Here is a 72,089-nt window from a genome sequence, read left to right as displayed (position 1 = left end):
AAAATATTTGCAGTGAGTCTGCAATATTGCTATGAGTTTGCAGTCCGAGAATTGGACTTAGAGACGTGATACTCAGAAATTTACCTCGCACAATAAAAGAAAATGGTTCATTGAATTTGAACTCTTTCAAACACTAGAGAAGCTTCTAAATATAGAATTTGAAATTAAATATTGTATAATTAGACTACACCAATTCGGATTGTCTTTTTTTTTAGAAAATCATATGTGATAATTGGAACAGTATAAAAACGAAAATTTATTGTTAAAAGAGTGGTTGCAGAGTATTACAGCTTTGCTAAGTGCTCGAACTCATTGCTCAGGGTACCCTACTGCTTACATACTATACCAGTATCGTATTATTTTTCTATATAGATTAGTAAAGGAATTGTAGGGGAAAGCTTACAGGCTTCACACTTCTCATGCACTCTGACTTTATGGGAAAAATATTTCATATTTTCCCATATTCGTGTAATGTATTTGACCTAGCAATGGTATATTTTAATAGCTAGTATTAAGTCTTATTCCTGAAAAAATTAGGTCAGATTCCATAAAGGAATGTGGGAAAAATCGATGCAACTGCATGAGTTTTGTAACGTTTATCGGTTCGCAATTAACTCTGAACTCTTATTTGAAGATCAACTCAGGATTCGTCTAAAATTACTTATGTTAATAAAACTGGTTTTCATATAAAAATCCATTAACTGTTCATAATCGAAGTAATACCGGTTTATAAAACGTCAGAATAGATTAAGATTTGTAATTGATTCAAAGACCTTTCCAACGAACCCAAGAAAGTTCCAATCGGTTGAAAAATAAGTTCTCTAAAGTCTTTTTAACGTTTAAATTTTGAGAACCCATTTCTAAATCATATTCAGACTTATGGTTGTAGAAGTCACTTCTTCTATTAAGATTGCAATGGCTATAATAGTCGCGGATCACATTGTCTCTTTACAAATGCTAATTAATAACTATTATATATAAATAATATAAATAATATTAATAACTATATAAATAATAATTTAATTGATTTTTCGGACTGCGATAGACCCACCGAATCCAATGGAGTCAGCAAGTTTGAGAATAATTAGTTGACTCTATCGAGGTACCACTGTATACTTTCAGAAGGGTGGAAGGCCCAAATTTCGAAGAGTTAAAAAATCAAAGGAATTACACATATTGCTTTCTCTATGAACTTCGAGCAACAAATTGTATAAATTCTAATTAACTAATGTTCACAAAAAAGAACAAAGACAAAACCATCGCGAACTTCAACTTGATTTTGTAGACTTTATCGCAAATTTTGCATCATAAAAAAAAGTTGAATTATACACAAAAATAAAACCATAATGGACAAATTGGTTCTGATCGAGCAGTGTTTCCCTTGTTGCAATGTACAAATATTTATTGTCTCAATGTTGGCACTCTCAATAATGTGACACTCGTGCGTTTTTGCACTCTCCACGTTTTTTTTTCATTTTGATATATCTCCCACGTCCTCGTCATAATTCTTTACATTGCGAAGATTATCTAATTGAAAAGGTGGGGGAGTGTAAGAGCAATGAAACTTTCCACACAATTGAAGACAAAAGCGTGTATATTTAAATGGTTCAAATAACATTACAATAATTTAAAACATCTTTTTAATTTCACCACAAAACATAAACTTTGCATATTGCTAATGCTTTGTGTGGCGGGGTTTTTGTGTTGTCTCTTTTTTTTTTAGACTTCTTGGTAATTTGATGAAATACTGAGGCAACTGTAGAGGCCAATAAATTTACGTATATGTATGAGATGAAATGATTGAATTTTGCAAATGTTGTTATTTGGACTTTTTTGTGCGAAAAACAGTCGGTGATTTGCTGATTTGGTGAAGTCTTTGTTAAAGTATGACGTGGTTTTAAAAAGATAAAAAAAATACTACTTCTCATGGTCGTACAAAAATAGTGCAATTTCTGAGACAAATCTAGGTTAATTTGTATGCAATTGTCCATGAAGAAGTCTTCAACGGCTCATCTTCGAGCTAAGTCAAGGGAACTGTTTAATTGAGAATGTATCCTGTGTATTGGAGTCCTTGGACAAATTTTATATCATCGCTGAGTCAGATAGCAAGAAATTAGGACAATATCATGACCTTCATTCTAAACATTGTCCCACTCACAAGGATTCCTTACATCCACCCACGTACCTCACACAAGAGTCATGCATTCATACAGAATGTTGCAACCCACGGAAAAATTCTAAAGAATAGCGGGGCAGTTACGGATTTCACGATTTATCTCATATTCAAAATATTTTCGAATACAAAACAGTATGTTATTATGGACATAATACAGTTGATTATTAAAGGGGAGACTGGGGCAAACTTGTCAAAACGTATATTTAATTCTTTCACGAGCTCTGAGAAAACTTAAACGTTTTATAATGAGCATATTCTTATAGGAAATTTACTGCTCTACAACATTGCAGAAGACTATTTTCCTCAATCTCGAAAGAAATGTGATTTTCGAATCATTTTCCAAATGTCGATTTTGTGGAGATTCTCAAAATTGCTGGGGAAAATTTTGTCAGTCTTCGGATAATTTGTGACGTTTTACTCTCGCAAACGTTAAAAATATAAAATATACATATTTTTATGGGAAATTTATTCCTCTACAAATATGTCGAAGATAATTTTTATCTATCTTAATGAGAATAATATGCTTAAATTGAGCTAATCAGTATTGATATTTTCTATAAGCCAAATATTCCAAAAATTGAGCTCAAAATTTCATTATTTTTTATTTTACATAATCCTTCCTCGAATCCCTTGAAACTTTAGAAGTTTAAAAAGATTCATGAAGGATATCTATAATAAAAATTTCAAGCCTCAGTCTATTTTATTTTAGAAAAGAGTGAATATTGAAATTTTCGTTTTGACAAATTTTGCCCCAGTCTCCCCTAGTTCGTTTTTCCTTAATTTTCGATACTTAGAAAGCAATTGAAGTAAGATGCATTTTTAAAGCAAATTTCCCCTACACAGGAAAAAAAAATATTTCGAAATTTGTTTGTAAATGTTTGTGAATTCTTACTGGGCACTTACAAAATGCTTGAATATTGTATAAGCCACAAACAAATTTGTAAAATTTTGGACAATTTTCACAAATTTTGTTCATATGACGAGCATTCTTTGTCCCTTTACAAACGTTTTTGTTTATGTGGCATTGTTTTACGAACAAATGACAAATTCAACAAACATTTTTCTGTGTGTCTACGAAAATTTATGAACAAATTTTTGTAAAAGAACCAAAAATGGTCGTTCAGTTATCATGTTACGCGCTATGTTTGCGAAAAAATACGAACTTCGTAAATCTCCAGTGCAGTAGGATTTCACTAATATTTACGAATAATTTCACAAAAAAATTTTTCTCTGTATCGTTGAGGGCAGGAACGACATTTTTTTTTAATAAAAAAGGCAAATTTTTGAGGAAAATTGCATCTACACGGAAAAAAAATGTGAAAATGTTCGTAAATGTTTGTAAATTTCTATGGGGGAGTTACGAAATGTTCGTGAATCGTATAACCCACAAACATGGTTGTAAAAGTTTGTACTTTTTTCGCAAACATCGTTCGTAACATGATCATTTGACGAATATTTTTTGCACTTTTACAAACATTTGTTCGTAAACACACAAAAAATGTTCGTAAAATTTCGTCATTTGTTCGTAAATGTTTGTTTTCCTGTCGAACATTAACGAGCAAATGACAAAATTTTACGAACATTTATGTTCAAATGATCATGTTAAGAACAATGTTTATGAAAAAAGTACAATCTTTTACGAACTTGTTTATGGGTTATACGATTCACGAGCATTTTGTAACTCCCCGATAGGAATTCACAAACATTTACGATCATTTTTACAAAATATTTTTTTCTGTGTAGTGTCTAGGTGCCTACAACACGTAAAATGGTCCAGCCTTCCGCCATGAATGAGATCCATATTTCCAAATAGGTATTGCACCATTAGAGGTATAGGAAATCTATTCCTCTTGGTATTGGCAAAGGTAATAATTCGTCTTCCGGGATCAATCCCAAAAGTATAGAAAACACTTAAGCATAAATTATATAGGGGAAACTGGGGTACCACCGATACACGAACTAGCACCGAAAACTGCATTTTTTTAATTAGTTAGACTTCAGAGGATGAGACCTTTATGAATTCATAGATACTATAGGAATGCTTATCCACTGAAGAAATGTTTGCCACAGTCCAAGCAGTTTAGAAATAAAAATGCTAGTCGATGCTACCCCAAGTTCGGTAGTGCTCCAGTGTCCCCTAGTACTTAAGAAATGAATTGAATTAGAACTTTTTTTTAATTAAAAACTGTTTATTTGAAGCTTAAGTCAAGCGTCGAGAATCCGTTTCTGAGAAATAAAATGTCAAGGTTGTCAATTGTCACTAGGATATCGTTAGTTTCCAAAGGAATGACAGTTCTTTTCGACTGGCTGTCGGTAATTTTTAAATCATATACCAACACCTGTATAATGGGCCTAGTCCCATCTCTAGCAAAGAATTAGATCAGCTCCCACACTGAGAGAAATCCGAAAAAGTTAAAATAACAATCCGGAAATGTTAATTTTACCCTGCAGTATTGATCCGAAACCGGTGTAAATAATACGCTTTTTAGGTGTATTAGGGGTTAAAGTTATCTTTTTTTCATGTTAATTTTACCCATTTTACCCTTAAAAAGGTGTAAAATTAACATTAAAAAATGTTGATATATTTTTACACCTAAAAAGTGTTAATGTTATGAGGAAAAAATGTTAATTGCACCCTCTTTTTTTTCTCAGTGCATATATTTTTTTCCTCGGTGGAAGCCAAAATTCCGAAAGCCAAAATCCCGAAAAGGCCAAAATCCCGAGAGCCAAAATCCCGAAAGCCAAAATCCCGAATGTTCAAAATCCTGAAAGGGATAAAATTATATGGGGGAAAATGTTTAGAATAATTTTCTAAGACACAGAAGATTTCCCTTTGCCTCCAGAAAGCGCGGGTGCAATCGTGGGAGTAGCTTTGACACTTTTAAGAATTCGGGATTTTGGTTTTCGGGATTTTGGCTTTTGAGATTTTGGCTTTCGGCATTTTGGCTTTCGGGATTTTGACCGGGACCCATATTTTGTTTTAATATGTAGTTTAGTTGTAGTTGTTTTAATGTGAAGTTACGCAACAAATATAGGGAAAGGTAAAGTTTCCTCACTCATAAATTTCTTTCATATCAATTTATTAGAGGTCAGTTTTCGTCATTAACTGAATGATACCCCTTACACCGTGAATTTTTAGTTGGTCTTTGTAATTGTTTTATCAGAAGACGATAATAATTAAAATCAAAGTTCAGTTAAGGTGTAGTGGTGCTATATTGATGTAATGTACTTTATCTCTACAAAATAATTGTAGATCTAAATTTAATAATGGTAAGATCGAAATTTCTTCAGAAATATGTAAAAAGTATCTTATACCAATAAAACCCCAGCTCATTGTAGCCCCACTTCACCCTATTGAAAAAATAGTCGAAAAGAGAAGAATTATATTGGTGGGAATAATGAACGTTGGCGTCGTCGTGAAATAGAATCTCTCTAGCAAAATGCATAAACTTTGAACCTGAGCCGAAAGCTTTGGAAAAGTTTATGCATGTTCTTTCAGAGACTATTTTACTAAGTACTGTGGAATCCCTATCAATACAGTAGAACCGCGCTATAGTCCATATTTGGTTCTAGATTGGGTCGCACTATAGTCCATGTCATTTTTTAAAATTATCAACGGCTTTTTGTATTGAAACTGCTCGACGGCTTCCACTTTCGTTGCGATTGTGGTACTTGTCCTCGCTCTCTTCATTATGGATCACAATTATCACAACTACTCAATAAAATTGCAACATTGCACAACATTGCATGTCGCGTACTAAAAAACATAAACTCACTTAAAATCAGTGTTTTGAAGTCAACGCTCGATAAATTGTGGACTATAGAGCGATGGCCTATAGCAGGGTTCTACTGTATAACAAAACTTAGTTAATTTCGTGAGTTTCTGTTGGATTTTGTACACGTAAAAGTTTTAAGAACATTCTTAGAATTTCACTGGTATTCGATAGGGAAGACGGTTACAACTTAGTATTACCCCATGATCAAGCAATTTTATGTAGAAAAACGGGTAAATTTTGAGCAGGAAAATGAGTAGTATTTTTATCAGAGTGGAACTTCAAACTCAGCAGTTTCAGCGGACCTTCATAATTATGAACCACTTTTGGCGTCTTGATCCTAGTTTAATTTTTTTATATTGTTTTAAATTATTGTTTTAAATTAACTAAAACCTAGACCACAGTTCATTCTATTTATTGAGCTTTTGCAATACTATGCGCGAAAATTTATATGACAAAAATTAATATGTAAAGCAGCTCTGCCCGTCTCTATTGGGGAGTGTGAGTCAAGCTTCTGATGAGATTTTCTCGTCAGAGCAAAAATTCGATAAAGAACACATCAGTAATCCAGCAGACAAAAAAGTCCATATAAAAATTACTGCGAGACAACAAAGAGACGCCACAGGAGTCATAAATGACAAGCTCATATTGGGTACCAGGTTCATCGGAGCTTTTTTTTACACCCTACTTTATTCTCCTGGCCACGTGCAATGAGGGAAAGCCCTATGATACAATGACAGTGGAGGCGCCAAGTAGTACGTGCTACAGGCTCAATTTAGAATCTTCTCCATTAATATTTACACTTGTACCGTCGTCTCCTGACCCTTACTACCATAAAACATGACGCCGAACTACCCTTCTTGCACGCCATGAGTGGGTAGTTGGATATACAAGAAAAATAGCAAATAAACCAAGAGTACAAGAGACAAGAAAGGTGATTCATAGGAAAGTCACTTCACTAACATTATTTGCTGTTTAGCTGGACAAAGGAAGTATGAGTAAAGAATTTTTCCAATGAAATTTACACAATGCAAACTTGTGATTTCTTGCTAAATTGCCTGTCTTGTTGGCAAAAATGTGTGCAGAAAGTGGCTTAGGAACTGTGAACAATACTTTCTTTGTTGACATAGTCTCCAATAAAATATCATTGATTGTGCTTTAATTCTGCTGATAAATGATTCATACAAAATTTTTGTTTCATAGCCTCAACTAAGCTTGTAATGTTTTATTTAAAAAAAAAACACCTAAAAAACTTTCCCTTACAAGTGTAACTCCAAAAATTTGCAATCGTAAAATTACCTACATAAAACTATAAATGATGAAACTTTAATAGGGCGTCTTAAAGATATCTTAACGATGTGTCTGCCAACACCAAAATGTCTCAATTATTGCAGAAGATATTGCTAATTATTCAAAAAACAGAAGAATTAAGATGCACAAATTTTCATGTTAATGAACATTAAAAAGTTGTTCAAAAAAAAATGTACATATTTTCTTCTTAATTAACACCTGTCAGGAGATCTATATGAGATCGGCTTTCATTGATGCCTTTGGGGTCGTACACTAAATTTGACGAAAGCAATGACACCCTAACCAAGTTTACGATTTTATTTTTAATTAGACATTTAAGGTGCATGCTTGATGGTCCCTTTCTAAAGACAAAAAAAAACTTACAAAACAAACAAAGTGTTAACGACAATACAATTTTATTTAATAGCTCAAAGTTTTATTGAGAAACAATTCCTGGATTTAATATTTTGATGCTTTCCCTATAGAACGAAAAACGATTACTTACACAGAAAAAAAAATATTTTGTAAAAATGTTCGTAAATGTTTGTGAATTCCCATGGGGGAGTTAGGAAATGCTCGTGAATTGTATAACCCACAAACAAATTCGTAAAAGTTTGTATTTTTTCACAAACATTGTTAGTCACATGATCATTTGACGAACATTTTTTGTACTTTTACAAACATTTGTTCGTAAATGTTCGTAAACACACAAAAAAATGTTCGTAAAATTTTGTCATTTGTTCGTAAATGTTTGTTTTCCTATCGAACATTTTACGAAGGTACTGATATAAGATTGAAAAATTGCCGGGACCCAGGACGATAAACACTGAGAGAGTCCTTGTAAAAAAGCCTTTATCCTTCCGATAAATCGCTGTTTTTGACAATGAATTACGCAAGAACTGCTAAAGCGATCTTGATGAAATTCGGTATAGGGTCAGTGTACTCTTAAGCTTCTCTTATAAAACTTACAAAGCTCTTACAAAGCTTCTCTTCTTGGAGTGATAGCGTTATAAAGTGAAGATCGTAGATTTTTAAATTTAGATTAGAATGTTTTGTTTTATCATTCTAAGATATTTACATTTTTTAAACAATTATAATATTTACATTCAAATAATCAGAAGTGGGATAATAGTCGTGCCGTGAGGATGCTGTTCCGAGCTGCTCCTCCGGAAGTTTACAACATGTAGTTAATGTTAATTGATAGGAATGTAGGGAAAAGCGTACTACCTTCGGACGGCTCAAGCTTTGAACAACTCAATAATTTCAATGTTTTTAATGAATTTAACTCATTTAATATATATATTCTGCAGCCACAAGTATAGTGGCTGGACTTCCTGATTACTTTTGGCCCGGTTTTAAATTGAAGGCGAAGGGGAACGCCACTTCTAATTTTCTAACTAATTTTCTTTTTCTTGCGGTAGATATGCTAAGCATTTGCTATTCTCATACAACAATTAACCTCTGCCGAAAACTCTATCTTCGACACAGTTTCAATTCCTGAGATTTTACAAGGGTGTCTAGTATCTCTGCTCTTTCTTTGATAGTGATCATGATGATTATGGTCATCAGTTCTCTCATCAAGACAAGACAATCTCCCCGATGAACGTTACGGGGGTTTCTTTCTGTCACCTTAGTGCTGCGGGTATTCTCCCTTCTCTTTTCCTGTAATTGAGAACTTTTGTACTTTAATGTGCAATATTGTGTGGCTGCTACGTGCTCACTTGGACGATCACTTTCACTCTTCACAAAATCACATGTACAGAACTTTCCATAAATATAAAAATGCTCGCAATTCCCTTCTTGGAATTTAATGCCAGTATTGGAGACAGACTTTAATTTAAAATTAAATACACATCTTTCTTAAGAACGCACGTTGCAAAAATTCATGATTATTTTGTCACGGATGACGCTTAGTAAAATTTTCTACGCTAATAATTACAAAGGTTAAACTAAAAATTTAGATATTTTTAGTTATCATTTTGTAAACTGTAGTATTAGGGGAAACTGGGGCACCACTAAACACGGGGTAGCACCAAACACTAATTTTTATTCCTAAACTACTTGGACTATCTATACCATTTTTTCAGTGGACAAGCATTCCTATAATGCCTATAAATTTCTATAAGTCCTGTCGTCTGAAATCAAATATCTGATTAAAAAATTGCAGTGTTTGGTGCTACCCCGTGTTTGGTGGTGCCCCAGTTTCCCCTACTTATATTTTTTAAGTTATTAAATATATCTTTTAAATTTGAAAGTTAATATTTATTTTATAATAATAGTTCAAGTTGTTTGAACTGAACAGTCGAAAAGTAACGCTTTACGATAGACGTAAAAAAAGATCAGTTTCTAGAGTAATGGTTAATGGTGCTATTCCAATAAAAAATGAACATTTTTAGAACTGTATACTGTTATCAAGTGCTTCTTCATAATCGACTTTTCATTGCATTTGTTTCTATCACGACTGTTTGGTGGTTTTTAAACACTGCGAGGATTGTGAAAACACAGTCGAGACAGGAACGAACGCAATGAAAAGTCAATAATACAGAAGCACTTAGAATTAGTAAAGTATTACAAATTCTACAAAATTACAGAGGGAAAGATTTCGAATGAACATGTTTGTTTCAGCACCTTACTGTCCCGAAGTGTTTCTGTATTATCGACTTTCACTGCGTTGGTTCCTGTAAGGACGGTTTGGCGGTTTTAAAATATGGCGAGGTTTAGGGACAACAGTCGCGATTGAGAGAGGAACTAAGACAGTTGGTAATCCAGAAGTAATTGAGAACAGTAGTGCTAAAATTATGTTAGTTTTTCATTAGACTAATTTGGTTTCGAACTGTAACACTTTTATAAGTCTTATTATCACCTCTATACAAACTAAGTCCGTCAATACAAGTACAGTGAATGTTTTCGTTACTAAGGTTGATTTCATTTTGAAGATAAGAAGAACAATCTTCAAAGCTTAAAATTTTTAAACTCTTTTTAATAACAAATGTTAAATCTCCTTTGCAATAATTTAAAATTGAGATGCAAAACCTATTCGTTCTTCAGTTCATTTAAAAGAATGTGAATTTATAAAGGTTTAGGAAATGCAAGAAGTGCTGGAAATTTTATTTGATACTCGAAGAACTTTCAAGTGTTAATGGTTCTTTATGCAAATCTCGGAATTGCTGAAAGTATTCATTGGGATATTAACCATATCATGTCTCACTTGCGTTTTTTAAATAATAAAATTATAGTATTACATTTTTAGTTCTATTTATAAGATAATTACAAAGTAATTTCGTATAAAACTTATTAAGTGAGAAAAATGTGCGGTGTTATCACACCTTCTCATTAAAATTTTAATGCGATTTACATTAATTGGTGTTAATGAGCGTTGAAATGTAGGATTTGAATTTTTGAATGTTCAAACTTAAACTTATACTTGTTGAAAAAATGGGAGATTTGGCCCCTGCTTCTCACAGAATTTGTGAAATTTTGAATTTATCTCTATAACGACAACTCCAGAAAATTATCCTCACCAAGATTTCTCATCTGTTTTCTCTCAGAAATCAGAGAATTTATGGAGTTCGGTTTTATATCCAGAATCATGCACTTGGAGCTCTTTCAAAAATAGCATTTCATGAACTTTATTTTTTTTTGATAAATCTTGTTCAGGATGTTTTTCTCAGATACCTTTCTCTGGATGCAAAACAGAATCCCTAGAATTTTGAATCCGTTTGAATCTGGTTCGAAGGACCAAAATAAAGAAAAGCTCGATTATCCAAGGAAATTTCCTGAGAAAATCTCAGGGTACAATTCAAGATCAGTATTTGTGCTTAGAATATTGTCCAAAGACAATGAAATTATACACAATGAATAATTTCATTATCATCAATATCATTTTCATCCGCATATCCCTATTTGGGGTCGCGGGCCCATGACATCCAGTTTAACAGCCTACGCTTATCGATCCTCCGCCACATGAGGATGATGTTCGGGTTCCATCTCAAGGTGCTCCAAGACAAGATTCTGAATTTGAGTCAGCTACCTTGTCCTAGATCTGCCTCGAAGTCGATGCTTCCTCACAATGGCTTGCATAACTCTTCTGAGGAATTTTAATTTTTTGGCTAATTCTGCCCGGATGTCTTTTACAGTTTAATAATCTATTAAACAAAAATTAATATTGCTTACAAATAAAAATCTTTTAAATTTGTCCACAAATCGAATTTTTAATGAACGAACCACACTTTTCTAAACTGGTCGAGGTTTATCATTGGATAACCATACGTTGATAGGAAAGGATATCTTGATAGATTCGATAGTTATTTACTAAGGATATAACCTGAAAGCCCTAAAATTTAAAATAAATTTGTGGTATTGCCATATTATCCTATTTAAGTAGTATTTCCGATAATAAAAGTTTCACCTCAGGGTCTTAAGTTTTCTTAAAGTTCACCTGCAATATATCTTCAGAAGCTGTAAATCTTTAGCGTAAAATTGAGTCTACAGGTTGCCGCCAATAAACCGAATAACGACATGAAATTTTGGCAGTAAATAAAGGTTTATGGGTACATGTGTAATTTAATGTGGGCATCTTTTGGGATGCAATAAATCTGCGTGAGATTGATAAACCCCTCAATCATGGTGAAGCACGAAGGTGACTTCTCTTCTCGTTGCCATGACACGCGACAGTCATCCAGCACATCAAGAGCTCCCCAATGCCGTTCAAGAGACCCTCTGGACTGTATAATAAACAGCTCCACCGAAGTAATTGGCGGGTGTGGTGTTTGTCTCAATGGGTATTCCTACAACATTTACACAACTATATTTTATTCGTATTGGTTCGGTCCAGCACCTTCGTCCTGTCATATACTAATTAATTTTCCAAAGGGATTTTTTTTGTTTAAAAAGGGTTTGCTCTACCGAAGGGTGGACGGTGTTAACACAGCGGTTAGAATTAAGGTGAAGAAGTCAGGATAGGCAACATGAGACTTAGATGAAGGAATTCAAAGACAAAAACGTAATTTATTGCAAGCAACAAGCCAACGCGAATCGAGTGTCCATTTCGTTGCGGAGTTATGATCAAATATAATTGCTCTGGAGTGTAATTAATTGACTTCCTGATGAACATAAACGGAGGAGTATTAGTGTGGCTGAAGACGTTGAATGAAAAAAAAATCCCGAGATCAGCTTTTCAGTTTGAATCTAATGGGTGTGAGTGAAATAGATTGTTCCATGGAGTGTGCGGAATATTTTTGTGCAAAAGACCCCAAGAATGGTGGAATTACACATCTTGAGTGTTATGCCTTGAGACAAACAAAAAATGCGCAAAAATCACCGACGTGGATGAATGTTTTGTGTGAGAGTATTACCACCTCCTAAAGACACCATCAAGCACTATTAACTCATCCAGGAGAGGTGGTTTCTTGCAAAAATTGCCAATTGTAAATCTAACGAACTCTTAAGATATTTGACTTATCCATCATCTCCTTGAAGAATTCACAGATATTGACTCTAAATCTTCAATTGATCTGTAATTGATCAGTAATTGATCTGTCTAATCGCTTAGTATACTTTGTCTGCACGATGAAAAATATAGGGTACGATGGACCGTTTCAGATGGTCAAAGAGAAAAAGAAATCCACGAAGATGTATATACAAGACATTACATTCCAGAGCAATTCTTCGGTGTTTTTTTTTCCTTTTACGATCTAAAACTATTAGGAAATCGTAAAGTTCCCAATTAGACATGATTCCAAATTACCCTATCTTACCCTATCTTACCGTAGGTAAAGAAATAAATGTACAGTAAAAATTAATTAGATTAAAATAGATGTAATGGCCGAGAGCCGAGTTCAGAAACTCGGTACGGACACTGTAACAGCTTCAGAGACTAGCGTGTCTAGCAGTTACGGGAGTTATCAGAACAGCGCCAACGGCTGCTGTGGAGGTAATGCTTAGCCTCCTACCACTTCCGCTCTTTATTAAGACGGAGGTTAGCTTCGTTGCTTTGATGTTACGCCTGGGAAGAACTTGAAGGATCGGTTGTTATCCGGCGGAATACGCGAAAATATTCGACGGACCTGTTAGGTTGCATCCTGATCTTTTGATGAGGGATGACTTTCGGTGCGAAAGTTTTCTTAGAACATAGAATACGGGTATATACTACAATGTACACCAGATTTGATGGCTCTAGTGTGGAAGGCTCTTCAGGATCTTCAAGAAGCCGGTTACCACAGTACTGTGCTTCATCTAAATGGATCAGTGCTTCTTTGCCGATACATAAGTGTGTCTCAGACCGAGGATACTGCCATAGTGTAGTGCATAGGCTGCTAGAGGCTGGCAACGCGGGAAAAAATCGAAGGAACGATACAACCGTCCTATTTGATGAAGTTTATCTAAAGAACGCGTTGACTTGACACACCCTGGCCATAATTGGGTAAATTTTAGGAGAAGCATAATGAGCCCAATAGATAGGCCCGAAATCTAGTCTAATCGGTTAGTTCATACGTGGTGAACGGGAAAGATCCTTCTTGTCTCTTTGAATGTTTGTCTCTTTCAATGTTTATTCCATACATTTATTTTATTTGTATGAAATAAAAATTGAAAGAAGCAAAACTGGGGTGGAATGATAAGTTTTCGATACAATCGAATCGATAGTATCGATAAATCTGTATCTGTTAGATTAAGCCACAATGATGACTTTACTCATTGTCAGGCCAATTATTGTGACACTTTTAATAGAATGTGACTGTTGATTAATATTTGTATTAGGTACAAAAAGTACTGTTATCGGTTAAATTTTTCAAAATCGACAGTCGATACTATCGAAAAGAAGTTATCATGTCACCCCTGGTCTTTTACGTTCACCACATGTTAGGGGAAGTGAAGGATGGTTCGCACGCTTTTTGGAAGTCAATATTCAAGATTTTTTTCTGGCTGAACGGTAAAATGGACAATCAATTGCGCTATACCACAAGAATCTGTGGTCTTTTAAGTTTCTATGCGTGCCTCATTCACTGCCGTAAAATTTGTTCTTTTTCCTGGACAGGAAAATAAAAAAAGTATGATGATTTGTGCGAACCTTGCCTGTGGAGGCAAGATTCGCACGATGGGTTGTTAAGGTTCGTCATCGCTTTTTTTTTCCTGGAATAACTCTTGCTCACAACTAAAAATTATTTACCGATTATTAGATTCAAGTTCCACGAATCCACGGAAACCATTATTTCACTAAAAGAAGGTATCTAAAACAGTTTTCTTCTAATTTTTCTGAAGCACTGTTTTTCTTGCAAATTTATATCGAAAAATCGACTGAAATGTGAAAATTTCAAATGTGACAACCCTAAAAATTTATCATCTGTCATTTCTTCATCTTCCTTTTCCTTTGTATTCCTCTTTGAGGTTATGTTGTGATTTTAAGCTGCTGGAGTTACCTGATGAGTTGGCGAACCATAACACTTTCAGTGGTTGAACCAATACGCAGTGTAGTATTTAGGATTTTTTCGCCACTCGGAAAATAATTTTCCTCCGATGCAAAAAATATTACGTAAATATCAACCCAGATTAACCCTTCATCACTCTTAGAAAAAATTAGTTCGTACAAACTCATATGCAGTTATTAGAACTATAAAATATAGTAAATATAGACCCAACTATATATTTAGTTTGGGTAACTAAATGAAATAGTTGACCACAGTTAGTTAAAGTATCCTTCTCATTTAGTTATCACAACTAAATCAAAATAGTAATGGGTACTATAACATATTAGTTCCAATTACTAAATAAATGGGGTTGATGCCCATCTTATTGGCTGTAATAACTATATCATATTAGTTGTGGTTACTATATAGCATTCATTGTGATGCATATTTCTTATTAGTTGCTTAAAATTCGAAAGAGCTTCAACGCATTACTAAAATAAAAATCACTCTTTACTATTGGAAAAGTAGTCATAACTTTATGAAAATATAGGCCCATCTATTTACATTGGTTGTGAGAACTAAAAGGAATTAGTGACCAATATTAGTTGGGATAATGATTTCATTTAATTAACACAAGCAAATATAATTATATGAAAGCATTATGAAATAATTGCCGCAACTTATCCACGTAAATATTGTCTTATATTCTCATTACTAATAAATTTATTATGAGTATAATGTTTTAAGAATATAAGAACCATTTTAAATAGATTTGATAATAATCGCCCGAACAACTAATTCTCATTAGTAATCACGTCTAAACTTTTCTAAGAGTGATCTATTGGTGTAAGTGATTATTTCCGAAAATCAATTTAACTGCGAGAAATCACACGAAATGTGAGTCATCAAAATTTCCCATTTTAGGCCATTTTTGTATTTGTCATTCTAAAACTTAGGAAAGAAGGGCTAGGTTGCCTATTTTTGCGGTGAAGATGAGGTTTATGATTATCTATCTAATGCCTAAGAAATGAGGAAATAGCACTTTTCAAACAAAGATAAAACTCGAATTGTTCGAAGGCTCGCGCGTGCGAAGCATCCCTCACTTCCCCTATACCCCATTAGATCGTACCTCAAGAAATCATCTAACGGTTAATTCACTTTGTCGAGACGGTGAATTAAATTTGATTGGTAATATTTTAGCATTATGGGCGTAGCTTTTAGATCAAAAATTGTATGAAACCGAAATGCACATTCATTTCCTACTCAAACGTTTTGTATAGGTTCGGTCTCCTCCCGGTCATCTAACATCAAAATGGTCATTGAATTCGATCTTTATCAGTAGGAGACCTATAAATCAATTTGTCCGCACGAAATTTTGAATTTTTGACAAGTATTTTTAAGTGATCTATTTCAGAAAGAGTTTGAGGTATCGTGGGCTGTATCAGTAATTGTGCTAAGTGGATTTGCTTTGTGTCTACGCAATGGGATGCGTTGTATAAAGCAAATGCAGTTGCTGATCCGTCGTACGACTTGTTCCGTCTCTTTTTCCAATTTAAAAGAAAAACACATTTTTTCTTGATACAAATTAATATGAATAGAAATTTGAAGCAATATTTTATGAAATATTTATGTCAAAATTATATAGTCGGGACCTTCTTACATAGTTTGAGTAAAAAAAAAGGGGTGGCAAAGCGTCCCAGGTTTTGCGGCTCGAACTCGTGATTTAGATGCTATACCGCAAAACTACTTTCGCATCATTTACCGTTTACTGTTTCACAATTGATTTGAACCGATTAATAAATCTCTCAAAAGATCCCCCAAAATAGTTTCAAAAGTAATAGGATTTATTGTCAGATAAATTTTTTTTATCGGTTATGAACCGGTTCATTACCAATTCAAAATCGATTGGAACCGGTTCAGTTTTATAGGAAATTCCAAAACCTTTCCAACGATCACAAACATAACCCCTTGCTTAATAAATGCGCTCTCTAGGGTCTTTTTAACCTTTGACGCTATTTTCGTACATGGACGAAATGTTCGCCTGGGTAATCTCTAAAACATATCCAAAAATGAAAAAAAATCGCACTATGCTTTTTCGAGCAATCCCAAAAAAAACATAGTTTTTGATGGGAAGGGGAGGGGTGGGGGAAAATGAGGGACATGTTAACGATCCTTGGGTCGACTTATAGGGGGAGGGTACCCCGAAGGTCCCAAGTCTCTATCTCTAACCGTTTGGCCTCTACAGCTGGCGACAGCCGGACGGACAGACGGACAAATAGCCTGACGACATTTCTCAGAAATCGTCTGAAACGATTTCTGAGATTTGTTGAGAAAAGTGATCTCCGGGGGGAGGAAGTTGGAAATTTGGGGAGGTGGAAAAATCGAGGGATTTATATACTGCTCTCTCCGTAGAGTTCGAGCAGTAAAAAAAACGGTAAAAGAGAAATTTAGATATATCGGTCAGACAATTTTTAATATAAAGTCCCAAAAGAATCACAGCCACTGGGAGCTTTTCAAAGCTAATCAATAGCTTTTCTGTCGATGATCCTCATGGAACATTGATGAAGGGAAACATTCCAGATTCTTTTCTCTCACTCTCAGTAAAAAATTTAACCTCCCTGTGACCAGAGTCTCTAACAAGATGCGAATATATTCTCTATGCCCTCCCCATCATCATTCTTATACCATTCTGATCTAAGACTGCAATACTTCTTCGTTGTCTTCAGACCTAATGAAATCTTCCATTCTGCACCCATATCTACATATAAGTGTTCCACAATATACTGTGACTGGACTGACGAAACGCCAGACTGAGCCGCAATCCCAACAGCATCAGCATCAGCGGCAGCAGGAATTGAGTATTTAAGGTCAACGACTGCGGTCGAGGTGAATATGTTTCTAAAATATCGCCTCACGAGTGAGTGAGATGGATCGACAGATACCTAGTATATCTACTGACCTTGCCAATTCGTGGAATCGCGTTCATTTGCCCAAAACGCGCGCACACACATCATCCAAGAGGTGAAAGATAAAAAAATATATATAAAATAAATTCTATATAAAAAATTTCGCACACGTTTTTGGCGAAAAGCGATTCTTCGCAACTCTGAACTTCGCAATCTCTTCCTCACATCAAACATCCTCCTCACACGATATTAACTTTAGCTATATGGGCAAAGACATTTGGTCAGGAGAGGGAGGGGAGAGAGTGAGATTTCATAGAAAAAGAAATCAATCAAAGTGTCTTACAATCCAAATATTCCACCTTCTTTCTCTCTTCCCATGATCCATGATCTCTTCGCCCAAAAGATCATTGAATTTTGTCTCCATTGTTTCCATACATCTTGCCGTCATCTTTTTTTTCCACCTCACGGCATTTGCCAATTAAATTACATTTTCAGCGGACAATGGTATTAGATGCTTCACACGGCCGAAAAAAAAATTCGCCATTTCATATTTTTCCGAAAGATCGCCAAGAATTTCCGAATCGGATGGGATAAGTATCATGAGATTCGATGGGCAATTTAATCGATCTGCTTTGGACTTTTCTGAATATAGAGGAAAAAAAAAGAAACGACTTGGACAAAAAGGTGTCTAAATATAGATCTTGCGAAACAAAGAGATCGCACAATATTTTTGCACAATTCCCACCAACAGATCACCATGTAATTACCAAATTATCCAATTCTTCTGATCAAGATCATTTAGTGTTTGCAGATTGGTAATTTTTTTTAATTTCATTCAGAAGAATTAAACTGACAAGATGACCTTAAAACCAGGATGTGATAAAGAAAGTGCAGCAAATTTATGAACGATGTCCCTCACTCAGTTGTTAACTCTTTCGTCTCTTTTGGGACTGTAGTACCCAAAGAAGCATATACATTTTCTATGAAAAACAATTTTTTTTAATTATTCAGAACTGATAAAAGTTCGATTCTTGTGGATGATTACAAACTATAAGGATGTCCAAATGTAAGATATTTTTTGTAGGACCTCAATTAATTCTTGAGCTTAGATATTTTTGATTAAAAATTGTGAAATTGGCTTGCAGCATATGCTGCGGTCCGGAAAGAGTTAAACCGATTCACTGGTTTTAGTTGAATCGCAAATAATTTGAAATCAAAAGCTGTTTTTATAGCGAAATTGAAAATTGACAAACAATGGGCACAAATGATTTTTCTGCCATTTATTAAATTTTTGTTTATTAAAAAATCCAAATCTTTACAAAAGTCGATCTATCTTAAAGAAACGACACCAAGAATCGTCAAGTCAAGAAAAATTCTCCATAATAAATCCCAAAACACTCTTTGGTATTTTTTTAAATGACAATTGGAATGTTAGGTATCCCTATAATGGTGTCTGTACATTTTAATTGATATTGTATATTTACAGATATTAATTTAAAATAGGTATAATTGCAAACATACACTTTGTTCTTTGAATCACCATGCATTTAGTTATGTGTACAACGGATAATTGGTTCTATTATATATTAAATATGAATTATCGCAATATTCATCGTTGCAATCGTTAATTGGAGTAGCGAATAATTTTTAAAATTCTTTTTGTTTTAGAGGACAACAACACAGGGAGCAACAATTTTAAAATTACAACATTGTATTCAGTTAGATTGTATTTGGTTTCCTTTTTAAATTTCCTTAAATATTTAATGCTTAAAGTAATTCCTTATACTAGTGTGTATTTGTAGTATAATTTAAGATTTTTAGAAAAGTTTTCCCTTCAGAGCTAAGTTTCTTAAAATGACCATTAAAAGTGCATAGTAAAACAATAACAAATTAGCACTTAAGTGGCATTTAGATCCTTTTCGTCTCCATTTCCTTAGTCTCCAGTTCGCCTTTTCTGCTTTTTGTAGTCTAATGCGCGAGCAGTTTTCGAAAAAAAAGAAAGACCTTAAAAACATACTTTTCGTAAAGTTAGAGAAGAATGTTTGTAGGGGAATAAATTTGACGAATAAAAATATCGCGAATTACTCTCTAAACCCATTAATATACATAATATTGTTTTTTTTATTAGTTCCGCAGAAAAACCTTCATAGTACTTTTTTAAAATACTTTCTTTTTGAAGAAGAGAAATTGATTTTTAAAAAATTTGTAAGATTGGTCATTATGCTAAAGCAACTAATCATTATTGATTAAAAATCTGAGCGGTTTTGAAAATAAATATCTGGTGTCTGCCTGACTCAGGACTCGTCGCCACTCGAATCGGTTACGCGTTACTGTTCTCCAATTCCGCACCCCTTACACTGGCGTCCTGGTCTTTCGTCGTCGGTCCATGGAAGACTGGGACGACCTCGTTTCCTCGAAACACAGAGTTCGTGCCCCTAAAGACTTTCCAGACTAGGTCATACTCAACTTTGCGAACCAGATAACCAGCCCACCGAAGCCTATTGAAGCGTATTTGCTTGAGGACAGTTACGTCTCAGTACTGCTCTTACACATTATGATTGTATGGGCTCCAGGATCGCCCATCCTCACATGCGGGGCCAAAAATCCGTCGTAGAATCCTCCTCTCAAACATGGCTAAGAGTTCGCAATTCTGTTTACTGAGGACCCACATTTCAAACGAATACGTGAGGACTAACAGGATCATAGTCCTAAACAATAGTAGCTTAGTCTTTATTCTTAAAGTCGGAATGGAAAAATCTTGATAGAGTGAAATAGGCCCTGTTGGATTTCAACAGCCGTGCGCGAACTTCTGTTGATGTGTTGTTGTTGACTGTGATTGTTGACCCAAGGTAGACGAAGAATTTAACAACTTCAAAGTTGTAATCCCCCATCGGGAACCTTCTTTGGAGGATTTGCTGCTGGTGGGGCCACCTTGTTACTTTCTTTTGCCTTCATTCAATCTAGATGAAGAACTTTGTACAGCTCAGGGATTGCGTCCCATATGATGTCAATATCGTCAGCATTAGATTAGGGCCTGTATGGACTTATTGAATATGACCCCCTCCTGGTTGAGGAGAACTAACGACAGTCCACAACCCTATCTAGCCGTCTGTGTGCGTTGTTTACGGAACTTCCGTGACCACGAGTCTATCCCCTTAAATTTGCTTTGTGCATAGAACTTGTCACAAAAATCGTTTTAGTACAATTTGAACTTTGCAAAAGGGGCATTTTCTTCATCTCTGTTGGATAGTCCTTTATTAAAACCTTTTATAAAAATTATTAAAAAAATGATGATAACCTATGAAACAATTTCGAAATGAAACATTTTAAAGTTAATTTTTGCTTTTTGAAAATGAAACTCAGCCTTTGCAACTAACAAAGAAAAAGAACTAAGCTGAATGTTCTATTCAATATGTATCTGGCGAGTTCTACGTGGTTGCTGCTCTTCCGGTGTTCGCCAGAGAGTTCTTTCCTTTTCAAAATTAAAGACTTCGAATTTTTACCAAAGCTTTCGACCATTGGTGTGGGTCTTCCTCAGTGGGTCAATTAAAGTCGTCTTATAATTTGAAATCTCGTCTTTCGTCTGCTAACAATTACACTTTGCCGCTTAAACATTTATTTGGGACTCTTCACTGATAATTTAAATATATTACTTAAAATCTGTGTTATTGGCGTTCTTTACGTTAGTCGGTCTTTGTTCAACTAGAGAACGCCAAAGTGTGATTTTAAAGTGATTTTTATTTACCTCTGCATTATTTACTGAACAAACTGCTAAGTTACTGACCAAAAATTTGTAGTTAATATGCTTTGCTGAGACGTATTTCGTTACATATCTATAGAATTACCACTAATCCGTCTCTCGCCTTCGTAATCAGTTAAAGACCAATGGGACATTGGTGTCCCAAAAATAAAACTGATTTTCGGACTATTTAAAGGACAAAATAACTTTGTATAACTAAAAAAATGTTTTTTTTTTTTAATTTTGATACCGGTGTCCCATTCGTCCTTAAGGGGTTAAAGTGTTACGAGGGTCACGCAGATTTAAAATAAAAAAGAATATTTTCTTTACAACTGTTTTCGACAAAATAAATTTTGTTTTAATTATATTTTCTGAAATTTTCATTTAAATATTCTAAAAATTCAGTCGTTGGGACCTAATTTTTGCAAATCGTTTTTGAAAAAAGATTTAGTTTTCGGTGAACATTTTTCGAAGTAGGTTAATCTGAAATCAAAAAAGCAAATATTTCCTATTATCTGATGAATTAAACTCGTATTTAAACAGTTGGTTTCTTTTGCCTAGATCACAACTTATTTTAAAAGACGAAACATTGTGTAAAATACATCGAAAATCTTTTTCTTTTTTTTTAATTGTCTCAAGCATTCAGATTTTATTTAAAAAAATTGTACCATTCAACTACGAGTTGTAACTCATCAGCTAACAGCAAATATTTGGTTTTTCGATTTTAGATGAATATGACCTGAGACATTTTGCCTGCCGAAAGGGAGTTTTTATTTCCAAAAAAGCTTGAGTTTTAAAGATTTTTCGATGAATAGTTTAGAAAAAACAGTTCAAATGTTGTGCTTTTATATGCTTATGAACTTCAATCAAATTTAAAATATGTTAGGGTAAGTGTGCCAAATTTCGGCATAGTTGCATGCAAGCGTCAAAGTCTCAAGTTTGAAATGTAATATTTTAAATACAAATTGATTTTTTTTTATTCTTTCTTCTGAAAGAGTGTTGCTTGGAACCTTGTAAAGAGTTTATCCTCTTTATTTTCTCTAAAATCATTCTTAATACATTTTAAAATGAATAAAAATATAGACATAGCGTTTGTGCCCTATTTCGGCCACCTTCATTCTCATAGTTACTTGGCCTTCGGGAATTCTTCCAATATCTTTTTCACGTCATCTCGTTTGTCGAAGCTATATTTTTTGTTATTCTATTGCATTGTATAATCTCTAAAGTACGTAAAATCTAAAAGTTTATGGAAATTCGAGGAACAAAAAAGGTGGCCGAAATTGTAAGCTGTCCGGAATTTGGCACACTTACCCTGTGTTAACAAAAAAATAGAGAAAATATACGGTTTTGCATTCTTTTTGGCCCACGTTACCCCTTAAGCCATAGGCCTGTCTAGGGCCTAAGTAAATTAGATTTCGTCCTGTTTGATCTCAAGATAAGACTTATGTGAATATCTTACACCGAGCACTAGTAATTTCATTGTAATAATCTCAAGAGTTCATTACCTCTAAAGACTTAAATGGCAACAAGTACAAGTTTTATGGGTTAACAGGATAGTCCATAAATAAAATGTATCTTTTAACTGAGAAAAAGAAATAATACAGGTAAATCTGCAAAAGGCGATCACCTTGTCTGCGCGCTGACTTTCAAAAAAAAAAAAAAAGAATCGCGTCCCTGACCGTCGGCTTGTCGGTTTCCCACTTCACTTAAAGTGCTAGTTTAATAATTTGTAAACCAAATATTTTAGAAATATTGTGAAGAACAATGCAAAATTTTCTTTTAGTCCATAAGTGTTTTATAGAAGTGGAAATAAAGCGCTATTGGGTTTAGTCATAAAGACTGGGTGGGCTGGGTGTTAAATACAATGGTAATCTAGTCGAAAATTCCGGATGTATCTATTTGAGACAAAGGACATGAGAACTTGAGACGCAATTAGCAGAAGATCATAAAGGTTATTGCGATGCCTTCAAGAATTGGCATATTCATCGTTTTCTCAAGAATGAAAAATCATTTCGCAATTCAGCGTTCTTAGCAAAATTTTGATCAACTAATCGATGGTAACATCACTAGAAGCGATCTTGTTGGGCAATGAACGTTGAGGAGTGAGAAGAAAGATGATAGATGTTGAAAATGAAAAAGAAATAGAATAAATTGCAGAAGAGTGATAACATTTTTCTCATGTTCGAGCGATTCATCTTATGTGAAATCTCTTTTATACGTCAGCGGTCTCTGTATACTTTTTTTTATGTTAGTCGTATAAGGTCTAAAAATAGATCTTTCATTTTATAAATAAACCCCTTCTATGTAGTAATTGTATGTGGAGTAATGAGAAAAAATTCACATGAAGATCACTCTTGGAAAAATAGGTTCCCTTATATTGAGCAACGATCATTGGAACTAATACAACGATCGGGAGCGTAGATGCGTGTTCAGTTGAGAGCTTTTGGTGAAACTTTGAAGGTGCTTATTGGGTTTTTTGGGGGCGAGATTGTCGATCGTTGGGTGTGAGGATATAGGCCCTCCCTCACTCTACGGTTTTGCGTACATGCGGGTGAGGACGTAGCATCGGTAGATGGAAAAGGGGAGGATCTGAAGTTAGATGCAAATTCTTCAATTGAAATTCGTAGGATATAATCAACCTTTTTTTTTTGTTCTCGGACAAGAGACAAATTTACATTGTTGCCAATTTATCATGATCATAATCCACCAATACAGAGGCATTTGCCAACTCCCGGCGACAAGAAATTCTGTCGCGTCGCGATCATTTCGTCATAATGAAGCTTTTTACGACGTCGAGAGACTTTTTGGGATGTATTTGTATGGCGTACACAACCACTTATGTAGTATCTCATTAAATAAGACGAAAGAAAATGAGATATATCGAGTTGCGCCAACTTCTGAAATAATATTGGCGGGTACTATGTGAATTTTTGTGTTAAATTGCACGAATGCCTGAGAGAAAAAGAAATGATATACCCCAAAAGTCGATGAATCCCATGAAAGTGTATTAGTGCACACATTTGCAGATTTATTTGATGGTGTGAATATATGTCCGGCTATTGCTCCCTCGAAGTATAGCCGAGGTACCAACAGTCGACCGAGTAGTGCCTTTGATATCGACTTGGTAGCTCATTTCAGCACAAACTGTCTCTTGGTGAAGTCGATTTTCATTCATCGCTGTCGGCTTCTTTAGCTTCAGCCAGACATACACCATTCCCCATTCCTCAAAGTGCTCTCTTTCTCTCTCTCTCTCTCACTCCATCCCTAAACCGTTTTTGACCGTTTTTGATAAAAAGTTTAAATTAAATAATTTTCTCAAGTTTAGTTGTCTTTTACTAAAATCAGTGATAAAATTAAACAAGACTTTATAAAAAAATCTGTGCAGTGAAGTGAAGGACTGATGAAGAAAAGCATTTTTTTTTTTTAAAAAAGGACAAAACATCAAGGAAAATCTGTTGAAAGTAAAATCCAATAAATTTGTGCAATTAGTAGAAAAAAAAACTGGTTTTTCCTGAACTGTGGTATTTTTCTTATCTGCAAATGGGAGGAACCAGACAGCGCAAAACATTTAAAAAAAAAATCAAGAGGGGGAGGACAAGTCCAACCATATGGGAGTGCAAAGAAATAAAATAAAAGAAACATCATCTGTAAGGCAAACTGCGTACTTGAGTGCTTAAGTGATATTCTCCAACCCCAAATGAACAAGGGAAGGACATGGCACAATATTGTGAAATTGTCTCGCCATCGATCCCAGTCTTGTGAGTTAGAGCGAGAGGTACATATAAACTTCCCGGACGGACAAAATCTGCAAGTCAGCAGAGTCGGGGAGACCCCTGTAGAACGGTGCGAGATGCCAAAGTGTGGCCAGCAGATCTATTCCTGAAACGCAATGTCCTCCTGTGATTGCACAGACACTTGGAACGCGATTTTAGCGCGGACAATGGAAGAGAGAACAAGAAAATAAGAAACCGATTTCAATTTCAAATATTCGTTTTTTTGATGAATATGGTAACATGAAAAGTACTGTGTGACATGCAAAATAGCCGGTCAAGTGAAAGTCTCTGAACGGAGACTTTACCTGGCCTTGAGTTCAAAGAGACGACCACCGAGAGAGAGAAAGAGAACCTTCGAGTTTTTCTTTGGGACATTTTTTTTTTGTTGTATTTCAAAAGAAAGAAAAATATTTTTAAATTAATAATTATGGTGCAACATCAACCAATTATTTGTAAATTTCATTGTGTGACATCCTTATAAACAAAATCCCCAAAAGTACCAAGACTTCGAGGACGCCCCTGGATTTTCCCCCTTCTGGACATTGTGCCTCATTCCAGCCAAATAAGGTAAGTTGAAGAATAAATTCAATTTTAAACCATTTTACAACATCACACTCAAATATTACCTTGTACATATGGTGACCAAATTCTTAGCTTCAAATATTGACTTGAATATAGGCGAAAAGAGATTTAGAGTATATCTTCCATCCTCCTCAAAATTGTGATCGTCATTTAATGCTAGAGCAAATAAAATGTACATTTTAAGTGATTGTTGTTGAGGTATTTTTAGAAACATGATCTGGCATTCTAGATATTCTCTTTGGCGTCGTTGTCAAGCCACAGCGGCTTTTTTTCGGTGATTTGAATATGGCAACCCTAATAAAGGATCTTCGAATTTCGAACACTATGACCTAGCATAAGGGCTTCCATGACCTGTAGCCAAAGCAAAATCCAGTTTTCCTATGTCTCTGCATGCCAAAAAACCCCAAAAATAATATGCGGAAAATTCAGGGAAAATTCGCGACAATTTTCTCGCATGCGCTGCCAACACACAAATACTCAAGAGCGTTGTCTTTTGCCAGTGATGCGGTATGAAAAAAAATTCGTGTTAAAATCAAGATTATGCTATCACAAGATATTTTTCCTGAAGAATTATATCACGTGATGACATAATTTGTATTTTTGGGTTTTACTACATCAATTTTATTTTTTGTCAAACACCCTGTGCCCTGTGTTAAGTTTAATTCTTGGGTTCGTCTTGAATGTTTCAACACCCAAAAAAAAAACGTACTTGTGGATGAGTGAGAGATAGAGGCATTCCAGTGAAATCCGGTGAAGACACAAAATTTCTCGATGGAAGTTCCATACCACAAATAATTTTCCTACCTGTTCCCTCAATATCTCTCTTCCCAGGAACATGAGCAAAAACCTGGCGTTCATTGTTGCCATCCCGAAAAAGGGATTGTACCACTTTTTCGAGGTTTTTCTTCTTCTCCGGAATCCATTGAAGCCCTGTATTTGGGCTATGTACAGATTAGCCCTTGGACACACATATACCTCACTCCCAGGACCCTTCCAGGGATTTAAGGGTTGATTTGCAATACAAAAGAGGCGGATTTCAGGGTTACACAAAGCCCTGAGTTCCCAAAAAATATCTTAAAAATGTACGCAAAAAGAATTTTCACTCATACAATGGGAATTTTTCGAGAAAATTCTACCAAGTCAGAGAAGGTGACTCACGATCACACACGATCAACCGCAAGTAGATAAGAGGTACGGTCTCTCAAACATTTTTCACTTTATCAATTGTTAACATTGATTGGGAATAACTGTTTCTTTTATTTGAGGCAAACGCAGAGAAAAATGAATGTTCACTTTCCTGTCCACGCAATAGCTCTGTAATAAGGTCCCCCTGAAGTCAAGGGTGGAAAAAGCTCATGAATACAAGAGATCATTGATTACCTACCCTCAACACTACCCCTATATGGGGTGAAATGTGTACATGAATAAAATACGCTGTGTAATACAGTTCTTTTGTTATGCCTTAGCACATATAAATAGCATTTTTTCGGTGGACCCAAAAAGCAGAGAAAATGATTGTATTTCAATGACTAAATACGCGATTCATACATTTAAGTGATTTCTCTTTTTAACCTACGAAAATTCAAATATACGTCTCTTCTCTCTTTCTTGTACAAGAGTGTACGAAAAAAAAAATCAAACGACTGGTGACTTTTGTTGCTAAGCACTCAAAGTGTGTCTCTCAACCGTATTATATTTTATTTTATATAAACTGTGTCGATTTTCACACAGTTTCATTGTTGTCTCTCATTTTAAAGAATCTCTTCTCATCCACAGTAATAGAAAAATAAAAAAAATAAATTAAATAAAAAGTACAAACAGGGCAAATGCCTTGCGATAGCCATTAGGCTATATTGCTACTTTTTTCACAATTTCATCTTAAACTTTCCGACATGTAAAAAAGAGAGAAAAAAAAAGAATACCAACTATTCTCAATTTCCTATGTTTGTGCATACTATTACTACCAATTTTCTGGTATTTGCTGATGTGAGAGAAGAAACTTCCCACTTGACGCGACAGTCATTTTCTTTTAATAGACTCTTCGTCTTTTGCCTACATGCCTTGCGTCTTCTGAAACTGGTTCAACGCCATTCACTTCTAAAATGCCTCAGAAGACCTCCAAAAATTTGCTTCCTTTTCGGCAAAAGACATAACCATTTACCATTTACCTACGCCCCAGGGTGGATTCTCTTACCATCGTCTACCATTAGAAATTTGGAATAAGAAATCTCAGAAATATTTACCTGTAGGAGTGTTTTTTTTTCCCTGAAACAAGGTATCACAAAGCGAAAATGAGATAAGCAAAATTCTTGAAGAAGGAAACTTAAATATTTAAGTTACAGTACTGAGCGTCGGCAATAGCCTAAGATGATTTTCAGACAGAAGATTAAGCCGAGTTCTTTAATATCCCGATATCGATCATTTGAACTTAATATCCAATCTTAAGTTTGACTTTTTCCAAGATTTTTTACAAAAATCTTACTTGAGAGATTGAAAAAGCTAAGTGTATCGTTCCTTGAAAATTTTTCGGGAGATAAAATGTAAGATTTAATTTGGTCTAAACAATTATCTCAATTTAATGTTTGAATAAAAAAATATTTCTTAATTAATATAAATATGGAATAAACATCGAATTCAAAATATGTGATGGCCAAAACTTCTTAAATGACAAGGGATCAACTTGTTTAAGTTTGTTCCTTGTTTCACAAAACTAAGAAGGATAAATCTATTTGTGCCCCTTTACTGCTTAGTTACTTTTTAAAAGCAGTAAAATCTCAAAATCTCAAATAACTGAGTTAGATCCTTGTAATTCCAAGAAGCGAATGACTAATCCATAGGTCTGAAGCTTGTATAAGTTAAGAAAAAGAGTCCAGGTAACATAGTCATATTCTATGAAAAACATTTAGAATGATACTTTAACGCATTTATTCGAAATCAAGAGTAAGGGCCCACCCGAATAGACTCTGCTAATCTTAATATTTATTCTGTTAAATTTGAAAGTAAAGTTATCCTAAACTGTAGTACATTAAGGGCTTCAGAACATCGTTTACAAGTCTTTTTTATAAGTTTCCTTTACCGTAGATACGGTAACTATGGAGCCTTACTTTCCATAAGATTTTTTTTAATTCGAGAATTTAAGGATGATTTTTAAACCATCCCTAAGGACCTTGACAGACCTGAGGATTAGTCGAGAGACGGCTTAGCGTAGAAATAATGCTTGAAATGCATTTGTCATTTTCCACTAATTCGTCTCATAGCTTAACCCTTTAACGACGAGACAGTTTTCACTGACCGAAAATTAGCAATAAAAATAAAACCGATAAACAAAACTTGTGAAGTGTTTTACGTCTTTGCAAAGCCAACAGAGTCTGATTTGGTGTATTTTTTGTCTCTATGAAGGATAAGGACAAAACTAGCTAAAAAATTTAAATAATTTTTCTGACGATACCAATAACAGATAATTTTCACTCGAATGAAAAATATAATGTTTGAACATTGTAGTTTCTTATTCCAAAACGGTTTTACTTAAAAAAAAAATTGGAAGTATAAAAAATAATTAAAATAAATTTTCTATATGAGAATTTAAAAATTCCTCATTTTCGAGCTTAAAAATTTACTATTTAGCAAATAGCTGAAGACTTGCAAAAAATATCTTAGATTCCTTCAACCTTCTACTTTACAATTATGTACAAACATCAGAAAAAAAATAACTTCAGGTAGTCAGGAAAAATTATTTTCTTTATGGGACGCAGGTGTTTTAATTGTCCTTAAGGGGTTAAGTCGTAAGTGTGTCTAGGCGTCTAGAGCATAAGTCCCCATGTGGTCTCTAAACCATCCTTAAGTGCTTGAATTAAAGAAAAGCTTACGAAAGGAAGAGTGCAAAGTTACTTTCATCCACGGTATCTAATTCTTTACTGCTAAACGTTACAGATTTCGTTTCTATGATTCTGACATCAACAAATATAATAGAAAAGTTTAAATTTCAAAATTTTGAAATTTGTTTTGAACAGAATCATGTTCTTCATCATACCATTTAAGCTTCTATCTCAGAACGTTTTTTTATGGAACATCTGTAAATGACATTTAAACTATGCCGCATTATCTAATACAAAACCATTCCATTTTGTAAGGATCCGACTTATACTAAACAGGGATACTTATTCAGACTTTGAATATTAGACAGTCTTCAGACTAGAGGTTTAGCCCAGTTCCCGAGGGTCTCAAAACCTGAAACATCAACCGATTTTGTTGTTTTTTTTTTCAAAATGCAATGGGTCATTTGCCCTTAATAATTCTATTCTAAATCAATATTTTCCAAAAAATCTTGACTGATAAGATATTAGAGAAGTTAAGCCATATGACAATGTCTTAGGTCTGAAGCCCGTCCTTGGGTTGAGTATTAAGAGGGAAATGGTAGATCAAATTTAAAAAAAATCATTGTTATTTCCTGTTCTTAGAAATACAAGATCTTAGGGTGTTTGGCTCAGCCTCTAGCTTGAAAACTGTAGTAATAAATGTTATATTCATCCATAAAAGCGAAACCGTTTTTCCAATTCTTTATTTTATTATAACGAACACTAATTTCAGAGAATTTTCCAATCAATCCCTCAATTTCTTAAGTAATCCCATTTTCTATTACCCTCATTGGATTTGTTATAAACGTTCTAAACAACATAACATATTCACCTGTATTCTAAATTGAAATCTAATATTTATTATCAAATATTTGTATATTTGTTGATCTTCTGTTCAAAATAGATATTTTTGTTCAATGCTCTAGGCAAAATTGTTATAAATTATAATTCGATGTCCTATACTAAATTGTAGTTTTAATTCTATTGAGGACTAAATAATTGAGAACGGTATATTTCACGATCGATCGAAACAATTCGGTTTGAAACGGTGAGCAGTGAATTTTTCGTCAACTGAAATGTATCTCTTTATGTCACTATCCATTCTTTATAAGCGATATCTCAAAAACCAAATAACCAATTTTCCAACCGGTGACTTCAATATTGCCAGATTAGCATTATTCCGAAAAATTTTGTGGATATTAACTTATAAGATCATGGAATCATCAAAAAATTAAATATAGTGTCAATAACATAGGAGAACTGTCCCGAATTTCAGACGGATTGTAATTTCGGCCGCTTCTTTTGTTTCTAAAATGTCCATTAATTTTTAGTTTTTGCATACTCTAAAATAGGTTATACAATGCCAAAAAAGACATTGAGGCTATTTACACCGTCGCATTAGATTGGGATTGAACTGTTCCAAAATCGGATTTCAGATAATTAAGTCTTAATCTAAGGCAGTAATCTAAACGATTTCTTTGATGTCATTTAGATTGTCGTATTAGATTCTTACTGAGTTGTCCCAAAAACCGATTAACTCTTTCGCGTCTTTAGGGTCATATATGACCCGGGGAAAAATTTTTCTTTTTGGCTATTTACATTAATTGAAATCTAACTGGAGTCTTGAGAAAATGAGCCAAGAATCTTACATCCTTCTATTATGATGTCGTGCACGAACAGATAGATTTCAATTAATGTAAATACCCAAAAAAACTTTTTTCCCAGAGTCATGACATTTCCCTAAAGACGCGAAAGAGTTAATGGCCTCATTGAAAAATATCTCTGCGACGAGCTATTAGAATTTAGAATCAAGGTGAAAGTATACCTAAAGCTATGTCTATATTCTTATTAATTTTAAAATATATTAAGAATAATCTTAGAGAAAACAAAGACGATGAACTGCTTACAAGGTTCCTAGCAATATTCCTTAAAAAAGTAATAAAAATTTCAATTTGTATTAAAAATAGGCATTGATAAATGAGCAGTAAAAAGTTAAAATTGAGCAGTAACAAATAAAAACTTGAAACAGTGATATAATCGTCCAAATTTTGGCAAAGGGAAAATAAAGGGCTTTTCATTCTATTTGCAATAATTTTGATTGGTTAATATACAAACTAGACCCATTTTTGTAAAGATTTAAGTTTCCTACTGACCATAATTAAATATTTTACTTTACTGCATATTTCGTTTATTTTACTGCTTGTTTGTTTTTTTTTGTGCCTTAAAAATAGTATATTTCAAACTTAAAACTTAGCCGCTTGTAACTTTGCCGAAATTTGGTACAGTTACATTAACTTTTCTTTATATTATCTTGATCTTATAAGAATTGAAAAGAACATAAAGATTATTTTAATTTTTAATTTAATAAACAATGTAATGTAAAAAAAATAAAATTTAGTAATAATGGGGGAATTTAGGGGAAGTGGCAAACCTTTGAATTTGAGCACCTTTAAAACTGAGCTTTCTTTGTATGTTTAAAAGGAATTGAGGTTTATCCCCGTATAATTGGTGTTTCCCGATCCTGCGACTAAAAATCCTATTAATTTCTATTAAGGAAATAGTTTTCTCATTAAAATTTTTTATATTGTTTAAGTTTTCTAATATTTATCTTATTTTAAATATAAGAAACTTCCTGTGTAAGTAAAAGGGTTAGTGTTGCTATCATCCTAGCAACAAAGTGAATTTTGGTGTTACATTCCTTAAATATTCCAAAAATTATATAGGGTAAATGTGCCAAATTTCGGCATAGTTGCATGCAAGCGCCAAAGTCTCGAGTTTGAAATGTAATATTTTAAATTCAAATTGATTTTTTTTATTCTTTCTTCTTAAAGACTGTTGCTTGGAACCTTGTAGAAAATTTATGGTCTTTATTTACTTTAAAATCATTCTTAATACATTTTAAAACGAATAAAAATGTAGACATAGCTTTGGTGGCCTATTTCGGCCACCTTCATTTTCATAGTTCTTGCGCTTCGGGAAATTTTTCAAGGTCTTTTTCACGTCATCTCGTTTGTCGAAGCTACATTTTTTTGTTATTCTTTTGTAATGTACGTAATATCTCTAGAGTACGTAAAATCTAAAAGTTCATGGAAATTCGAGGAACAAAAAAGGTGGCCGGAATTGCAAGCTGGCCGGAATTTGGCACACTTACCCTAAGTATTTATTTTAGGTTTTCTATTTTCTCTCAGTGTAAAAATCAGTTTATTCTTGATTCCAAAAATATTTTATCTCAACGTTTTCAATGTACTATCAGCTTCTAAATCCAATTGCAATAGCTGTGTCGCAACTTCTTAATTCTCTTTTTTTTCGGCAAGAAAATCCCGCAATACAACTGATATTTCAAAAATTCAGGTTAAGTTCATTTTTTTCCACACTAGTGCACAATCTGAACTCTTTTCTGTGCTCTCTATTTTCCGTTTGTTTCACTTCAAATTGATAAATCCACAAATAAAACTTACTGAACAAATTTTAACTGTCTTTCGACATCTTTCAAGAGGTGGTTTGTCTAGTTTTTTTTTTGGGTGGTTTGCAACGGGCGAAAGGAAAAGAACCTTGATTGCTGAATTAGATCTTTTTGTGGTAGCAAGAAGTCATTTTTGAAATGTACTTTTTCCCACGAAAATTTAACATTGTTTTCCGTCAATGATTCATAAAAATATTTTTATACATATGGACTCACGGGGCCACGAATTTTGCATGTGATCAATTGGGGATATTCACCATCAATTGATTTTTTTTGTCTAAGTGCGTGCTGGTGATTCGTAACCGTCAATGCAAGAAGTATGATGTCATCAATCAAATATCCTGGTCCACCATGATTTACACAATCAGCATTTCTCTCTTTTTTCAATTAAATCCCACTTTTTGTTGTGGTTTGAAGTGATGTGCCCTCATAGTTTGGCATCAATTTTATTATTTATTAAATTAGTAAGAATAGTAATCTTTCTCGGGTTTTACGATGATTGAGCCTCGTGACTTCGATCAAAAGACCTGCACTAAGCTTGGAATTGACACTCAGATGAGGCAAAAGAGAAAGAATTACTGAGAATTCTTATTCCCTCTTCTAATTTATTTTATTTTTAGGGAAAATTACAAGTCAAGATATTCCCTCGATGCAATAACAATACGATCATCATGTCACAATGATTAATACTTCCTGCATTGTTTACTTCATTATTGACATGGTGTCATAAATGTCTTGAAGGGCCTTTTTTTTTTACTTTGTTCCTTTTTGGTCTCACAATATGCCTTCTTTTGCATATATAGATTTTTATTTCTTACCACTAAAATATGTTATATCATATTAACCCCAGGCCATAAAAAACACCCGTGCGTCGGTGAGGGAAAACATAGTGAATAAACATGAATCAAAAAGTATATATATGGGGATTCAATATAAGGAACCCATCATTATCCATGGAGGGCATTAAACCCTTTTTTTTACCCTTACTCTCCCTCGCTCAACCACAATTTATATTTCGGGTAAAAATTATTAATTTCACGTTACAATTAGAATGAAAAGTACAGTCAAGGTAAACAACCCTCTTGTTTGAGAGTTTTTCTTCAACAGAATTGCCGTGTCATATGAATATTGTATATCAAAAATACCATGGTACGTCTTTCAAATGTCTCTTTGGAGACTTTGTGGGAAAAGGTAGAAAGTTTATATAAGTTCTTCCGGTGAATTTTGAAGAAATACTCTGATGGATCACAAAGAGGCAGAGGCCACGTCTTTGGTCGCCAAAAACGTGTAATTTAATTTAGGATGATCGTAAGCACAAAAAAAAGAGAAGAGACTTCTTTTAAACCCTCCCCACTGTGTGCATTCACGCACTTCATTAACACGGGAAAAAGTGGAACAGAGGGACCAAAGAGGAAGAACAACCAGGGGAGATTGACGTGGATCTTGTGTCCAAATGAAGAAGAAAAAAAAAACTTTTTTTTTTAAATGATAGTACTACCTCAATTTTGAGGCATTCAGTCTGTCTGGCGTCTGGAATTATCGCATTCGACATAGGGGTAAGGGTATATACGGTTTTTTTTTTGCACACAGCAGACTTGCAAACTCCTGAATCGCCCTTCATTTTCGCGCGTAATGGGTGCATTACACTCTCTCAAACCCCCATTTTCTGACAACCAAATACACACAACATCACCCTCAGTCCAAAGTTCATTTGAGTCTCCTACGCAGTAATTGAGCACCCATACCTTACCCAACCAGAAAATGCTCCCCACCTCCCAAAAAAAAAAAAAAAAATAGGGAGAAAAAAAAACGCCGCAGTGATGACTGGAGGGAACGACCCGACTTGGAGGGTTGACGCAAGTTTGGCGAGTGTTCGACCCCTCGTGAACGCAACGGAGACAGAGGTGGTCGGGGTGGAGATAGACTGTTACGGGGTTCAGCCGTCGCGACGTCGCAATCCCTAACCTACCCTATTTCACGGGTGTGATGCCCCAAAATATCTCCTCTCCTTGCTAGCTCGCACCAATACAGGCACACAAAAACTCCGGGATGCTGGGATACTATCCAGTTCGAAAAACGGAGGAAGAGGGGGGGGATTATATCGACAAGTCTGGGTAGCAACCAATACCTTCCGCATTACTAATACCATGGCAAAGAAGTAGACGTAATTTTTTTTTCCAACTTTGACGACCGCCAAAAGGTCAACGACAAACCTGTTTCAAGATGTCCCACTAGACCTAGGTTTTCTAGTACCAATCCCAACCCCTACCGATAGAAATATTCATTAGATCCGGGGAAAACCAATATCCTCCAGGTTCGTCGCCCTCGGGACTCGTCCCAATTTACTCTTACATCCACATTTTCTACACTGTTGAATGGTGGGTCCGTAAAATTGCGCATGAGTCACTACGGCTGCGAAGAGGGGGCAGGCGAGGTCTATGTACAAGAATAATATAAAAGCAAATCTCATATGTGTTTTATGGGTAGATTCAGCGAAAATGGCAATGAGATTTTGCTAAAGAACACACATACAAGGTCTTATGAGTCTAGACGCAAAACCCTGCGTCCGTCCTCATTCCTGGCCCGACGTCGTCCATCAAACCCTACCCCACCAGACGCAGTGGGGTAGCCCGAATGTATATACGGGAGTGAGTACGAAAGTTCTTCTTGCGGATGATGATGATGATGGGTAGGAAAAGCATTGACGGATGTGCGCGAGTGAGAGAGATTGGGTATTGGGAAAGGGTAGGGTATACCCCAAGCGCATTGGCACGCAAGCGCTAAACTACCATTGGGATTTTCCTCTCCTTCACACACATTTGCAAACAATTTCAACGAGAAAAAAAGAATACTGTGGGGTATATAGGAGAGTTCAAACATGCCTGAAGAATTCAAGGCATTCTCTCTCTGGGTATCCCATCTCACTCTGGATCATGGGGTTCTGTAGGGGGGCAGAGAAACCTGAAGATGTGTCAGACTGAAAGAGATGTGATACTTTTGTCTCACAAACATTATTCCCCTCTCTTGTGTATATTGTGGCTGTATTATCGCAATATAGCGCCCCCCAAAATGATGATTAGAGTCAGTAAGCGCGGTGCTGTTGCTCGGTTGATGCGGCGGTGGAGAAAATTTTCCCAACAGCGTACTACTGAATACAAACGTATTGGGTGATGCCTCAACAAAGATTCTATTTCACCATTTAGTCTCTCCCTGACTCACAATCTGACAGCAACGCATCGGAGAGGACCATTCCTGGATTCTTTTTTTCTTTTTTTTTTTTTATAAATTTCAAAAAGCACTTTCAAGACAACTCCACCATTTTCTCCAGTTGCCATTCAACGGCTACCAGTGCTTCAAATCGGTTCTTACAAATTATTCCTCCTCATTACCAAAAGTTAAGCTGTGAAGTGATTTTGCAATGTGTAGTGACTACCTATGAGATAAACTCATGAGTGTGCCGTGTTGTAGTTGGGATATGTGAGTAGTGTATGGAATTCAGAATGACCAAGACGGTATTTTTGAAAATTTACTGCATAACTCTGGGTTGACGTCAGCACGACGTTGGAGCAAAGCACATATGGTTGAGCTTATTTGCTTCTTTTGCTCTCACAAAAATGCGGTGGGTTGAACGTTTTTTTTTCCATCACATTTATAATTTTTAAATATATTTCAAAAAGTTTTATATTTATTCATCATTTCTACACTAACGATTTTTTTGTTGCACATACACTCACCATTCCCCATTCAAAATTTCTCAATCTAAATGGGATGTTTCTTTTTTTTTTGGGTGAATCAACTTGTTCTTCATCGCAATTAAAATCAGTCTTGGAAATTTCACGCCTACAATCTTTTCCCCTTTTTTATTTTTCTAATTGGAAATTTATGTGAATGCGATTAAAATTTACACCAAAAAAAAAATGAATGGAATTAGATATTTTTGTCGTGCAGATTGGTAGAATGTGTCACTTCCTCGCAATTTCTTTCACTGATGAATCACTTCCTTATTTTACTTGACTCATTGTCTCGAGAAATTCTCTTGACTCATCAGTTCTTGGAGTACAAGCGATAAACAGTACAAAAATCATTGACTATTGCATGAGATTTTTACACAATTTTCGTTGATATTACTTGTAATTCTTTTTAGTAGGAAACACTGAAAAAAAGTTAGAAAATATCTGTTTGAAATAGCCCTCAATATTGACTTACACAAAGGTTATTTTTGTGTAGAATTTTAAAATCGTGTAACATCTAAAATCTTTGGAAAAAGAACCTTACAATTTGACAAGAGAAGCGTGACTTTTGTGTGGAAAGGGGACGTAACAAATTACAAACTTTTTACACAGAAATTTATTACACTTGAAAAAATTATTTAAACAATTTTTTGTGTATTTTAGTATAGTTACAGTGCAACTCTAATAACGTGAATAAATTTCATATCAGCAAGTTTTATGCAAGTCACAATTGTATAATGAAAGTGCTACAAATTTTCATGAAAAGGTCCTAGAATTAAGTTAAAAATAATGAAAAGCTACACTAAAACGCACTTTTGACCAAAATTGTTTAAATCATAAAACCACAAGAGTTCAAAAACCTGAATTAGTGTAAATAATGCGGTTTTACACTAGTAAAGTGTTTACACTACCTATTTACACTATTTATATCGAATGAATTAGTTATGGAATTTTAAATTTTCTCTACGTCCATCGTCGTCTTTACGGACTTTTTTAACCTCCGAGGCCAATAGATATAATTCCTTCATTATTTTATTTATTTTTTAATTTGTGTGTACAAATTGGTTTTTTTTTTTTAAATTATTACATTAAAAAAAATCAATATAATTTAAGATTTCACAGCAGGGGTATGACATCTATGTTTACCATAGTTTCTCAATGTAAAAAAAAATGTTTGAGTTCATTATCTGTTTCTGCAATATGGTTGGATGAATTAGCTAAACGTACACTGCGATTAATTTTTTTCCTCGTAAATTTAACACTTTAGGTATAAAAATATATTAACATTTTTTATGTCAATTTTACACCTTCTTAAGGGTAAAATTAACATGGAAGAGGGTAACTTTAACCCCCAATACACCTAAAAAGCATAATATTTACACCGATTTCTGATCAATACTGTAGGGTTAAATAAACATTTTCAGAATGTTATTTGAACTTTTTCCGATTTCTCTCAGTATACCAATAGAAAATAAAGTCAAATTAATTTTGAGAAGTTAGCCAGAAACGTTGAATTGTTTTGGGAACGGAGAGGTCCGTGGGGCAATCGGTAAGAGCGTTCGGCTGGGCGGTGTAATCCCCAATTCGACTGTCACAATTGTGAATTCGAATCCCGCCCGGTGCAAATGACTGAAGTATCTGAATGAATATTTTACAAGAAACATTGTAAACCGGACAATACATTTGTAAACTGAACAATGTACAGAATGTACAGAATGGCAGAAATAGCCTAGTACATCAAAATAAATATAAATAAGTGTTTTGAAAATATTATATTCCGTGAATTGTGTACGTAAGTAAAAAAAAAACGAATACTGCAATCAGGTGCATGACATTTCCTGCTTCCCATATGTTTCTAGCGAGCCGAAAAAACTTTTGAGTTTATTAGCTATTTTCTGTCATTGTAGAATGAAATAGCAAATAATCCTAATGCAAAATAAAATCCAATTTAATAACGACGGAGCAACCGAAAATCCCAAATTAGCAACCTACGTAGTTTCGGAGATATCTCGTGAAACGTGTATGAAAACAGGGTAAAAATTACACTAAAACCGGTCGCATTGTTCAGAGCTAATGTCACCCCCTGACTGTAATCATGGATACATTTTTTTAGAGTTATTGCCAGCCCCTTGTTATACAGTACGAATCCAAAAGCATAACTGATTTATAATCTTAAAACTATTGAAAAATGTTGTAAAATTCCCAGATAATTGTCGTACTTTTAAATTATTTCTTCTTGGTTAAGAACATTAACTGCAGAAATATGAGTATAAGAAGCAAATGTGTAGACACTACTAGAGTCGCACTGTTTATTTTATGGTACGCTTTTGTCAATAGGGGAAGGCTTTTACGCTTCGCACTGACTCAGGCTTCGAGCACTTCATATTTTTTCCATGTTCCTTTAATGGATCTGACTTTAATGAATAGCTAGTTTTAAGTCACACATTTCCTTACAAAAATATATATTAGATTATGCCGCTTGAAGCTGCCCCACCCTCCCTCGACTTTAACTCGACTGACAGAAAAGTCGACTTTTATTTTATTTGTTTACAATTTTATATTTAAATGTAAGGCTTTTTAATTTTCTTTTAATAGAAAAATAAAGCTAGATAAATTCTCTGCATATACATATGACCGAAATTGTTACATAGTCAAAGAAAAATGCAGTAGTAAAGTATAGAAAACGAAAATGGCGTAAAGTGCTACTTAAAACTTTATTATTTTAAAATGTTCTAACGAATACCTTTCTGTCTTTCACTCTTTACTTGAGTGCAATAATTCTTTTTTTTGATAATTTTAAAGGATTTTGACATTAAGACGGTGTTGGTTTGCAAAAAAAGATCCAAGTGTTGAGCAATTTCCTCTTTTCTAAACTAAAACTAAGTGTACGTTTTCACATCATAAACATAGGCATTCATTCATATGTGAAAAAGAGGCTTAAGTAGAAAAGATCACGCAAAAGAAGAATCCATTGAACCCTTTCGGGAAGTAAGAAAAATTAAAAAAAAGATAAAGAAAAATAAAACACCGTGTAGATAGATTCCTTCTTCACCTATCTACCGGATATTTTATCTCTTTTCCACTACTTTAGCAGACATAGAATACAAAATATTTGGATAAATGGAACGCGCAAACTGTATTTTAAGATGCATTCTTTAATCACACAAGATATATGTCTTTAGGCTTGTCTGGTGATTTACCAAAAACAAAAAATGCCTCTCAGAAGATTCCAGAAATTTCTCAATGCAAAACTACGTTCAATTTGAAATATTGCGCGACAAACATAAAAAAAAAGAAAGATTATTGCGTCGTGACTGGATGTAGCGCGTGAAAGCTTTTCCACCTTCCACCCACCCGAAGTGGCATGAATGGCTTTGGAAAAAGCTTGTGGCTAGTTGACGTCATTCGGTGGAATAACACACCATTTAGTCAATTACCTCTCTCTCATGCTATTCTCGCACTCTCTTTCTCTCTTTTACCACCCAAAAAAAATTCTATTTAACAATTTTCTCGAGAATTTCACCAACATTGAGGGATTTTCACTGCGGTCACCCACAACTGATACTCATACTTATTCACTATGTAGTGGATTACATATATTGCGGCAGGAAAATAAAGCTTTTGTATGCCATGGAGGCCAAGGGGGCGGAATTTCCCAATGTTACAAGAAAATATAAGACTGCCTCACTTATCACTCAAACACATAGAATTCCCCTTGATAAGGCATGATCTGCATCAGGAAGATGTGTGGGCATGGAGTTTTAGAATGATAAATCACTCACTGATGAGAAAGCACAGCTATTGTAATTTAATTAGTAATTTTGTGAGGGCGTTTTTTTTTTCAAATAAAATTTCAATTTCATGATGAAAGTATGCTTGAATTCTTGTATTTTTTACTCGTTGTCAATGGGGAAAATAAATTCTTGAAATATTTCAACTAAATAAACCATTGAACTTTTTTCAGTATCCGTTAGGTGGCGTTATCATTAAAATTTTTAAAATTTAAATTTTAACAGTACTTCGTTAAGATTTACAATTTTACTGACGATGTATAGAGGAAATCGTACTATCTTCGAACATCTTAAACTTCGGACTACTCAATTTTCGTTTTTAGGTAATAAGAGGACCTGTAGGGGTATTCTGTAACAATATGACAATGCCATGATATGACAAATTTAAAACTTTAAGTGGTAAATGCTGAAGAAATAATCAAAAATCCCTCTCATATCAGTTACTAAAACCTTCATAGTGCTGCTTGCAATAACAATTTGATGATCTCTGGGATTTAAGTTTATCTTACTCTCGAATATGCCATTAAAATTTGTCATATGAACAATATGACAATGTCGTATGGCAAATTTTCATGGCAAATTCGTAAGAAGGACAACATCAAATCCAGTGAAAATTAAATGGGCATTGCTAGGAGCTTCATGAAGTTCTTAGTAATTGATATGACTCTGATTTTTGATTACCTTTTCCAAATTTACCACATAAACGTTTTTAAATTTGTCATATGACGTTGTCATACTGTTACAGAATATCCCTTCTGGATTAGCTATTCGATTATAATATTATAAAGGATAAAATTCATTAAAAACGTGTTAAAAAAGCTCGTTCAAAGCTTAAGTCGTCCGAAAGTAGCATGCTTTCCCCTAAGCTTTCTTGTCCTTCTTTTTGAAAGTTTAATGACCATCTTACATATAAGATTAATACTTTCTGAAGTGCGATAATGCCAAAAATAGATAGAAAGTGTTTTATCTTGCCTCTCTCTCGTTTTTCACTCGAAACATGGAAAATTGCTCGATTTGCCTGTAATACGATTCAGAAAGCTACTAATACGAATCAGAAAACAATTAATACGATTCAGAAAACATTTAATACGAACAGTAATATCTTACTTATCGTATTACTCCACTAGAGTGTACTCTTTCTGACACACGTGATTTTCCTTTTGAAATTTTGCATACTATACACCTCTCTTTCCGTTTTTTCTTCCTCTTAGTATTAATCTTATATGTGACACCGCAGTAACATTTGTAAAACTGCTACTTATTACAATAAACTTCTTTCTTCCATTATCCACTAAACGGTCTTAGGACCTAATGTCCTTTCCGTAGAAAAAGCCGTGAAAATTTATTTTATACTACTAAATGTGAACATATATTTCAATAGTATGTAGAGACCATAAAGTTTAGCCATTTGGCTTAACTACTCTAGTTCCTAAGCTAGTTTCACTGAACGTTAACTTAGTTTTGTGAAAAATCTCACTGATTGCATACTTTTCAAAAATTGAGGGCCTTTGTGAATTAAATTAAACTCTAGGTCTAAAAACCGTATTAGGATGAATCATTCTTAAGACTATACCTACCAAGACTCGTCCAATTTACAGGTTTAAAAACTTTTTAAAATTAACACATTTAAAAAAAACGGTACAATGTTGCTTTCAAACTTTATGAAATCTTAAAATATGCTTTTAATATATTTTTCAGTGTTTGAATTTTAAATTTTTTCATCTTTCCCATGAAAAATTTGTTAAGTATCCTACCCTACAACAGTCTGTCATTTGACCGAGCGCGCTAGAAAAAAAGAAACGATCAAAAACGGTCGATAGGTTTAATGTTAAAGATTTAACTCTATCGCGTCTTTAGGGTCATATATGACCCGGGGAAAAAAGTTTCTTTTTGGCTATTTACATTAATTGAAAGCTAACTGAAGTCTTGAGAAAATGAGCCAAGAATCTTACATCCTTCTATTATGATGTCGTGCACGAACAGATAGATTTCAATTAATGTAAATACCCAAAAAAAAACTTTTTTCCCCGAGTCATGACATTACCCTAAAGACGCGAAAGAGTTAAGAGCTTCAATTTTTATTAATATTGTCTTTCAAATAATTTTACTGTAATTTTTATGACAAGCATTCTTGTGCATTCTTTTTGGAAACATCCGAAGCAGCAATTTTTCTCTTTATTGTTTTGTGCATTTCATTAATCAAAGCATTATAGAACCAAAATTCTTATAACCCACTTATAGCTATAATTTGATGAAGAACTGGTGTGATAGCCAGTGGATTTAAAGTCATTTCACAAAGAAAAACATTTCTTCAATCTTGCCCAGAGTTACACAAAATACCGATCCTCTTAAAGTACAAAATACTAGTTTAGTTGACCATTGAGGAAGGTCCATATCCAGGACCGAAAGCTCTGGGCAAAATTGAAGAAGTGTTTTTCTTTGTGAAGTGACTTCAAATCTACTGGATATCACCGGAGATTCTTCTATATTTACATATAAAGTGGTTTAAGGGGCCTAATTGTTTCTATAATAATTTAATCACAAAATTCCCATTATAAGTCGTTTAAAGGTGCATTAAAAATTTGTCAAAGTCTTGGATCTATAAGGTGGATATTTTGCTTTTTGGGATAGTATTTTGATATACCGCTGCATGCTTAAACGTCCCAATTTTCTTTAATATCCACTAGATTTATTCAAAATTGTAAATTTTCCAAATTTATCTTCACTCTTCTAACAATCTTAACTACTACTGGAATGCCCATCACTAGCTTTCTTATGGTTCTTTTCGGTAACATTAGTTTTTTTTTAACGTGTCTAATACTGTATTTTTCGGAAATCCGTTAGGTGGTGTAATCCTTAAATTTAAATTTAATGAATACTGTAATAAGAATCACTATTCTCAAAAGACTACAATCTTTATCGCAATTTTTGTAGAATTTCACATCACCCAGAGACAGTCTATGGTGTATTTGAGTTACCTAGTGAAAACAATTACCATTTGACGTCAATATCAAAGTAGAAATTAACATGGAAAATTAATTGTTCCATGGTGATACTCTTTTAAGTATAGAGAGATGAAAAATGTTGCAATTTCACGGCAAACTCCTGAGAGACTTAAAAGTTTTCGGAAAATTAATCATACACCAGCAATATGATACCAATAAATTGCAAATGTTGCAATTATTCACTCTGGAATTCGCTGAAAAATTGACAACATCATTTGCGTCATTCACTGAGCTGTTTCTGTGACTTCAAGTGCCACATAACGAGAATTGTCGCGACAAATTCCACTTTCAATGAAAGCGATGAAAATTATCAGATTGCTCGAACTGAACAAATGGTAATCTACTTTGAGAAACATAAAGTTCAAATAAATGGTTGAAGAATTTTTATAAGGAATGCTTTTCTTCTATTTCAAAACAAAAAGTATCGTTTTAGTGTTGTATATATAGAATTCAACACAAATATAAAAGGATTATGATTCTTTGGAAAAATTTAATGTTGGAGTGCATATTTCAGGAGAGAAAGCCATTAGAATGTATTTAAAATTATTTGAAAGCGATGTGTTCAATCAAACTGTTATGGCTGAAACATAATGGCGTTACTGCCAAACGTTTTTGAAACAGGACATGATATTTTTAAAATTTTATCAAAATTCTCAAGAGCCAAAACCTAGAATATATCGAAATTTCGAAGAGCCAAAATTTTAAAGTGGTCAAAAGGGGCCGAAACGGGTCGAAATCCCGGAAAAACAGGATTCAAAATCAGCAAAACAGCAAAATCGCAAAGATCCATAATGGATCGATGTTTCAAGTAGCCAAAATTTATAAGGGGCAAAATCTCAAGAATCCCAAGCCAAGATTCAGAAGTGATCAAAATCCCGAAGAGTCAAAGTATGGAACAGATCGAAATGCCGAAGAGTCAAAATTTAAAAGGGATCAAAATCCTGAAAAGCGAAAAATTCCATATGGATAGATACCCCGAAGATCCAATATCTAGAATGAATCGATATGCAAAAGATCCTAAATTTAAAAGAGTTGAAAGTCCCGAAAATCCAAGATACAAAATGTGTTGAAAATCCGAAAAGTCAAAATTCCGTATTGAGCCCAAACGTAAGTAGATTTTGATTCTGCAATAGTGTCTTGGATAAAGGGTAAATGCAACTTTATTTGCACAAAGTCATTGATGTTCGAAAAATTCAAATCCAATTTCGAATTTTATACTAAATTTTCGAACAACATGGGGAAAATTTATCAAATATCACACTAAGAAGCTGGCAAAAGAGTTACTCAGTGCATATAGAGTGATTAAATAATGGGGCAAGAAGAGTAAGCTTCTTTGTTCTTTTTTTTTCCTCACAAAAATGTGAAGACCGATACGTTTTGACACTTGAGCACTTAAATATTCGAACAGGATGTTCCTCAGCCACCTTGCGGAATTATCAAGAAGTAAGAAAGTCTCTTTTTTGGATCTTCAAATAGATTTTCGAATTTTTCAAAATCTACTTGTGGATTTAAAGATGGATCGTTATTCCGAAAAACCATAATTTAGAAGGGGTCAAAATCCAGCAAAACCAAAATTCAAAATGAGTCCTAAACCCGGATGGTCAAAACCGTGAGTGAGTCGAAATCCCGCTGAGCCAATATTCACAATCTTTCCGTACAGAAGTAGATCTTGAAAAATTCGAAAATCTATTTGAAGATCCAAAAAGAGACTTTGTTACTTCTTGATAATTCCGCAACGTGGCCGAGATACATCCTGTTCGAATTTCTAAGTGCTCAAGTGTCAAAATGTGATAGTCTTCACATTGTTGTGAGGAAAAAAACTGTATAACAACGATTACTGTTCTTGTCCCATTATGTAATCACTCCATAATCACTGAGTAACTCTTTTGCCAGCTTTTTAGTGTGATATTTGGTAAATTTTAACCACCTTGTTCGAAAATTTAGTATGAAAATTCAAACGAAATTAGTTGAAAGTTGAACTTTTTGCTGCGATAATCGATTGAAAAATTACTTCGAAAATCGAATTGATTCTATTACACGCGATAATCGTGGCAATTTTAATCAGTCAGTTGAATGAAGTTTATACCATTTTGTTGCTTCATTTTATTACTGTTATAGTAATTATTACTACTATTTCTTGTACGTAGGCCATTACCGAGAATTTAATTTTACTAGTTTTGCAATCTAAATGATTCCTTTTCAATTGAAAGTTGATTTTTTTAGTGGTTTGTAATTCGAAATTTCAACTAGTTCAATTCAACTAATGGAATTCAACCTGCCAATTTCATCTCGATTTTCTGTGTACATAAGCAGTCAAAATCTCAAAGAGATAAATCCATAATGGACTAATGGTAATGATCCAGTATCGGTCTGAATCATTCGGAAGAGCTAAAATCACGAAAGGGTCAACCAATTCGGGATTTTAGCTCTTCGATATTTTGGCTTTTGAGATTTTGACAGGGAGCCGCTATAAGTCATCTTCAGACTATTCCTTAAGTCTGCGTAAACTTTAAGCTTTTGAGGGCCTAGTGGGTTATCAACGATCCACAAAGAAAATTTTATTTTCTGACTGAAGATTCTTTTTCCTCTAAAGAGTCAGAATAAATTATTTTTTTTAGGTCACCGGAAAGCCTCTGTGGCCTATAGGGTTAACATTGAGAAAAGTCCGAAAAAGTTAAAATAACATTCCGGAAATGTTAATTTTACCCTGCAGTATTGATCTAAAATCGGTGTAAATATTACACTTTTTAGGTGTATTGGGGGTTAAAGCTACCCTTTTTCATGTTAATTTTGCCCTTAAAAAGGTGTAAAATTAACATTAAAAAATGTTGATATATTTTTACACCTAAAAGTGTTAAAGTTATGAGGAAAAAAAGTTAATCGTAGTCTCTTTTTTTATCAGTGAAGGCAAGGGGTCAGTTTTTGAATTTATCTCAGAATCGAAAGATTACATAAAATCTCTGCTCTTTGGAATTAGAGAAATAGTAGAGTCACATACGCTAACAACTGAAGACGACAAAAAATTCCCAACCATAGCAATATCCGGAAGTTTGTTGTCGCGTCAATTGACTGTAAAATGACGAATTTAGTTGGATTTCGCGATAAAGATGTGTGTGGTCTTTATCATGAGAATATTTTTTTTTCTTTTGAAGCGTACGTGTTGCAATAAAAATACTTGTGATTTCACAGTAAAACGGGGACGGATTGAGTGATCACGAAAAATGTTGTCCTAAAATCGCTAATCGCAAAAATCAACTGTTTCGCAACGTTCCTAAGTAATTCTTTGGAACGTCCAAATTTTCATGGACGCGCCACGGAAATTGGGTTTGGGAAGGTGTAAGAGGGGGGGGGGGAGAGTGAGGAGTGAAAAAAAGGGGAGGTTGAATGAAATTAAAGCTCAAAAGGTGTCTCAGTCGCATTAGCTTTGGTATGGTGCTCATTGGACCTCGTCAAAAAGTGGAAGAAGAAATATTACTGAGATATAAAAGTCGGGTAAGCGCGCAAAATCTACCACACAAGTACATAAGGCTCTAGAACTAAGAGAATTATTAAATTAAATAAGGTGTATAAGAGGCCAACAAATACACACATTAGACAGCAAATAATGAAATGAATAAAAAAAAAGAGAGGCAAAAAAGACGAAAGAAAATATCATGTAATTAATAAATGAATATCAAGACATGCGATCTGTGGTGGAATTGTGTCTGATGATCGCGCGCGTCAGAAAGTAGATTGAACTGAAAAGTTCAACATTGATCACTTCATTTCTCTTGGGAGATCCCTCATCAGATCGCGATCGAGCCAATTAATTGCACTTCCTTTTCCCTTTCATTGTACAACAACCCAACTGCATGACAAAACTGGATATTCCTGATACATTCACTCCTTGGTTTGTGCTTCCCAAGAACTCCTTCTTAAGCTGTCGCAGAGACAAAACGTTCGTCACAATGAAGACATTAAAATTCTCAGTGGAATATTAATTAATATTCCAGACAAATACACAATTAAAAACATCCAAAGCAAATGTGGTTAGAAAGACGTATGATGAAGCCATATAATGTTTGGTTCTTTTTGTTGCTTATGCCTTCCGTCTCTGCTTATAACTCTTTACACCAATTACAACATTGTTGCAAATGTACCTGTTGGAGACCTCTTCGTTTTTGGCTCCATTAAAAACTAATTTAAAATTTTTACCCCCTTTTCTCGCTGTTTTGCAACCAATTGTCTCAATTCGACCTCGTAAACACGGATGAGTCGGTTTTACTTATTAATTTTTCGGAGAAAACAATGCCTAAGGTTTGATTATCCATAAAACTTTTCTTAGAAAGAAAATAGCCAAGATAAGAAAATACTGAACTTATTTATTGTTACTTAACATCGTGTCACCTACTTTCTATCCCCACAAATGCCATATACAAAAAAAAACTAATGGAAAACGGACTCAATATCAATTTCTTGGTATTGAAATGCGACGTATTTATGTGAATGGCTTTTTTTCCCAACAAAACAATGAAAAATATTCTCTCTGTCCTTCCAGATAATTTCCATGGTAATCATTTTGCAACTGACATTGGCTAAATCACCTCATTGTGCTGCAGAATGAGGGCAAAGAATTAAAATTTTGGAGAGGAAGGGGACATCTTTAGAGGATATGATAGGATGCTCCTGTCTCAACCTGATTGGATTACCTACAATTGAATATCCTCTACGGATTCATCTCAAACAACAATTTCCAGGTAATTTTATTTCTACTGGCAATGACATTTTCCAATGAATGGTGCGTAGTACCTTGTGGTTTTTATTTTTCAATTGCAATCAAGTGCATTTGTGACACACAGTGAGGAAAAAAAGGCACAAAGTCGCGATAAAAATTCTGTCACAAGGCGAAGTTAATGAGTTATTGAACATTTCGGATATGGTAGTAAACCGCTTTAAATCGTTTTCAGAAATTTTTGAGATTTTTCTTCAGAGAAATGTATATTAGACTCTTACTCCTAAGAAATCAGTTGCAAATACTTGTTTTTTTTTTACAAATTTGAAGGAAAATTTCGAAAAAAGTGACAAACGTTTGGAGATATTCCAATAGTGTCTTGGATGAAAGATAAATGGAAATCTATTTGCACAAAAAGTCGTTGAAGTTCGAAGAATTCAAATTCAATTTCGAATTTTCATACTAAATTTTCGAACAAGATGGGGAAAATTTATCAAATATCACACTAAAAAGCTCGCAAAAGAGTTACTTAGTGATTATGGAGTGATTGAGTAATGGGACAAGAACAGTAAACGTTGTTCTGTTTTATTCCTCACAACAATATGAAGACCGTCACATTTTGACACTTGAGCACTTCGAAATTCGAACAGGATGTACCTCATCCACCTTGCGGAATTATCAAGAAGTAAGAAAGTGTCTTTTTTGGATCTTCAAATAGATTTTCGAATTTTTCAAGATCTACTTCTGTACGGAAAGAATTTCGAGATATTAGGAAACTGGTCTAAACCTCTACTATACATAAAGCTTGGCCATTTGGCTTAGATTCATTACTTTCTTATAAGACAATATTTTTGTGAAAATTTTGACTTTGGATTGAACATTAATGGAAAATGATTTATTGGATAAAAAACACGAAAATTGCTTGTTTAGAATTTGTAGATCATTTGACACTGGGATATGCCTTCGAGTGAGAAACTCACATAAAACTTTGAGGAAGTTATACACGGTGATGACCTTTATACTTTCTTCTCTTTTATTCTCTCATACAACGTTTCGGAGGCAAATTTCCTCCTTCCTCAGGTACGGAAAATTCGGGAAAAAAATGTCACAATTCTTTGTTACCACAATTTGCACTACAGACGTCTCCAGTAACTCTTCCATTCGCTTTCCCACTAAGAATCCCACCACCAAGAATTTTTTCCGAATTTTCCGTAGCTAAGGAAGGAGAAAATTTGCCTCCGAAACGGCCATCACCGTTTATAACTTCCTCAAACTATTTCCTTAACCGAAAACACGCTTAAAACTCTCATAAAACTTGTACAATCTAAATTTTTACGGTTATAAAATTTTGTACCATCGAGATGAAGCATTGTTTTCTCAAAATATTGCTCAGAATTTCTTGACTGATAACAGATATAAGAATGAAACATATTTTAGGATATAATGAACGGTTTTCGGTCAATTGTGAATTGCGGTAAATTGGCGGGGCTTAGGCTGAGCTAAATAGGAATCTACGTTACACTGTCTTCTGGATGAGTTTAGTCCAGTTTCCGAAAGTCTCAAAATCCTAAATAAGGACAAATTTTATTTTGTTTTCAGAGTCTAATATCTTTAATATTCAATTCTACGTCAATTTTTTTGCAGTAGATATTGACTGATAAGAAATTTGAAAAGTTAAGCCTTAGGTTCGAAGTCTGTATTACCGGAGCGTAATGCCCTAGGTAGACTTATGACTTAAGTCGAGAGATGGCTTAGTGGGAAACTACTCGAAATGTAGATTAATCATTATTTTTCGCTAAGCAGTCTTTTGGCATATGGACACACATACGGCAAACTCCGGCTTTATCCTAACTTGTAAACAGTCGTTCTCGGTCATCTAAATTGAAATTTTCAACTATAGGGAAGTATAGGCAGTTCCGGCTTAAGTGAAAACGGATTGAAAGAATTTGCTACTGTTGGGAGCTCATTTACAAAAAAAAAATTGAAATGCTCCTAAACGTATGCAAATGTTTTTTACGTGGTAACTTTGAAGCCCATTTCTTATGAACTATTCGCGTTGAAAATAGGCTAAAAAGCGTCAAAAATGTTCTGCATACATCACGGCGTTTCCGTAACTTATTCCAAAGACCTCTCCTGTGGATATGCACTTTTTCTAAGTCACCGAAGAGAATTCGTGGACTTTTTTCTGTCTTGAAAATTTCTTTGTATTGGTTAACCCGGAGGCAGCCAAAATCCCGAAAACCAAAATTCCGAACGCAAATTCCGAATGTGCCAAATTTCCGAAAGCCAAAATCCCAAATTCCAAATATTCAAAATCCTGAAAGGGATGAAATTATATGGAGGATAATGTGCAGAATAGTTTTCCAAGACACAGAAAACTTCCCTTTGCCTCCAGCAAGAGCGTATGCAATCGTGGGAGCAGCTATGGCACTATTAAGAATACGGGATTTTGGCTTTCGGGATTTTGGATTTGGACTACTAGATTTTGACCGGGACCCGGTTAACCAACTACAAGTAAGCAAGACCTCTCGCTACTAGCCCATGGGCCAGTGACATAAGCGGATGCTCTGATATAACACTCTTCTAGACAGCGTAAAATCTCCAAATCAATCCTAAGTAAAGGCAAGGAACAGTCGCCCTAATCGATGTTTCTTCGTTTTCCCTTAAGCTTCAAATATCTTAGGCCTGTAAACCTTACACTTGTCGACTACCAAACCCGATGGGCATATTCTTTTTAGCATTCTTTGATACTACCATTTCATCCTTGGAAAATGGCCTGTCCCTGTGTTGTATCACGGCACTACCATTTCCCTCTGTCTTGAACACATAACGGAGAGTAATACGGGTTTCAGACTGACGGTTTAGCACAGTTCCCGAAGGAGTCTAAATCCTGAATAATAAGTAATTTAAGTTACTTTTCAAGATCAAGTCAATCATTTGCTTTTGTTAAGCCATATTACTAAATCTTAGGTCTGAAGACTATATAAGGTTTGTCACCTTTGATTCATGTTAGGATGATGGGGAAGAGACAGACGACAGAATGATTGGTCTCCGATTGATCGGACTCAAACACAGTCTCGTCCTAGACCCCTTTCTGATCTTTTAAAAGACTCTAGAAACGGTTACAGATATCGGTTTTGTTTATTCAGTAACCCCCCATTTCCACTTATTTTCCTTGATTCAGTTCCTCAAATAATTACAAATTTATGTAACATTTGCTAATAAATCTAAATCTATAGGGCCTCAGTCTGAAGTCTTTCAATATACCTATCCCAGTTTTATCGGGAAAATGGGCCGGAAACGTGAAATTTGTCATGTTTGCACAATATTAACTGAAAACACCGGTGCCACTTTTTTCTCTTGTCCCTTATCACTCTGTCTCGACTACAAGACACCAGAACTTCATGTATAACCCCGAAACATGTGTTAGTTTTGGATTTTTTTTCTTCTGAACTTCTTGAAATTGCGACAATTGGGTGGGATATTTAAGCCTGAATTTTATTTCTTGCGCCACGACTCACAATTATTTCGATGTCCACGATGACTCAGCTCCTATAAATAATAAGCCATTCTCTTCTTCTTGGCCACCTTATAAAAGAAGGCGAAAGAAGAAATGTGAAGGAGAAACAGAAAGACAGAGAGAGAGATATAGAGGCAAAGTTGTTCTGTGAACAATGCTGGTGGTTCGCTTGATTTGCCGTCTTCAAGTTCACACGCGGATTTTGCTATTTTGCAAGGATTACCAGTTTTTCACTTGGAGGTTCAACTGAGGTCATTCATTTGGTTTTGCCAATACAATTACACTATATACACTACTACTTTTTTTTATCAGTGTAATTCTGCAGTGTTAATCCTTCTTTCACAGCTCTCCGCGCCAAAATGAACATGTTTTCTTCAAACTATATTTGTATAAGACATTGATTCTAATCAGTGCTAATTTCTCTCATGTATCTTCTACTCGTTTTCCATGTTATTTATTATTTTGTTGAAAACTTGGTAACATCATTTCAGTTCACCTTTTTATACTCTTACACCAGCTCAATTTTCCTAAAATCTTTTGCAGTGTTCACTGAGAAAAAGTTCGGGTACATGATCAACAATTTTTACCATTCGAGTTACACTTGATTAGGTGTTAAAAATTGTATCTTTTAGAATAAATTTTACACCAATTCATTTGTAGATGTTTTTTTACACAGGGTAAATTACCTCTTCCAGGTTAATGACTGCACGTTTTAGGACTATTCATTTAGAAGACAAGTGTAATTTTCACTCTTTTTTGGGGTAATGGTTAACCTGAAGAAAGCTAGTTTTAAGCAGGCGTTTTTAAAATAACTTTTAATAATAATTTCAATACAGAAACTTTACTGTACTGTAGTGAACTTAGTTATTTACCTAACCTAGTGATTTGGATTTAAAGGTAGTTTGGTAATCTGAGTTTGGTCATACTGACAAATTATCGAATAAGCAGGGTTCATTCCAATACTTACTCATGGCAATGATATTAAAGTTGCCACAGAAGATTTCGGAATCGAATCCAAACAACTTTCTAGAATACTGAAGTATAATGAAGTACGGAAGCCTAACCTAGACTTCTCAAGCCCACGGCCCTATTAGGGCAAAGTGGTCGAAAAGATACTGTCTATAGAGGGTTCTTAGCTCGAAGACCTTAATTAATACCTAGGTCTAAAGATTACCCAAGGCGCTCCTGGTAATGTACTGGACAAACTTACGACTTAAGCTGAGAGACGGCTTAATATAATTATATTTAAAATAATTTGTAGACTATATTCTCAACTGTTCGCCACTAAGTCTGTCTAGGGCATAAGATCTGTGTGGTCGGTATTAATACCTTGATTTTACAATATGCATAAATGGAGAACGAATGAAGTTGTTTCATGTGTTTAATGTTTTTTTTTATGAATATTATACAATACAGCTTAATTCAGACTTTAAGTAGGGCCTACCGCTCAAATGGAATCTAGGAGCAAAGTGTCATTAAAAACCGGTAACTCAATTAGAAATTATCGAACTTCGGAACACTTCTTAGAGGTTCCGAGACCCTTCAATAGAATCTCGACGTGCCCGAATTGTTTGAAAAATATGCTTTTCTTTAAGCTTAGGTTAAGTGTACCAAATTTTAAATTTTAAATGTATTGCCTAGGAAGATTGAAAATAGTTTATCGTCTTTGTGTTGTGCTACTACTTAAGGAAGGCTACTTAAGGATGAAATTACGGATTATACCACTTTTGGACCATGATTTAGGGGGAGTCGAACTATGTAGGAGTACCCTGATGGCTCCAAGTCGCTATCTCTAAACGTTTGGTCTCTATTCCTATTATTGTCCGAAAAGGTAGTCGGACAAACATTATGTCGAGAACTCGAACTTGTAGGTACACTGAGAAAAAAAGAGGGTGCGATTAACTTTTTTTCCACGTAACTTTAACACTTTTTAGGTGTAAAAATATATCAACATTTTTTAATGTTAATTTTACACCTTTTAAAGGGTAAAATTAACATGAAAAAGGATAACTTTTACCCTCAATACACCTAAAAAGGGTAATATTTACACCGTTTCCGGATCAATAATGCGGGGTAAAATTAACATTTCCGGAATGTTATTTTAACTTTTTCGGATTTCTCTCGGTGAGAGAATCAAAGTAAAGCTAACTGTTTTGACAATTTGAATCGATTTATGTAAATTAAGATGAACAAAGATAGCTTTAATGACCTCTTCGGATTATCTCGTTACCACTGCGACAAATCAACTAATTTAAAAAGAAATGTTATTTAAATTTTTTTCTCAGTGTGAAAGATGGTCCAGAAATTTCTTTTCTGTATCACTTCCTTCGTGCAATTTAGCCAAACACATTAATTGAGTGAGAAATTGCAGAAACATTGTAACATACATGATATGCTTCAATTGAAGTCCAAGGTGTTGAACATTAGCCTTTCCAACCAAGTTGAGAGGTATAGGAGCAAATAAAGAAATAAAAAGAAATAGAATATATTGTACGTTATACATTCAAAGTCCAATTGCAAAATTATTGTGCACTGGTGTACAGTCCAAGTCTACAGAGCACAGAATGTATGGAAAAAAGTAATTTCAAGAAAACCTTCATATATCATCCATTTTGAATATGAAATGTGTTAAAATGTGTATTTGACATTGTCCTACATTTTTTTTCTCATACACACTATATACTGTCTCATAGCTCTAACATTACCCCCAAATAATATCGTGTTGCAAATGTATGGAAGAGAGGACTAATTAAAATTTGTGGCAGATGGAACGATGCTAATTTTCACCGTGTGTGAAAAGAAATTGTAATGGTCTGAAGTTGAGGAATTTTTACTGCGAGTTCAACAATTTTGAAGCAAATTCATTGAATTTTATCACGCGCCACAATCACATCGGACTGTTCTTAAAAAAAAAAATGTGATATCAATTATCATTGGGTATACAATGGAATACCGCGACATTAGCAAAATGGCACATGAGTGAATTTCACTAGGAGACAGTGCTCTAAGTGTGAGATCATTCATCTTTGACTTTGAGGCTGATGGAGAGGAGAATTGCGAACAGTGGCTTCGAGAAGACTGGCGCAAATACATCGCAAATGATCGGTGTGACGATTGTGTGACTACGTAGCAAAGTTCATAAAATTACCACAATAAAATTTATATTTTGATTGACGCAACTCACGCGAAAAATAGAACAATTATCATGGGTTTTTGTGTTAAGACATCGATCTCATCTTTTCCCACTTTGATCATTTTAGATTAGTCGATAGCTCGATCACACCTCCGGGTGATCTTCAATGAAAAGGGTAATTGACTTTATCATGATACTAAATTATAGGTTAAGAAAATCCGTCTGAAATCACTTCTCAGTATTCATAATCACTCGTACTGAAGCTTCTGTATCTAGAAAACTAGAGATTACAACATGATCAAAACATTGATCCACTATAAAAACAGAAAACTCTAAAATAAGCATTTTGTTCAAGGGATCATAACACTAAAGAAACATCATCTATACAACGCAAAAGAAATAGTGTCGACTCGTAACTTTTAAGACAATATACAAAATCTCTTATAAGACCTGAAATGTTTGTGATACATGGGATTCTTTGGGCTCAAGCTGAAATATCGGATAAAATATCAAGCAGAATTGAACTATAACTAGCTTTCTTAAGTTTCTTTTACTGAAGCCTAATTTTAAAATATAATATTATCAACATAGTTTTGGAAGTCTGATTCACGCTCTAGAGATGACAGAGTTCCTGGTAGTTAAAATCTTGAATTTGCTCAAAATCCGCAGCCGGCCCCTACAAAAACGAATACAGTAGACTCTCGCTAATCCGGCTTCTTTAACATCGGGCTGATTTTTAACTCGGGCAGCAGTTAAATTTGAAAAAAGTTTATTGACATTTTTCAAGTTTGATTATGATAATCAAATTAAGGAAATATGCTCAAATTTGCCATGCTTTATTTCACTTGTGATATGATTTTGCATTATCTAGGGACTTTCACGAAATTTACAATTAATGTGAGCATGCAAACTCAATATGAGTATGAAGGTAAACAAAATCGTTGCATTTCAAACAATTTGATGCCCGAATTTCTCTCTAATTCGGGTGACATTCCGGTTCCAAATTCCCGAATTTGAAAGAGTCTACTGTATATGGCTACCTTTTGCTTAGCTTAGCTGTGTTGTTAGAAAAACATAGCCTAGGTAAAGGAGTATCGAAAATAGAATACGGTTATGAAACGAACTGGGACCATTGATTGCACAGTTCAGCTAATTACCTAAACTCATTGTAAAGTATAGGTTCCAGTTAAATCCTTTAAGCTTATACCCCGAATGCGTCAAAATCCGAAAGAGCCGAAACTTGGAATGGGTGGAAGTCACAACGGGTTTTAGGCTGTCTCTGCGGTTCAGCGTATGAGGTAATGCCCGTGTAGTGAAGGTTGCACGAAGATGTATCTTTTACGAGTGCGTCAAGTGTCAGGAATATTCTATCCTTTCGGTGATAAACACGATTATTTTCATCAGAACTTTCGGTTATGAAGATATTGCTATACGGGCTTAAGACTGAAGATATCGTCGGTTGCGTCTACCTCTGTCGTATCTGCATTTCTTTTGTGTCAGCATTTTACGCAAGAGGGGACGTCTGTATTGAAGCTTGCACCGAATGCAGATACAAAACAAATGCAGATACGACAGAGGTAGCCGCAACCGACGATATAACCTCAAGCAAGACCACTGATCGTTAAGACTCTATAGGATTTTTAGTCTTATACTATCATTCTAAGTCAAGATTCCCGCAAAAACTTGTCTATTTTGATATTCAGGTCTAAATGCTTTATTCTGAATTAGATTTGACGTTACAAGAAAATGCAAGACCGTTCGCGTACGCGATATTACCAAGATTAAAAGTTATATACTGGACACATCTACGGCTTAAACCGAGAGATGACTTTATAAGCATTATCAAAATAATGTTTAGACTACATATTCCCATCAGTTTCCCACTAAGTCGCGTCTCGGCTTAAGGCGTAATGCCCTAGACACACTTACGACTTAAGCCGAGAGACGACTTAGTGGAAAATTATGGAAATGTAATTTAATCATTATTTCGAATATAATTACGCTAAGCCGTCTCTTGGCTAATCTTCAGGTCTGTCGAGGCCCTAAGTCTGTCTAGGGTATTATTCTATTTAGATTCAGAGTCTAAGGGCCTTGACAGACCTGAGGATTAGCCGAGAGACGGCTTATCGTAATTATATTAGAAATAATGGTTTCAAACTACATTTCCATCATTTTCCACTAAGTCGTCTCTCGGCTTAAGTCGTAAGTGTCTAGGACATAACTCATTTCTAAGTGAACGAGTGTTATCAGAAATAACCAGGGTCTGAAATTTAAGTGAACAAATCGATCTATCTCTAATTTTCACGCAACAACAGACTTTAAGGAAGTTTTATTAGAATTTAACGAGATCTTTCCTCTGAATTACTGATCGTCAAATTCGGATAATTAGAGCCGCTATTTAGTAGCTATGGCCTTTCTAGTTAGTAGACATTCCGAAGTCCCAAGTATTAACAAGAAGTTATTGAGATTGTATTCCAAACACGCAGAATGAGGGTACGGATTGGATCCGATTTTCATTTCGAATTAAAGAGTTATATGTTGATCTTGCCGCAGTTTTCTACGTTCATATTTGTTGTACTTACTAGTTTGGATCTTTCAAATTTTCACAGATCTCTAACAACCAAAAGTACTTTATCAAAGAGCATTATATGCTTCAAGGGGTCATGTATGACCTTTCTTGTAACGAATAATATTATCTATGAGTCTCAAAATGCTTTTTTATAAGGCCGACTTCAGACTAGGCGTTTAGCCCAGTTCGCCCGAATGTCTCAAAATCTGAAATTTCGAACCATTTTACTGTTTTTTTGAGAGTCTAATAGGTTATTTGTCCTTAATAATGGAATTCCAAGTTAAATTTTTCCAAAAAATTGTAATTGATAAAAAAAATAGGGTAGTTAAGCCATATAGCTAAGCCTTAGAGCCTTGACAGACCTGAGGATTAGCCAAGAGACGGCTTAGCGTAATTGTATTCGAAATAACGGTTAAATCACTTTTCTATCATTTTGCACTAAGCCGTCTCTCGGCTTAAGTCTTAAGTGTGTCGAGGACCTTAATTCTGAAGCTCGTATAACATTCTGGCCAGATCGGATGAGGTCAGGTTTCACCTCTGATCATAAAAGCTGTTATTGTAAGGCAATCCAGGCGAAAATTAGTGATGATCTTGAGATCTTGTGAACTAATTGACACATGTCTCATATTTGTCTACGTTATCTTGTCGTCTGTGATTTATAATGTGCATTCCAATGGGATTCACGGGTGCAAGTGATATATACAAGATCTGGCGAGTCTAAAGCTAAGAGGCTGAAGGAAAAATGCATAAGAGTGCGCGCAATCGAGAGTGATCTTTTTGTAGTCTATAGGAAATCCACGAAAAAAAAAGCAAGAGTCGAGATAAGATCAGTCTCCCCATTCATCGACACTGAGACTTGGAAGAGAGAGAGAGAGAGTGTGAGCCTATCGACGAGAGAAGTCCGTAGGTCGGGTGTGTGCATGTGAAAGATCGCCATGAATGAATGCCACCACAAGTGCATTACACATATTGTGAGATCGTCTCACTCTCCACCAGCAGTTCAAGGTCGATGGCGAATTGCGCGGCGCGAATTAAACGTCGACGCCTGAGGAATTTAACCAATATAGACACAAGCAGACAACCCAGCAAGGCATCCAGATACCGGGAGACATGGGTGAAACAAGTGAGCGAGATGATCATCTCAGGCCGAAGGGGGAATTGAGGTTTTCTCTCGAAGGCACAAAGATGATGTTGGGGAACACTATGGAAATGGTTGATCATTTGATCACCAAACACCACCAACATCTCGATCACGAACAGGCGGTGGAAGCTGAGAATGGAGAAAAGATAGCTTAAGAGATGTGTTATGCCTTGTTGCTGGGAGATGTTTTATTCAAATGGGTGCCATATTAAAATGTCTCATCTGCATCCTCTTTTCTTTTTCTTGGACCAACTCTCGAAACACATTTTGCAGTATATATGGCAATCCCAAGGAACATTGAAGTCTTAAGTTCCAAACTATCATACACTGAAAATTTAGGATTATGGATTTGATGTTCTTGGGAATAAATTATCCTTGACCTAATCCTTTACTAACAAATTGTACGGGCTTAATATTCTCGAGAATCATTCTGAGTCTAGTTGAACCTGCAGAAAACAGAACATTATTGGTACAAATGAGATTCTAAACACCAATCCAAAGGAAGAAAAGAATCACGGTTAAAAAATCGTTATTGCTGCCTTATGGGACTAAATATTTTAATGCAAGATTAAGTACAAATAATCCATTCGATTTTGAAAACTATTAGAATTGGTTTTATTCAGAATTTCGAGACATTACTAAACTAGGCTAAACCTTTAATCGTATTACACAAGTTTCAGAAAGGACGCTGTTCCCAAAGGTATTGAATTTCTAAGTAAGATTGCAAAGATCTTCAGAAGTCTTCTAGAGAAATTACACTTAATCTAAAATTACTTATTTAAAATTTTCAAAAATCTTGCCGGCTTATGATATTTGGAACTTAATCGACAAAAATTTAAGTATTTGAGACTGCTACACGGGCTTCAGACCTAAGGCTTAGCCACATGTCTTAACTGCTCTAATTTCTTATTAAATACAATTTTTGGGAAAAATTTAAGTTAAGATTGGATTAATAAAGAAAAATTCGGGAACTGTGCTATACCTGTATTCGAAAGACCGCTTTACAAAACTAAGTATCAAGAAGAAGCGTTCATTCATTGCAATACTCACTGCTAATGATCCAAAACTCGAGACAAAATGCTGGAAAAAAATAAAGATTTAGTAAATCTGTAATGTAAAGTAGGTCATTATCTCTAGGGTTGAGTCACTAGGGTCCCAAGTGAAGAAAATGGGTAATGCGTATACCAAATCTAATTGACGGCCTAGGCGCATTGGATACGTAAGAAACCGATCCCTGAACAAGTCTTAAAAGCCTGAATGTAGTTTGTTCAAAGAATGATTCACGAAGGTTTAAAGATTGAAATGTTCTATAATGTCTCGCAAATAATAAAAAATAATTGTATACATCTTAATAAGGAAATAGGCCTTTCTTAAACGAAATTTGTGGGCTTATATTATTATTAAGTTTCAGTTCTAAGTTCTGAAGAAACCATTAAGCTCTCTGAATGCAATTATATAGATTATATAGGGAGCATGGTGTGATCTGTGGACTGCAGACAGGTAGGCTTTATTTGAGCCCTTTATATCTACCCAAAAAACCTTACTCGACAAGAACAACTATAAGATCAGAAAATTTCAATTGATCTAATCACAATTAGAACCTATACTGAGAAAAAAAGAGGCTGCGATTAACTTTTTTTCGTCATAATTTTAACACTTTTTAGGTGTAAAAATATATCAAAATTTTTTAATGTTAATTTTACACCTTTTAAGGGTAAAATCAACATGAAAGAAGGGTAACTTTAACCCATAATACACCTAAAAAGGGTAATATTTACACCGTTTTCGGATCAATACTGCAGGGTAAAATTAACAGTTCCGGAATGTTATTTTGACTTTTTCGGATTTCTCTCAAGTGTAGGACGTTTGTGTCATAGAGCTAGAGCCCTACTAAACTTTCGACCTCATGAATAATCTTTGTCTTACTTAAAAGAATTTTGCAGGGCAATATAGACAATAAAATGCTTCTTGGGCATTATGCCTCTACTCGTCTATTCCCACATGAAAGCTCTTTCCCTCTTGGTGTCTCTCGGGGGCTTTTTTCTCTGATTCTCTTTAACACCGAAGTGGCGCACAAAAAAAAGCACTGCCAGAGTGAATGTCCGGACGTGCTCAAGTCACACGAACTACCTTGAACTGGGCAATTGGGCATATAGCGAAATTTTTATTGGCTTCTCGACGAGTAAAATATGCTATAAAACACTAATACAGCAAAGAAAAGCATCTTCCGACATGATACACAGTCACGTCGATCGTCGTGGTGATCAAACCAATAATTCCCACCACGATCACGCTGTGATTGAGCTCGATCGTCCGCGGGGGATTCAGTTGTGTAGGATGTAATGAAGAGTGGTTGGAACTCAGAAGTCAGCGATATTTGCCAAGGACACGTGAAATGTGACGTTTTTGTGAGTGATTGTGTGATCATCACGTACAACATCACACATTGTTATTTTTATTGGTGAAGCCAACTATTAAATCATACCTGTGGAATTTCCGGACATTCTGTCAATGTTTAAGAAAACCAGTGTTGCACTCAGGATTGTGTATATCAAAGAAAAGATTCTACTTTGCAAAAATATTCTAAATTAATCATGATGATCGTCTGTAGAAATCGATCTGCGATGCAACAAAAAAGAAAATCATGAATTGTATTATTTCTCCCTACACCTTGGATTGTCTGCTTTTATACCCAAATGTATGATCGCATATTAAATTAAACATTGAAATAAGAAAATAGGCAAACTTGACACTATGCTACTAACTAATTGAATTGTTGTAAATTCTATTTAAAAATTTATCAATTCGAAATTCCTCTTATTTAATTTGTGAAAAGTATTGACAGTGCTCAATTTTTATTTAGTATTTTCTGTTTTTTTTTTTTTTTTGAAGAATCAGATAGAAAGTTTAATGAATATTCAGTATTTTCAATTAACAGATAATTCAACCGATTTTATCAAACTGATAAATATCTTTCGAATTATCTTTAAAATGCTCATAACGATGATATTATGGGTTATGGTTAATGCCCTTACTAGTAATAACTCTTGTTTTATAAATATCTTTTCAAAATTGCATATATGAGTGAGGGAGATCACAAAGATTAGTTTTTATTTACTCGCATTAGAATTGAAGATATATTGTTAAAAAGAAATTTTTTGTGCGTTACTTTACTTACTGTACTATTTTAAAATTCTGCTTCGCATATTTAAATTAGATTTTTATACGTTTATCAACAGGCCAATGAACTGGTTTTAAAAGTATTTCAAGTTAATGGAACTCTGAACAAAATATTTATGTTAGTAAATTTAAATTGAGAATTTATGAAATACAGTACGGTTCCGCAAACTTGCGAATTTGAAGGTTTATATTTCTATAACGTCAAATCCGTTGTCCGGTTACAAATAAATAATAATAATAATCATTTAAATTAAATCAAGAAAATAAATTTTGAGAGTATTTTATTGCAATTTATAGTCCACTGCGGAATGTTTACAGTGTAGAACATTCTTTTGTTAACTGCTTGGTTCTTGAGTTTTCATAGTGGTTTTTCAGCGTCCATTTGTTGATTTTTAACACAGAAAGTCTTTGCAACTGATTAGAGGAATGATCTTAATGTAAGAGCTCTATTTCAAGAGTTTTATCTTGCTTCTACCTCGCATTTGACCACTGCCTACAAAGTTGGCATGCATGAAGTCGCTCGAAAAGCTAAAGAATCACAGTTGTTGGATAATGAGCTGGCGTGATGGATATTCTGTGGGGACACTTCCAGTAATCGCCAGTCGAAATTTATTTAACCTCAAGAAGAAAAACAAATTTTCTGTCTTGCACAAAGCTTTCGGTCCGGATGTGGACCTTCTTCAGTGGTCGACTGAAAAAAAAACATAGTCGAGTCGACCACTACCGGATCGAAAGCTCTGGGCAATACAGAAAATTTGTTTTTCTTCTTGAGGTGAAATAAATTTCCACTGGCGATTACCGGAAGTGTCCCCACAGAATCGAAGTTGGTACGCATGGAAAATTGATCGAATTGGTTTTCAGATGGTTCCAGAAAGTTCAGAAAACAATTAATACGAACAATAATATCTTGCTGGTCGTCTTATTCCACTAGAGTACATTCTTTCTAATGCCGGATTTAAGTGGGTTCCCTGAGGTCACGGCACCAGACCTCCACATTTTAAGGGTCTTCACATTAAGAAGTTTACTATGGTCATGATGATCACAAAATAAAAAAAAATATTACAAAAAAACCGCAAATTAAATTGCTTCAATTATTAGGTGGCGCGCTTTCCCCTATGCCTTTAAGAGAACTTTGGGAAAATTTTTGATCAACTCAGTCTCTTTTTCCATTTGACGTGATTTTCCATTTGAAATTTTTCATACTATATATCTGTCTTTCTGTCTTATCTTGCTCTAAATATTAATTTTATATGTGACACCACGTTCTCATAACCGATAGGAAGACAATAGAATTTTCCATTGAGAGAATGATAAAAAGAAATAAGCAGTAAAAAATTAAAATCGGTCAGGTAAAAATTAAATTCGGTCAGTAAAAGGTTAAATTTGGCCAGTAAAATATCTAAATTTTTACACGATATGGGTCTGATTTGCATGAATAACGTCTATAAGTTCGTTTTCTATTAACTTGTTTGTTTTAAATTTTAAATTTAACCTTCTGGCTGTTACCTTGTATCAATGAACGCATTAAAAATGTATTAAATTAAGATTTATTGTGTTATATTTATCTTTAGAAGAAATTCCAGTAAGTCTAGTAACTAAGTGTACTAAAGTCATTTTAAATGAACAGAAGAAAGTGCGCTACTTTCGGACGACTTAAGTTTTAAAAGACTAATTTTCTTAAATGCTTTTAATGAATTTGATCCATTACAATATTTTATTTTAATAGATAGCCAAATACCTGAACTTTCCTGAAAAGAGTTTATGGATTAAGGGCAGAATCACATTGACAGTAAAATGCTCACTGTATTTCGTTAATTTACGCATTATCATTGCAATACTTACGCAAATTTTCGATTACAGTATTACTTTATCTCATACTCGGTGGCACTAGATGAAAATAATATAAGAAAATTGAATAAATAAAACGAAAATGCAATAAAGTAGTAAGAGAAATTTATCGTACAGTTTTTTTGCTCACCGTTTATCACATTTTCATTTTATTTCTTCAATTTTCTTATATTATTTTCACCTAGTGCCACCGAGTATGAGATAAGGTAATACGGTAATAGAGAATTTGGGTAAGAATTGCAAGGAAAATGCGGAAATTAACGAAATACGGTGAGTTTCCGGCGAGAATTTTATTGTCAATGTGATTCTGCCCTAAATCTATTAAGAAAATATGAAAAATTGATCTGTTTGAAGCTTCAGTCGTCAGAAGATCCACCGTGACATCATTTTTCACATTTTTTTTCTTTGAGAGATTAAAATCAGTGCTAAGACGGCGGCGGATGCATTGTGTAGTGCCTACAAAATTTACATTGAGACTTTATATACGATTGTACATTTGGTCATTAAATGGATGTATGAAAACCATATGAAAAAATGTCGGTACACATTCATATACCAAAAAAAGCTCTCTCATTCTCGGGAGATGATCGTATATGAAGGAGAAGTAAAAGATTGTGTGGAAATGTGGGATATATGAAGAGACGTTCATTGACTTCAAGACAACACACAATGTTTTATTATTAACTAAATTGGCGACTGGCTTCATGAAAGATTGTTAAGTCGGACGACGAATGTGAGTGAGTGAGAAGAGCCAAGATCGTTGATCACTCACAAAGAATTTTTCAAGAAAGGGAACCACAGACGAAAATTTTCGCAGATTCACTTGCCAACGCTCCCAGCCGCGAACACTGATCACTTCTGTGATCTTCCTCAGTTGACTATTGAAATCGTTACTCAAATGTTGTGTTTATCAGTATCTTCCATTTTGTGGTTAGTCGCGTATACCAGAAAATATTACGTGTTTTGGGAATATTTGAAGAAATTATTTCAAGACAAGCAGAGATTTACTCGCTTCTCCTAATTTTTTTTTGTGCTATTGCCTGTGACTGAAATTCACATGTGATTCTTATAAATTTATATAAACTTATTTATATAAATGACTATAGCAAAAATATTTCCGCGAGTTTCTCACCCCGTCAATTAATTAAACATCACATATTCAAGAAAAGAGACATGATGGGGGGAATATTATATGCGGTGGAAGACATAGATCCAATTTAACTTAAATTGCTTAATTTAATCGCGAGTCGAGCAAAAATGAAGTAATGTGATAAAATGTACAAGAATGCGCGAGTTAATTAATATTTTATTCAATGAATGAATTTTATGAAGTAAGAAAAAATATTCCACTGATCTTGCGTGATTGTCAGGTGTGATTTCTCAAGAGAATTAATCTGAGGTTATATTTAATGTACTTTTTTGGACTCTATTGATCAGTGATTTTTTCGTGATTAATTTTTGAGTGTAAAAACCGGAAGTGAAACTGGAATTTCCATCAAAAATAATCTTCAGTCTCGAAGTCTCGAGGGGAATTTTGTAGACAGTTAGCAGCAAACACCGCTCAACTGTGAATCAATGAGATAGGTACAGTGTCACGATCATTCCACTTTTTTTTTAAACATTCAACAATTTTTTTTCAAAGTCTTTTTATCCAGTTTTTTCAGTAATCCCAGGATTTCTCCAAACCTTTTAGTGATCATTTAATTTTTCTGTTATTTCCCTTTTTTTGCGGTCAACTCACGAATTTTGCAATTCTTCGCATTTTTATAATTTCCCCTCTAGCTCCCTTCCCCCTCCCAAAAAGTGAGCTTTTATATCACTTTTAGTGTTCTTTTATTTTTGGATTGGTTGCCAGTAAGTGTGTGAAGTGAGAAGAGTGAGACACTGTCTGGGTAGATTGCGGAAGAGACACGAAGAATGATATAACTTTATATAGTTTTTTTTCGTCTGTGCTTCTCTTCTATGTCGAGCAACACCACGTACATTTTTGTTATAAATTTAATTAGAAATGAAAGCAGAAGCTTGTTATAAAGTGTTTCCGTTTTAACGAGTGTGGTAATCTTGATGGTTCTTTTCTTCAAAAATTGATGGCACCGAAAGAAAAGATCATGAACCAAACACGACACTTTGGTAGAATTTACAGTGATATTTCTCTATTGAATTTCAAATTGGATTTGTTTTTAGGCCTATTCTTGTTTCAAATCAGTGTCGCTATATGTGATCAGTGTTTTTTTTTTCGGTGTGGTACGGGAAAATTTGCTTATGGGAATTGTGATTCATTTGGATACCAGAGTTAGTAGTCCTGAGAATAATTACTGAGCACTGTTATCTTTTTGTTCTTTATTTGATTTTATAGTGCATCTTCATTTGAATAAATGTTATGTTACTCAAAGTCAGATGTACTAAATAATGTGATGCTTTAATGGGCTTTTAAGGTTCTACGAGAAAATTTATTTAACGAACAAAGTCAAGAATTTGCCCACTGTTCAGTAATACTTAAAAGCCTTAAGGCCCAAATAGACTCTGGGTAATCCTTGAGAATATTTAGCCTGTAAAATTTAACAATAAAGATTTATCCCTAACTGTCATTTACGGCTTAGGATCATCATTTAGAGGTCCTTTGCATACATTTCCCTTACCTAATCCTTTATTATAGAATTTTAAAAGCTAAATACTCTCAAGGATCGGCCTGTGTCTATTTAGGCCTTTAAGACCCCAAATAGACTATAAATGATCCTAGAGAAGATTTAGCTCGTAAAATTTGACGGCGGAGGATTAAGTAATACAAGCTTCAGATCTAAAGCTTAGTCATATGGCTTAACTGTCCTAATTTCTTATCAATCAAGATTTTTTGGAAAATTATTACTTAAGATTGGACAATATGGGCAAGTGATCCATTAAATTTTGAAAACCTACTGAAATATGAATTTTGAATTTTGAGATCACCGGGAACTGGGCTAAGCCTTAGGTCTGAAGCCGGCATAAAGAAAACTTATGCAAAGAACCTCTAATCAAAGATTATAAGCTTTCTGAGTATATGATAATTTGGGATGATCCTTTACTGCGAAACTATAAGGGGCAAAATATTCTTGAGGATCAGCCTGAGTTTTAGTTGGAGCTTATAACTTAGACACACTTACGGCTTAAGCCGAGAGACGACCTAGTGGGAAACTGATGGGAATGTAGTCTAATAATTATTTTGATTATAATTACGTTAAGTCGTCTCTCGGCTTAAGTCGTATAGTTGTGTCCAGTATATTATGGTCCAAATAGACTCAGGCTGATCCTCGAGAATCTTCCCAGTTCAAGCCTGGGTGGAGGCAGGGATTTTTTCTTGTCTCTATTTGGGCTAAATTTGTGGGTCGGGAATCACTTGTTCTTATTGTTGCTCTCTGTGCACAAACACAAAATTTCTTGAAATTACGTACTAAGCAAACAGAAGTCTGTTCGATCATTTTCACGATAGGAATAACCTGTTCAATATAGAGTATTATGGTTCTATGTGTTAAGATTTCTTATCTGATTTTTGAAGTCAAGTAATACTTACCTTTTCAGTAGAGTAATAAAACGCCAGTATTTGTTGACCTGCCATTATCAACCTAAAAAAAAACTTTTCCTTAAGTAAAATATTAATATTCGGCTCGGAGGACCAAAAATTATTTCTTGATTTCTTGTGTAGTCTGTATGCAGTGCTGTGGATCCACTTTATTATTGTCTTTCTCATATAGTCCTTGCAGATCTTCCAGATATTTTTTTTACATAGATAATCTATAATTAGAAAATGAAATTCAATCAATGAATTAATTGATGGTAATATGAACACATTAGTATATATTGTAATACATGATTTTCAAACCTATATGGTTTATGTATATGGATTTACTGCTCTTATTCCTTTAAATAGGGTGAAAGGAACACCTATTGACAGTTTAAGAAGTCGTATCAGGACTTATTGACATCCTATTCTGTACCATTTGGAATGCAAAATTTGAACACTTATCCTTATCAGAAAACGTAGACTAAGGAAAAAACGTCGTATTATTTACATTTTATTAGAAACTTTAAATAAATTTCAAGATTTTGACAAAAGTGTCAATAGGGGTTCCCTGTCGAAGAGGTGTTCCTTTGACCCTAGATAATTTCAGGGATTGTTTTTTAGTTAAGATTGTTTATTAAGGGAAAATGACCAATCAGAGTTTTGACAAATCATAGCAATCGTTTGCCTTTTAGAAATTTTAGAAAACACTCATCAACTGAGCTAAAACCCAAAATAGACACAGGGATTGGCTTAGGGATCAGCTTGAAAAATGAGGGTTGGTATCAATACACTCAGGGATCAGCCCAAAATTTGGAGGATCAGGCTGATCTTCTAAATTTCTGAGGTGTAGTAAAATTACGGGAATTATGCGATAAAAAGCTTCACTTTGGGTGTTTTTGGGTACTTTTTGAAATGTCAATTGAATGAAGAAACATTGAGGGTAATGGTACGCAATGTTACAAAATCTTAAAATTCATTAAGATAGGAATACTGAGAAGGTTAGAATATTCCTGCCTGTATGAAAAATGCATTGATATTTCCAGGGGGGGGGGGTGACATTAGCTCTGAAAAATGCGACCAGTTTTAGTGTAAATTTTTTTCTGTTTTCGTACACATTTCATGAGATATCTCCAAAACTACGTAAGTTGCCAATGTGGGGTTTGCGGTTGACTATTCTATTTTAAATTGGCTTTTATTTTGTATTTGTATTATGTGCTAATTCATTCTATAAGGGCAGAAAACACCTAATGAACTCAAAAGTTTTTTCGGCACGCTAGAAATATATGGGAAACATAGGAAACGTCATGCCCCTGAATCCTCTCGTTCAGTAATAACCTTCCCGATTTGAGAGCTCTCTCCGGTTGAGGTTTTTCCTTTACCGATTCGAAGGTATATCAGAGAGAACTTACCTAAAAACCCGTTGGAAGTTAGAACGTTTAAACCGATGAGTTACACAAAAGTGAGAAAGTTCATGATAAGGACATTTATCATAATCAAATTGCAATTCAAACATTCTGCCATTCTGAAATTCCACAAAACTACACAAAAAATCACTTTTTGTAGCAAACGTTTGCACACTGTTGTTGACATTGTTGACGTTTGAAGTGTCAAAGAACATCGAAATTCGAAATGGCAGAACAAGCAACGCTAAAGCGGCGGGTATATGAACTTGCACTTTAGGCTTCCGGTAGATTTTCGAATAGGTTTGGCTTGGCTTTGGAATGACTTTGTCTCTTCGAAATGTTATTATTGAACGTTGTCTTCATTTAAGAATTATTTCAGCAATCAAAGTGGGCACATTTAATAGAATTTTACGCAAAAACCGCTAATCCTTGATCCTAAATCCTCAGTGTATGATAGTTTGGGCTGATCTTTTACCGCCAAATTTTTCGAGCTAAGTATTGTCGCGGATTAACCTGTGTCTATTTTCGGCGTAAGCGTCTAGCCTGAAGACCGTATAATAGTGTATATTGTAATTCATATTTTAAGGCTAAAACATGAATAGTTAGTGCTTCATGATTGTAGCAACGGTCGGAGTCTGTTAATTCTAAATATTCCATCTCGATTGCAATATTAGTGCTTTTCCCAATGAATACCTCCCTGCTTAAAATATGCTAAAGACATCTGTATTGAAATGAAATTCACTTCCCACCTCGATTTTTGTGTTGTAAATTGAATGATGTATTTTAATATGAGACTGGATTGTGATTTTGGCCAGACAACCTTGATATAGAGATTCACGTGTACAGAAATTTCTTTTGATCTCATCTGTTCTCTTTTTTTCTCTCTTCCAGACGGTGTATATTCAGCATATGAACGAAAAATTGTCCCGAAGACAAATGGAAAGCCCCCTTCGAAAATAATCATCTGGTTTTTCGAGGGAGAGAGAGAGGTATGTGCGAATTTAACGTGGAATGTTCTGGCCAGGGACACAAAGGCCGACAGTCTCGAGATTGGGTGAGATTTGAGGATGAAAGGTATGTGATCGGGGGCAAACAAGGGTATAGTATTTGAAATTTGCCAGACAAGAAAGAGAGGTGTCAGTGAACTGGTTTATTTGGCCATAGGGTAACCCCTTATCAAGGCCATGGTATGTCTGGACAAAAATCTAACTCTTGAATCCCTGCTATGAAATGTTCTTATGATTTTTTTCTTGTTGTCTGTGATCATTTTGGTGGTTGCTGAATTTCGAGGAATCCTTGAGACACCAATTCAAACCTCAAAATTTGTGAAGTGTACATTTCAGAAATGGTATAACATCTGTAGGAACCACCAAAAGCACAGCTACGGAGCAAGAGAGAGAGAGGGACTCTTCTGCCCACCTGCTGCTTGATTAACAATTATTACTCCGCCCAGGTATTGGCGAGGCGCAGAGTGTGTGAGTGTGGGACCCTTTCTTTTTTGCAATACACAATATTCCTTCATTTTAATTCTCTCTATTATTAATAATTAGCCAATAAAAATGATAATTGCTTGTAGTGCGAAGATCAACAGACACATCGTGCACTTTGTGGCCGGAGCAGCGAAGCACCGACGGCGCCTCTCTGTTGTTGCTGAAGAATGCAACGGAGGAGTTTAATGCACCGTGAAATTGGGTGAACAAAAGTCTACTGACTGGTAAACCCTCGTGCCAGCACCGCTATTTACCAATCCGGAATATTGTTTGGTATCGATACCTTACAGTATGATCATTTATGGGTGATAATGTCTTCACACTTTCCTGGATGAGAGTGAAAGATGTCACTCATTCCTCTCGTTCTGTAATAACCTTCCCGCTTTGAGAGCTCTCTCCGGTTGAGGTTTTTCCTTTACCGATTCAAAAGTATATCAGAGAGAACTTACCTAAAAACCCATTGGAAGTTCGAACGTTTAAACCGACGAGTTACACAAAAGTGAATAAGATCATGAAATGGACATTTATCTTAATAAAATTGCAATTAAAACGTTCTGCCATCCTGAAATTCCACAAAACTACACAAAATTCACTTTTTGCAGCAAACGTTTGCACACTGTTGTTGACATTGTGTTGACGATTGAAGTGTCAAGAATATCGAAATTCGCAATTGCAGAACAATCAGCGCTAAAGCGGCCAGTACATGAACTTCCACTTTAGGCTTCCGGTAGATTTTCGAATAGGTTTGGCTTGGCTTTGGAGTGGCTTTGTCTCTTCGAAAGGTTATTACTGAACGGAGCCATTCTTTCCGTACAGAAGTAGATCTTGAAAAATCCGAAAATCTATTTGAAGATCCAAAAAAGAGACTTTCTTATTTCTTGATAATTCCGCAAGGTGGATGAGGTACATCCTGTTCGAATTTCGAAGTGCTCAAGTGTCAAAATGTGTCGGTCTTCACTTTGTTGTGAGGAATAAAACAGAACAACGGCGCTTACTGTTCTTGTACCATTACTCAATCACTCCATAATCACTGAGTAACTCTTTTGCCAGCTTTTTAGTGTGATATTTGATAAATTTTCCCCATCTTGTTCGAAAATTTACAGTAGACTCTCTCTCAATCGGGAATATGGGACAAAATGTTATCCGGTTTATCGACAGATTTGGGCGTCAAAGCCTTTGTGAATTCCACAAAAAGCGCTCAATTATAAAGAATCACGATAAAATAGGAGGAACTACAGCGAATTTGAGCGAATTAGCTTCATAATTAACCATGAAAATTGTCAACAAAATTTGTCGCCCGATTGAAAAAGAACCGATTGAGTGAGAGCCTACTGTAGTATGAAAATTCGAAATTGAATTTGAATTCTTCGAACATCAATGACTTTGTGCAAATAGAGTTCCATTTACCTTTTATCCAAGACACTATTGGAGAATCAAAATCTACTTGTGTTTAGGCCCATATTCCTCCTCCCCAAAATAGTCTGCAATTTTTACCCTGAGTCATAGCACCTAGTTTCAGCACAGATTTGATCATCCAACACAAACACATTAAACCCAAACCATAATTCACCCACGCAACGATCTTGAGTTTGTGGAGTTTGATCTTCTTGTTCAGCCATTTCGAAAACATGCAGTCGGCATCTATTTTTAAACCATCAACCTCATATCCAACACACCACACATCTCCATCAATTCCCTGCCAAACGAAGAAGTGAGAGAATCTCTACCTCTTCACCATCTCTTATACCTTCCTTTCTACCGATTTCCCCAAGCAATACAACTCTTTTCTATCTATGTTAATAGCTTCAAACAACTAATTGACGCATTCCCTATATTCAGCACGCACTATAACTTTTTGTTTCTTTTATCTACCATCAAACAAAATAAAAAACGAAGAAGAAGAAACTTTTCCATGCCCCTAGTGCCCCCGAGACATCTCCAATCTCCCAGTCAGACTTAAGACATCCAGCACTGAACCGGCTAAGATGCAAATTGTAAGAAGCAAGGGGAGGAATGAGAGGTAAACTTCCGCAATAATGGGGAAGAAGAGATTTCTGTGTTGCGCGTTAC

General features: G+C 34.7%; 1 long non-coding RNA gene across 2 annotated transcripts; it reads left to right on the top strand.

Annotated features, from left to right (window-relative positions):
- The first annotated feature begins 24,378 nt into the window (after nt 1-24,378).
- On the top strand, nt 24,379-70,573 carry LOC129807351 (uncharacterized). Of its 2 annotated transcripts, none has more exons than XR_008752271.1 (4): nt 24,379-25,627; nt 48,024-48,222; nt 69,421-70,004; nt 70,106-70,573. It is a non-coding gene; the product is annotated as an uncharacterized LOC129807351 (long non-coding RNA). The 2 variants fall into 2 exon arrangements; XR_008752270.1 differs by lacking the exon at nt 24,379-25,627 and adding an exon at nt 32,087-36,578.
- The last annotated feature ends 1,516 nt before the right edge of the window (nt 70,574-72,089 follow it).

Source organism: Phlebotomus papatasi, chromosome 3 (genome assembly GCF_024763615.1).
Source record: "Phlebotomus papatasi isolate M1 chromosome 3, Ppap_2.1, whole genome shotgun sequence".
NCBI classification, from domain to species: domain Eukaryota; kingdom Metazoa; phylum Arthropoda; class Insecta; order Diptera; family Psychodidae; genus Phlebotomus; species Phlebotomus papatasi.
The sequence above is the reverse complement of the archived record's forward strand: the minus strand, read 5'-3'. Positions and strand labels throughout refer to the sequence as shown.